The following is a 72,089-nucleotide window of genomic DNA, read 5'->3' as shown; positions in this document are numbered from 1 at the left end:
AGGGCTGCCATAGCAAAGTACCGCAAACTGAATGGCTTACAAAGAACAGAAATTTATTTTTCACAGTCTGGAAGCCAGAAGTCTGAAATCAAACTGTTGGCAAGGTTGTGCTCCCTCCAAAAAGCCTCTAGGGAATGATCCTTCCTTGTCTCTTCCAGCTTCTGGTAGGGCTAGGTACTCCTTGGCTTGTAAATGCATTACTCTGCCTCCATCTTGCCTGAGGTTTCTCTCTATAGCTGCCTCTTCACATTGTCTTTGCTCTTTTTATAAGGATACACAGTCATATTGGATTAAGGGCCTACCTTAATTCGATATAACCTCATCTCAACTCGGTTATATCTATAGAGATTCTATTTCTTTTTCTTTTTTTTTTTTTTAAAGATTTATTTACTTTACAGAGGGAGTGAGATCACAAGTAAGCAGAGCAGCAGGCAGGGAGAGGAGGAGAAGCAGGCTCCCTGCTGAGCAGAGAGCCCAATGCCGGGCTCCATCCCAGGACCCTGAGATCATGACCTAAGCCGAAGGCAGAGGCTTAACCCACTGAGCCACCCAGGTGCCCCTAGAGATCCTATTTTCAAATAGGATCATATTCATAGGTACCGGGGGTTAGGACTTCAAAGTGTCTTTTTAAGAGACACAAATCAACCTACTACACCAAATCCAGTATTTGTGACACTGCTGGGGTCTCATCTACCAAGGCCAATCCACCAGAGAAGCCCAGAAGTGGGGGATGGGGGGGCTCATTCTACTAAAAATAGGTTTGTCTCCTAGTAGTTGGAATGATTGCTCTTTCACCAGCTCCTTCACAGAATGGTCGTATTTTCATGATGATGTGAATTTTCTGATATTTGAAGGGTCCCCAAGCTGATGTTATTTCAACTAGTGCAGCGTGATGTGACAACAGTAGTGCTACAATGCAATGCAAATATCAACAACCACGAAATCAATAGACGGAGCAGATGCTGTGACTCAACTAGCTGTGACAATCAGCAAATGATTGATGTGAGAAGCACAGCTTTCGGCAGCAGCTGCTTCACTGAGAATTGGTTATAGTGAATCACCACCACAGCTGCCATTTTTCTCTGAGCCAGATAAATCCTGACGTGAATAAGCTGCTGTTATTGGAGATGTAAATGCAGTCAGTAATAAATGTCACTGGCCTAAGTCTGAGATATGTAGTCATTCGCAAATTCAAAGAAGGGGGGATGATTTTGGCATTAAATATATTTTTGTGGAATTTTGGATCTTTATTTTTGATCCTGTCTGTAACCCTGCATTGAATTTAATGTCTTAACGTGAAGCTTATCTGCATCAGTTCAAGTGAAGCATATGTAAATCAGCTAATTCTTCTAAAAAGCAAATATATTTACTATGAGGAATTGAGTGGGCCTAGTAAATAATACTGGGGGAAAAAATAAATCCTTATAAAAAGTATTAAGATTTTCCTTTGTTCTAAATTTGTACTTCAATGACATCAACAGTGTCTTAAGTTCAGCTGTGAGTGTGGGACTACGGTATGAGTGGTAGTTGTGACGCGCGGTCTACACAGCCTAACGCAGTGGCCAGCTCCAAATAGCTCTCCAGTTCTAGACACACCAAAAATTAGAAAAGCAAAGTTTTTTCTTAGTTGACCCATATGCCTGGATTAAAGAAAGCTCTTTAAAATGACAACGACAACAAGCAACAACAATGTCAAAAAGAAACAAGACTAGGCTGCATCCCTTAGCAAGGATAGACAGGAAACCGGAAATGAGCATTACAGCTTACGTCTCTTTACTGACGAACTGGGTATGAAGTCTTTACGTGGTTGCTTTGCTTTTTAGAGACTGTTTTTACAGTTGGTGCTTACAAGTAACTCTTGAAAGACCCTTCAAGAATGGATTTATCTCAAAAGGCTATTTCAGGTTTTTTCTTTTCTTAATATTATTCTAAAATCTGAGACTGACATTCTATATCTTATTCAGTTAGAAACATCTCTAAATCTGCAGCAAATTAAATAGTTAGCAAAGATAAACGCCTATTGAATAATGTTCCTCTGTAGATTTCTCTTTTATGTGTGTTTTTCCTAGGCTATAGGAGAGAGAAATAGCTATAACTGAGAATATCAGGTCAAATAGATGCAAGGAGACCTTTAACCCAAGAACTAACAGAATCAAATCACATAGGAATTCACACAGTTAGATTTGAAAGGAAATGGAGGTCAGGAAGAGAAAAAAAGAGTTGGCTGTAACGTCAGTTTTGTTAGTGGGAAAAAAAATAATTAGAGTGCATTTGAAATTTTCTCAGACCTTTTCTGGTCCTATGTTGGTAATTGGTTATTTATTTAAAAAAAATTTTTTTTTATTTATTTTTATTTCCAGCATAACAGTATTCATTATTTTTGCACCACACCCCGTGCTCCATGCAATCCGTGCCCTCTATAATACCCACCACCTGGTACCCCAACCTCCCACCCCCCGTCCCTTCAAAACCCTCAGATTGTTTTTCAGAGTCCATAGTCTCTCATGGTTCACCTCCCCTTCCAATTTCCCCCAACTCCCTTCTCCACTCTAAGTCCCCATGTCCTCCATGCTATTTGTTATGCTCCACAAATAAGTGAAACCATATGATAGTTGACTCTCTCTGCTTGACTTATTTCACTCAGCATAATCTCTTCCAGTCCCGTCCATGTTGCTACAAAAGTTGGGTATTCATCCTTTCTGATGGAGGCATAATACTCTATCCCCAGGGGTACAGGTCTGTGAATCACCAGGTTTACACACTTCACAGCACTCACCAAAGCACATACCCTCCCCAATGTCCATAATCCCACCCCCTTCTCCCAAACCCCCTCCCCCCAGCAAAGTACCATCCATCTTTTTCAAAGAAATGGAACAAATAATGCTAAAATTTATATGGAACCAGAAAAGACCTCGAATAGCCAAAGGGATATTGAAAAAGAAAGCCAACGTTGGTGGCATCACAATTCCGGACTTCAAGCTCTATTACAAAGCTGTCGTCATCAAGACAGCATGGTACTGGCACAAAAACAGACACATAGATCAATGGAACAGAATAGAGAGCCCAGATATTTAAAAAATTTTTAAAAACATTTATTTATTTGAGAGAGAGCGAGCAAGGGAGCATGTGCACAGGTGGGAAGGGCGGAGGGATAGAGTCTTCAAGCAGACTCCCTGCTGAGCGCCGACCACTAGCCAAGGCTTGATCCCAAGACCCATGAGATCATTACCTGACCTGAAACCAAGATTCAGATGCCTAACTGACAGCCACCCAGGTGCCCTGGGTGGTGATTGGTTATTTAGAAGCAATTTGGCTTTAGATGCAGCTGAGTTTGTATTCCCTTCCCCCCACAATAAAGAAACGGCCTATGATCTTGTGCTAGTCACTTAACCTTCTAAAGTATAGTTTCTCCTTGGGTACAAGGAACATCTAATAATGACTATCATTTATTAAGCACTTACTACGTGTTAGGCATTATACTGAGTACTTTTCAGACATTGTCTCACTTAACATTCATAACCTATTCTGTGAGGCAGAAGTTTTCTTTCCACATTATAAATACAGAAAGTTGGGCCAAAGTTATCCAAGTTATAGCTATTAAGTTCTAGAGACCATCTGGCTTCAAAGCCCATGTGTGTAGCATTATACTGTCTTTAGTATTAGACTCTTTCCCAGCGTTAGCCTTCTCTGGCCAAACCTTTTGGACTGTCTGACTTCCTTTGCCTAGTGTTCCTGCCTTTGACACCATCTCTCAACATGGCTCAGGAAGGGTTACATTGCAGAAGCCCTTAAAGCTCCCACAGGCTATCTGAGCAAATATGGAAAATGAAGTCCGAAGGCTTTACTGTTTTGTCACAAGTCATTGTGTCCGTTTCATAAAAGCATCTTGTCTTACCCCAAAGAGCACTAAATAGTAACAGTAACAATAACGACAACAATAATAAATGTATTTATAGAGAATAATATATTGTATTATTTTTATATTTAATAATATTTATCATTTAAAATTGAGAATCCATTTATTGTGCTCCTCTTCCACTTCATACCCGTTACTCTATAAGCCCCTGAAATCACTTTCTGGTAGATATGGAAGGATAGAAACACTTTTTTTTTTTCTTTTTTAATATTGGTTAATTTGTCTTTTTTTTTTAATTTTTTTTTAATTTTTTATAAACATATATTTTATCTTGTCTTTATTTTTTAATTTAAATTCGATTCGTTAACATACAGTGTATTATTGGATTCAGAGGTAGAGGCCTATGATTATTAGTCTTATATAATACCCAGTGCTCATTACATCATGTGTCCTCCTTCATGTCCGTCACCCAGTGTTGTCCTGAACTGTCCTCAAGGATATTGTTGTGCTTCTGAAAAAACCGAGCTGGCTCCTTGGAGCAGGTCACTGATCTCATCAAGGTGAGGATGGAGCATCTGGTATTAAAATGCAATGCTAATACAATGTCCTACAAAAACCACTTTGAAAACATAATGTCGCATATTTTCCACGTATTTACTTTTTGGGGCTCCTGTGGGTTGAATGAATCAAGTTCCACTGCTATTCATGCGACAGTATGTCTCAGTGTCAGGCAGACTGGGTTCCCATCTTGACACCGCTTGGTGCTGGTTCTATTATAACCACAGTCTCTGTCAGGTATCCAGTATCTATTAGTATCTACTTTTGAGGGCTTTTGTAAGGATTCAGTGTGGGAATGTCCAGTGTGAGATATCTGGAAAATCATGAACACTCAGCCCTTGTTAGCTCCCGTGTTGGTATATTCACGTTCCTATATAACATCGTTTTCATTGGCTTTCTTTGTGAACATAAACGCCAGATCTAAATATGCTAGTATGAATGTAAGAGTGTTGGGGTTAGTCTCAGAATTTTAACTCTTTTTTTTTATTAACACTGAAATTACTGTTTTAACTGTGATGGTGGACAGTGTTCTCTTTAGTTCCAGATATAACTATTAAAATGTAAATCATTTAGAGCACATCTGAGGCTTATGAGATGATTTCCTGGTGTTTGAGGGTTGTGACATAGGCAAGAAAGTACTATAGGCTAAGAAATGTAATATTGTTGGAAAATTTTAAAATATAGGGTGCCTGGGTGTCTTGGTTGCTTAAGCAACTCCCTTTGGCTCAGGTCATGATCCTGGAGTCCCAGAATCGAGTCCCACATTGGGGGGGGGGGCTCCCTTCTCTGCAGGGAGTCTGCTTCTCCTTCTGACCTTCCCCACCCCCCATGCTCTCTCTCATTCTCTCTCAGATGAATAAATATAATGTTAAAAAAATTTAAAATATAACTTCCTTTATTGAAGCTTGGCAAGCAAACATTAAAAAACAGTAAGTAGTTTATAATAAATGTGTAACTGGTGCTTTAGTAATGTGGTTTTCCAATGACACATGATAAGGAGGTAGAGAAAGGGGCTTTCCTGAGTGATCAGAGTGGCTTTCAGTTTATATGTTCAATGCCAGGAATTTTAGAACCACATAAGCCACACCTGACGAGATGGGCAGGACAGATGGGAGTGAAGCATGACAGTTTTGCATGTTGTATTCTAAGTACCATGAAACACAATCCTCCTTCCTGCCCCCGCCCCTGATACACGTATACCTTCTTCCCTTCTATCAACTCAAGATTAGAATAAAGCTCTTTTTTTGCCACAAGCTAACGTGATGGTGTATGGTAACTTTTGTTCAGGTATTCTGCAACCATTTATAAAGGAGAGGTTATTTTAGGAGAAGACTTTCTACCCTGATTTACTTAAATGAATAAATAGTAATGTCTGGTCATTATTTTAAAAAAAAAGGTGGGGTGTAATTCCACAATTTGAGCCAGTATTAAGAACTTTAAAAAGATTATGAAACTCAAGTATAATGCTAAGAACAATAAGGACAACCCCCCCCACCACACACACACACACACACAGTTTAAAGACCATGGATAATGCAGTCACTATGTGAAGAGGAAAAGATTACTAACAGATTTCTCTTCAAAGGAAAGGAAGGGAATATCAATTCCTCATACAAAGTGAATTAGTATGATTGGTTTCAATAAAAATATAATGGTAAAGAATCCTGGAATTTTGATGTCCTTGGGTAACTACAATGTACATTCTGCAGCCTAAAACTAGGGAGAAAATAATCTTAAGAAAAAGCTAATATAGTTATTGTCATCAGTCTGAAGTGGATAGTGGTAACCAGTGGAATGGAGAACAGAAATCTTTGGTCTGATGGCTCCCTAAAAAATATCCTCTGGTGGCAGAGGCCAGGTGGGGAGGATGAGCTATCTAAGAGCATGGCACACAAGGCTGCCTGAATATTCTGGAACGCTGGTGATCTTCCAGTAATAGGAATGCATCTGGCAAGTGAAACAGATTCCCAGACTCTTACATTGTCACAGTTGACTTGCCCGTTGCCAACCTTGTATTAACTTCAAAGCAAAAATTTAGATCCACTGTGAATTAAATTTAGATCCAGATCTACTGCGTCTTTGAATGTAACTTAGTCAAAGTTGGGGAGGCTTTTGTTTCATTTTGTCGTTTCCAGATATTAGCCTTGTAGAAAGGATGAGAACAGTAACAGAACACTTCTGCTTCCACTTCCCTTTGCTCCTCTCCTCTTGTTCTTTCCTCTACCGTGAGAATAAGGAAAAGAGAAAATGGTGTAAGTACCTGTTGCTTGGTTTTGTTTTTTTTTTTTCTGTCTTGTCTTTCTGGACATTTAAATGGAAACTAAGGCATGATTGAGGCTTGGCTTGTTCAGAACCCTCATTAATGCTTTTTTATTTCAAGAAATGTTTGCTTTAATTTTTCATGAGAACTTTAAACAGATTTAAGAACTATAAGCTGTATCAAATCCCTTTTAAATTTGTTTGTCTTCTTGGATTAAGGTTAATTCTGTTCTTCAGATTTCAAATCACTACCCTTATTAAGATAAGAATAAACATTTTTATTCATTTATTTATTTATTTTGGCCTTAGCTGATTACTGATTCTTCTTCCTGCCTTCTGGGAGAACACCTATTAAGTTTCTGACACACTGATTTCTCTGAGCCTGACATTCTATCAATTCTCATTTTTTCAACTATATTCTATACAAAATTGCTGAAGTTTCCATTTTAAATTTTCTCCTCTTGCCCAAGTCCATAGTTACATGACTTACTGTCCATGTCCCCTGGGCTCTATTGGGACCATTTAAGTGTCACCAGCTCTCCTCCTCATCAGTTATTGTATTAGTGGTTCCATTCTCCTAGTTCCCCAAACATAAAACCTTGGAATTGTTTCAGCTCATGGCTTTCCTTCATTCACTAGAGCTATCACCATGTTCTATGGAGTTTTCCATTTTGAAGTGTTTTTTTTTTTTTTTTAAGATTTTATTTATTTATTCGACAGAGAGAGATCACAAGTAGGCAGAGAGGAAGGCAGAGAGAGAGGAGGAAGCAGGCTCCCTGCCGAGCAGAGAGCCCGATGTGGGGCTCGATCCCAGGACCCTGAGATCATGACCCGAGCCAAAGGCAGCGGCTTAACCCACTGAGCCACCCAGGCGCCCTTTTTTGAAGTGTTTTTTAGATTCATCTGTATCAGATAAGAGATATTTGCCCGTTGGCACAAAGAGCCAAAATAGCTGGATTAAACACAATGCAAATGTAGTTTTGTACTGTGGAGAGGTCAGGTCAATGGTACAGGGGTGGAATAGTGGCATAGCCTTGCTAAGAATGCAGGCTCCTTCCATCCTTTGTCATCCCCAAAGTCTTGATTGTCCTTGTCTGCTTGATGGGTGATGGCTCAGCACAACAGGCACAGACTGGTGTTCAACAAGGGGACAAGAGGAGGCAGAGGCCACATTCTCCTTTTTTTAAGGAAATAACCTAAAAATGAAATACATTACTTCTGCTCATAGCCCATCTTCAAATGGCAAAATCCAGGGCCTTATTTAGCAGTGTGGGAGGTCTGGTTATATGGTCTTTAGCCACGTGCCCAGGTAAACTTCCTGTTTCTACAGAAGACAAGGAGAAGAACTTTGGGAGCCAACTAGCAGCAGCTGCTACACTTTCCTTACTATAATTTTATTGTCTTTACCCTTTGGTGTGCCTTTATTGCCCATTGCCAAGATTATTGCTAGAAGACTTTTAGCTGGATTTACTGATCACTCTATCAAGCCACCGATTCTTTCTTTTAAAGAGCTACTCCCCCACCCCTTGTTTAACCTCCTGCTCTTAATCTTTAAAGCTCTTTATTATCCGGTCCTAGTCTACCTGTTTCTACCTTTTTTTCAAAGTTCATTCATTCATTGATTCATTTATATATTTAGTAAATATGTGCTGAGTGCCTGCTCTGTGTCAGACATGGAGTCATTTATTTTCCTAAACTAGGGCTGTGGATGGAAACATCTTCATGAATGCACGTACTTGCTAATGTCACGATGATTCACTTCTTTGAAGCTTGTTTTCACCATTGTCATGCTTGAGAGGTTAAATACATTTTAAGAGCAGCCTTTTGAAACTAGGTCTTGCAGTTGAAGTAGTTAATTTGCTTTTAGGAATCAGATGATGTTCACTTGACCCATTTCAACTTTCAGGTTTTTATGCATTTTAAAACTATGATTTGCTTTAAAAAAAATGAAAATAGAAGAATATTTATTGAAGCAACTAGAACTAGATTTAGTAGCTCACTGAAATTGTAAAATTGCTCAAATGCAAGCATGAGCTAAGGATTACTTCATGTGTTAGTTGTCCAGCTGCTTCTTTGTTCCCAAACGCCTTAACCTCGTCCTCAGTCCTTCAGACTGAGGTGTGAAGGTATATATCATAGAACACACCTGGTTGGGACTTTGTCCTCCAGATTACATTTGCTTCTTTTTCTATAATCCTAGGTAATATAGAGACAGACATTTATTTAATACAAGTAATCTGACATTATATTTATATTTAGTTCTTTTGTTTTAAAGATTTTATTATTTATATGACAGAGAGAGATCACAAGTAGGCAGAGAGGCAGGCAGAGAGAGAGAGAGAGAGGAGGAAGCAGGTTCCCTGCTGAGCAGAGAGCCCGATGCGGGACTCCACCCAGGACCCTGGGATCATGACCTGAGCCGAAGGCAGCGGCTTAACCTACTGAGCCACCCAGATGCCCCTATATTTAGTTCTTTATTCTTTCAGAGAAGATACTGGAGCAGGTCCAGGTCCAGGTCCAGGCAAGGTTTGTGTAGCTGAGTTGCACAAATACAGGTCAAATCTTTATTTAAATGTTTGATTTTTTTTTATCATAGAGTTTTTATTTATTATATATATATATATATATATATTTATATTTTATTTATTTGTCAGAGAGAGTATAAGCAGGGGGAGTGGCAGGCAGCGGGAGAACCAGGCTCCCCTCTGAGCAAGGAGCCTGATCTGGGACTCAGTCCCAGGACCCTGGGATCATGACCTGAGCGGAACACAGCCTCTTAGCCCACTGAGCCACCCAGGCATCCCTCATCACAGAGTTTTCAAACTAATTTTGATTTTTTAAAAAAATGCACTATTATCTTGATTTCTGAGGATTCAAGGACCTCCTAAAATCTTGTGTTTCAGATGCTCCAGATCCTCCTTCTTTATGTAAATTAATTTTATGTCGACATGGCTGGCTGCTTGAGTCATCAAAACTTGTTAGTTAGGGAATATATATTTCAAAGAGAAAATAAATACTCATCATTTTACCAAACACTAGGAGCAAAAATTATCTTAAATGCTAATGGATCATCATAGTTTAAGTATTTACATTTACAACTGAGATCAGATCAGGATTCACAGGGAAGCCTCTCCTTAAAAAAAGACAGGGGCATTAAAAGGGAAGATGAACAAGTGCCCAGTCTGAGTAATTTTAGCTGCTTTTTTACATTCTTTCTTGAAATGGCTGCTCTCCTTCCATCTCCAGCCTGGTAGCCTCATCTCTACCGGCAGTGTGGTTATGTCCTTTTCAGACTACATCTTTTGGAGGAGGAGGAGGAGAGGAGGAAGAGGAGACAGTGGGTAGAGCCTGGGAGCTGCTTTAACCAGAGCAGTTCTGCGTGGATCTGTCTTACATATTGGCCATCTGCTAAAGAGTTCATTTGGGAAAAAAAAAAAAAATAGTTTGAAAACCACTGGACTAGATGATTTACAATTCTGAGTGTACGTGGTTCTGATATGATGGATTTCTGCTGACCTACCCACACCTTGATCTGCTCCTCTTGTCAAACCTGCAACAAATACCCTTTGGTGAGACTGCTGCCTTCTCATCTTGAGTATCTCCTAGCCTTTGTATATAACACTATGTTTTCTCTAGATTTAATAGCTGTTCTAAGAGAGATAGTAGAGCGAATTAGACCTTGTGCAGTAGCAATGTCTTACAGATTCTGCATCTTATACTGAAGTCCAGGAAGAACATAGTAGAATAGCCAGTTATATTTTTATTTCATTTTAAATTTCTGTCAATGTATCTAGTATATGTAATAATTTATATTATAACATATAACTTACATTAGTCTATTAGTAGAGTGATACTTATAATTTAAAAAAATAAATATTCATAAATAGGAGAAGTGTTACTCAAACAATTTTGTTGTTGTTATTAAGGGCATGCCACTGTTCTTGAAATCTTTTCAGAAATTACTGTTCTTTTGTTAGTAAAATTGTTGACGGTTGATAACTTAAGACAAGTAAAGACTCTCCCAGTCTCTTAACCTTTAATTTTGATTTGTGTGAGTTATCAAAGTCCGTCCTGTAACTATACTTGGATATAACATAAACTGCGAAGAGGTAGAGAGGGAAAAGTAACTCTGTCAGCATACTGTTTCTTTTTTTGTTTCTTGGTTCTATTACAATGGGCAGGAATAGTGGAAATTCATAAGATGAAAACACTAATATGGTAAAGGTGTACAAAGGGGATTTTTTAAAACATGCATTTGAAAGACACAAATAACAATGTTTAGTGTTATCAAACTTAGTTTAAATTGAGTTCCTGTTTACAGTTTCTACTAGATCTTTGCCAAGAGCTGTATGCAGATGTTTGAGAAAATTAGAACTACAAAAGTATGTTTTTGTAAATTTGTTTTTAGGGGTGAATATTTATATTATAGTACATAAATTTTGAAGCTTATACATTTTTATTTTATTACTACTTCCCCCATGATCATGTTTTCATTTATTTTCCTCTTCCTCTTCTCAGTTCCCTATATTTGTCCTGAACAAATTAGACTCAACTGGAGGGAAATAGTCCCAGATACAGAGTGAGAGGAACAGTGCAAACCATATGGGAAGCTACGTACCGGAACAAGTTAAAAGATATCCATTTTGGATTTTAAATTTCTTTCACAGTGATAAAGTATGCATCCAGGCAGCTCCGAGTTTGAAAAATACCTCATGCACCTTGACATTCAACAGATATTTATTTTATTCCTCCTACCATGTACAAAATGTTGTGCAAGAGGAATGAGTCACAGCCGATGTCCTCAAAAGGCTTTAAAAATTGTGTGAGGTGGAGATGGGAAGGCAGTAATCAGAAATTTGTAAGTTCAATAATGGAGATACACCAGAGTGTTTCAGAGCACAGGGGAGCGAGCATACTAGCCCAAAGGGCATAGAAGTCTTCTGGGATGGGGTGCCCAAGTTAACCCTGAATGGGAGAATGTGTGCTAGCCAAGGGATAGGGAGGGGATCACGGGCAAAGGATCTCAGTCACAAGGGCAGTATAAATAAGGCAAAGAGGTGCCATTCATTGGGTATGACCTCAGAGCTTTAGGATTAATGCAGGTTGAGCATGGGTGAAAATGAAGGAGAGGTGGAGTGGGGCCAGCTCCTGGAGGGCACCATACATTCTGTGAAAGGGCTTGGATTTGATCCTGTAGGTGATGAGAAGGCTGTGAAGGATTAATTAGAGAATGGCCATGAGCACATTTACTTTGAAATAATTCCATCTGACATCTGAGTAAAGAATGGATTTGCAGGAAGCAAGAATGCATAAGAGAAGAGTCATTTAGGATGTCATTGCAATAGTCCAAGAAGAGTAAATGGCAGGCTGGCCGAAGGTGGTAGGAATGTGGTGGAGGGAATTTGCAAAGTGCCCTCTTGCTTTCAATGGCTAGTGTGAATACAGATGGTTCATGCTCCTATTATTTTTCATCCTTCTTGTGTCAGGTGCTCAACCCTGGGATACAGGGCCCATTTTGTGAACAGAAATTATATGTGCATTGTTTATCATTGTTTTTAGGAGCAAGATTGTTGAATTCCTTTCGCATGGTCCCCATTTGGGTAGTGGAATATTGGTACAATGCCTCAGGGCACTTAAGAAAGATTTAAAAATTTTTCTACAGTCCTATTCCAAAAGTATAATAGGTTTCTATAGTTTCCCAAAGGTGTAGCCATGCCAAATATTTTCTTACATTTTTCTGTGCCTATAAGTGTTTGTTGTAATGGACAGTCACTTTTAGATGATGACCTTCTCAAGTTGACATTAATCCCTAACAGCACTCATGCAGTAATTATCCACTGCATTTTGTAGCTGGCAATTCTAGGTACTAACACCTGTTACTTGAGAGGAAGGCCTTTTGACTGTTAACAGAAAATTTTATTGTAGAATTAGAGGCGTTGCTTTTCTTAAGAAAGTCAAGTCATGGTGTTTACCAGTTGTAACTCTATAAAAACAAAATGATTAGAATTTGTTAATGTAAGGGCACCTGCATTAATGTATGGGCTCAGTTGTTTAAGTGTCTACTGTCAGCTCAGGTCATGATCCCAGGATCCTGGGATGGAGCCCCACGTCAGGCTCCTAGCTTTGTTGGGAGTCTTCTTCTCTCTCTGTCCCTTCCCTGATCATGCTTGCTTGCTCTCTCTCTCTCTCTTTCTCAAATAAATAAAGTCTTTTTTAAAAATACATAAAATTTGTTAATATAACTGAATTTGTTTCTTTTCTGATACTTAATAGTTTTTTTTTTTAAATTAATTTACAGGAAAGAAAGTTTATCAGAGTTTCTTCCTAAACCTCTTAGAGATAACAGCATATTTTAATCAGAGACTTGTAAGTATCCTTTTATTCTTTATTTAGAAAATTAGATATTGATTTTGTGGAAGAATTGGCTCCTTCAAGAATACTCTTGACAGGATATGGCTAAATAATCTGAGTTGGCATGCAAAATTTGAGTGAGAGTAAAACACACAGAAAATCACCTCTCAAAACCCAAAACAAAGAAATCAAAACTGCTGTTAGAAAACCATCAAATCTATCTATAACTTGTGAACGTTTGACTTATTTTTTGGCAATTTCTCTGTCTTGATGTCACTGTCATTACTTTTTTCCCCTTTGTGAAAATATCTGTGTGTCTGCGTATTTTAGGAAGTCTGTAACATCAATGAGAAGGAAGAGGAAAAGGGTAGGGTGTGAACACAGGAAAGGGAAGAATTTGTATTCTGTAAAAAGTTACATGGCTTTGGGGCACCTGGGTGGCTCAGTCATTAAGTGGCTGCCTTTGGTTCAGGTCATGATCCCAGAGTCCTGGGATGGAGGCCCATATTGAGCTCCCTGCTCGGCGGGAAGCCTGCTTCTCCCTCTCCCGCTCCTCCTGCTTGTGTTCCCTCTCTTGCTGTCTCTCTCTCTCTCTCTCTCTGTCAAATAAATTAAAAAAAAAAGAAAAAAAGTTACATGGCTTTGGACGACTTTGTATTTTCCAGTCACACTTTCAGGGAAATTTTGTACAAAATCAGACCTACGTCTCCTAATAGCTAAGGTTCAGTCACTTTCATCATATTTTTGAAGGGTCTGTTACTCTGCTAGATGCAAAACTGGCCAACTCAGGAACAGGGAACTGGGGACACCCTTCCTGCTTCAATTTAGCAAGAGGCCAAGACAAGCATATCTTTTCACAAGCAGGTATTTTATCAGATAAACTGAGAAGACTCAATGAGAAGAAGAAAAATCTTTGTCTTAAAACTATATCTGTAGCAACAGCATTTAATATTTTGTTCCCTGAAAGACATTTGACATCTCATGTAGTCCTCTTCTAGCACTAAGACAAATAATCGTCATACTGAGTTGAAGAGCAGAGTCTAGGGCCCGTTTAGTAAACACAGACAATGAAGCAGTCAGTAGCTAAAGTCTGGAGCTGAGAGGTTCTTCACTGGTGGTAAGAGATTAGCATACTTCTGGGCTTCTCAACTGTAAATATTTGTGTTGACTAGAGTTGATGACTACCTTAGATCATTTTATGATTCTAGGACATCCTTGAAACTTTGTTGCTTAGTAGTTAATAGTCATTTTATCTTGGGTAATCTATGCTTATTACACTGACTTTAACATGTGTGTAGTAGCTAATAAAACCAGCCAGCAGGAACAGAGAGATATTTCTAGCTTGCTTCATCAGATAAGATCTCAACAAATTTTTTAATTAGAAGGTGTACTGAAATCTTAATTACACACGCTGTCACAATATAGGTGGTTTCCTACCTACGTGACATTAATTTTTAGTTCCAATGCATCCATATTTTAATCTTGTGTGTTTGAGGAAGTTACCTGGATTCTCTAATGCTTCAATTTATCAGTAAAATGAAACTAAAAAATGCTTATTTTATAGGCTTGCCTGGGGATTAAGTAAAATGATAAAACAGTATAATATAAATAATAATACTGAAATAAACTACTACAATCATAATTTCCTATCTTTATTATATTGTTTCATAGACTTTGAGGTTTTGCCCACATAATGATTTCATTTGTCCGAGTATATAAACTATTTATAAAATCACTGAAAGAATTGTGAGAATGGAGATTTCTGGCCACATTCCCAGATATTTTTAACAAGTATCTCAGATAATGCACATGAAATTGACCTACAGGCCACCCTGTGAGAAACACAAATTTTCTCTTAAAAATAAGCCTCAGAGTAGTTGATTTATCAAATCACAAGTGAACTTTGTGCAAAATATATATTCTTAGGGCTCCATCTTGGAGATTCCAATTTGGCAGATCTGGAGCAAGGCTTTGCAACTTTTCAATAACTTGCCATGCCGATTTTTATATTTGCAAACCACTGTTCTACAGCCTCACCATATTCTAACTTTTGATTGATAAAGCTTATAGTTGTGCTTACCATACGTAGAAGAGGGGATATCATTATGGGTCAATGCTTCACCTAGTCTGGTTCAAGTTCCAGGAGTGAAGGGATGAGCGTGGATGTCTGCATTTGCATACATGAACAAGGCTGACAGTTTTATTTACCTTGGTTGTGTAGCTGCTTTAAGTAAATCAAGTCAAGCCCATAAATTGTGGAACCCCTGAATGAGAAAGAACTTTTGGAGACCACCTAGTTTGAACCTGTGTTTCATGGGAAGAGGACAGTGGGGCTCCGAGGTCTACCGAAGGCCAGAGGACAAGACCAAACTGACACTTGGATTTCTGTTCCCAGCTCGGTTCCATTTCCACTGCAGTTGGTTGACTTTGATTCTGTCATTTCAGTGAGGTGCAGCCTGTGAAACCAGCTACTATTGTGCTGGCTGTGGGCTTCCCGGCAGGCATAGAAAGTGCTGTGTGATTCAGCTTTCCTACTTAACTGTTCAGCTCTCTGAAAGTGACAGCTTCTTCCTATCTCCAGTTCTCTCTCTCGAATAACAAAGAGGCAGGAAGGCCACTGAAGGACTGAAGGTACTCCCCAGGAGAGGCAGCCTGTCCCAGCAGTGGCACCATCTTCTCAGTTGCCTTCCTGATTCTTTATCTTAGCCAGAGTCATCTGCTTTTTCTATCTTTATCTCTAGATGGCAGAGCCATCATTGCTTTTGTCTTTAATTTTACTCTTGCATCATTTTCTTTTAGCACTCTTTACATCATGTTACTTGCCCTCATTTGGACACCATTTAGTTCTGGCATGCCATTAAGTTCAACAAATATTAAATACTACTATGTTCCAAGAACAGTCTTGGGTACTTGAAATGCAAAATGAAGCTAGCATGGTCCTGATTTCAGAAGAGTTTTCAGTATCATGGGGGAGGGAATCAATATAACAAATCTGTAGGAGTGTTTGAGAGTGTTACAGTAGCCAAGGATACCATATCAGGAGAGTCAAAGAAATATTGGGAAAGGAAGTGACATCAGTCTTTTTTGAGTGAAAAAAATCATAACCCATAAGATAAATGTGCAACATTTTGCAACCACCTGAAGAGAATGTTCCTAAGGCTTAATGAAGAGAGCTAATGCCATCAGAGATGAATAAGGTGGGTGTTGGCATGATGGTGAGAAAGGGACACTGCAACGTGTAGCAGGAGACCTGGGTCTTCTGTTCACACTACCAATATCAACCTATGTGACTTGCATCAATCCAGTAAGACTTCTCTGGCCCCACTTGAGTGCTCACTGAATTCATTCAAATAATGAAATTCAAGTTATAGGCTGTCCTACATTTTTGAGATACAGTCAGGTGGAAGAAAAGTGCCTCCCAGATGAAGTGCTATCTGAGCCAAAGCCTCAGTTTTGAGCTTACCTCAATACCTCAGTTTTGAGGTATTGAATGAGTGAAGAGAAGCTTTGGAAGGAGAATGCTCCCGCCAGGAGGAACTGCATCCATCCACTGGCCTGAGTCTGGAGGTGAAGGGAGTATTTCTGAGAGCTACAAGTCCTGAGTGAGGAGCAGTTTCTTTCAGCTGCTGGACCACAGGGGAGGAGAACCAAAAGGCAAGGCTTATATATAAGCAGAATGTAGATCATGCAGGGTGTTGTTAGTCATGCTAATGAACTTGGTTACTTTTTCTTGGCTTAAGGGCAATAGTCGAAGAGCTAAGATAGTAAGATTTGCGTGGCTAGCATAAAGAGTGGAAGAGGAAAAGAAAACTGAGGCAGGATGAAGGAGATACTCCAGTCTGAAGTTGTTGGTGACCTTAACTAGGTTAGGAAAAGTGAGCAGAGAAGTTGCTCCATCAATTAAATAGCTATTTGAGAATAGAGTTTATATGACTTGATGGTCATAGAGGTGAGGGAAAAGGATGCCTGCTGGGCTTCTGGCCTGTGCAACTGGGTAAATTTTAGTCTGTTCATGGAGAAAGAAGCCCAGGGGGAGGAACCGGCTTCAAAAGGAATTCGGGAATCTCTAACATGAGGGGATGAAACCAGCTGATCTGTCCTGGGGCTCCTCATACTAACTGGCCTTCCACATGCTGAGAATATCACACACGTTGTCACACTTAGTCTTCTCAGCTGTGGGAGGTAGTATTCTGTGCTCAAAAGATGTGAAAGCTGAGGCTCAGAGAGCTTAATGCCTTGTATAAGGTCCCTTAGCTAATAAGTAGTGGAGCCAAAAGTTCAGACCGAGCTAAACCCGGTGCATTTCATTCTAAAGCACCCGCACCTTCTATTTTATCGCTCCCCTTTCCCTTTGAGCCTGATATGTGTAACTCTGTGAAAATAGGTCACTTGTAGAACACAAATAACTTTAGACTTTATGTATTGTTAAATTGAAGGCATAAACTCTACCTTCTAACCGGTCATTATCTCTCACCTGGAATACTGCAGTTGTCTCCAAACTCATCTCTTGAATCCACTCTTCTTTTCAATCTGTGCCAAAGTGATCTTTTTAAAGTTCAATTTTGATCATCGCGCTATTGCTTAAAAGATGTCAATGACTTTCCATTGCTTTTAGCATAGAACAAACCTTAACATGCCCCAATGATGTGTAGCCCCTGTTCACTGACCCACTTCATCTTGTTCCATTTTCTACCTTCTTCTCTGTACTTAGGCCATACTGGCCTTCCCTCAGCTTCTGAAGTGTGCTCTGCTCTTCTCCTCTGCATGAAATACTTGTCTTCCGTATCTGTATCAACCAGCTAGTGCCTTTTCTTCATATCTCAGCTAATCTTGTCAACGAATCAGGTTCTGATACACTCACAAAACAATTTTTTCACCTAAGACCGCAATTTGTATTTATACATGGATTTGTGTTCATTTTTTTCCCCACCCGTTAGATTCCATGAAAGTAGTTTCACAACTGTTTTGCCAGGCATATAATTGGCACTCAATAGATATTTTCTAAGCAAATTAATAAATTTACAAAAGAATGAATGCATTTCTGGATTAGTTAATTTATATTTGATTGTTTATTTGGTATATTATTTAGAATTGAAAAAAGAACATTTTCTATATTCCCATAAAATAAACTAATTTCAGTTATATATAACATTGTTTGTGTTTTTCTTTTTTTAAAGATTTTATTTATTTGACAGACAGAGAGAGGTCACAAGTAACAGACAGGCAGGCAGAGAGAGAGGGAGAAACAGGCTCCCTGCTGAGCAGAGAGCCCGATGTGGGGCTCAATCCCAGGACCCTGAGATCATGACCTGAGCTGAAGGCAGAGGCTTAACCCGCTGCGCCACTCAGGCACCCAACATTGTTTTTTAATATCTTGTTGATATAGTATTTCCCCTGGTATTATATTATAATTGTTTTTCCCTTTCTGAAGTCAATTTTCTTTTGCACAATAGATGAAGCTAATTCCAACAGCATAGTGGTAATTACTGAATTGACATTTTTTGGATTAAACCAATTAAACCAAAGCAATTAAGACTTGGAAATGGCAACTATAAAAGAACAATATGTCATCATTCAGTGTACCAATGAAGAATGGAAATGTGTTATAATTAGTTTGTAAATGTCACATCTTTATTGGACTTGCTAATTAAATGAGACTTTTCCATCCCAGCCTTGCTGAAAATAATTTGGAATTTTCAGGAGTGATATTTTATTTTTTTCACTCAAGATTGATTCTCTGCCATGTGATGATCATAGTCTAACAAATAAGGCTTGGATTAGGCCTAGTGAAGAATGCCACTAATGTGTGAGCCCTTGGCCCTCAAGTGGTGGTGGACTGTCAGTGTTCAAAATAGGCTACCAAGACTCAGGACTGAACAAATGATTGGGCTGGACTGGGATGGAATCTAGCATAAGATATTTTTGCAATGTATTCTACAGATACATTGCTGAGACCCACCCACCCCCAAATTGTCTATGAACATTGACTATGATTATCTAGCATTTGAATCTCGAAGAGCCAACTGAAGGGATTAGATTACATGAGCACCCAACAAAGTTCTTTAGCTTGAATAGCTTGTAATACTACATGGAGGAAGGGACAAATTAAAGGCAGGTGGAAGAAGGCTTATCTATTAGAGATTAAAGTTCCAGCTGTTACAGGAAATAGGTTTTTGGCCACTAGGACAACAATTTATGATATAGTCCAGCATTTACCAACATGGGGATCCTGGTCTTCTAGGATTCTACAGAATTATTAGAGGGGTCCACAAGCCATCTATGCCTCTGTGTCTAAATAAATACTGTTGTATATCATATATATTACCATTTTCTAAATATATATAGGTTATTGTTATAAAAATGAGAATTTGTGTTTCATAGAATCTTTTCATCTGTTATGTATTTTCTCAGTCAGATATCTAAAAAATGTGGTTCTTCAATCCTGAGACATCATTTTGCATTAAATCTCAATGAACAAGTTATATCTGTCATACTATGAGGTATACCAACTGTTTTTTTCTCCACACCTAGTATTTCTGAGAATCTTCAGATTCTAGGACTCCATCCTGAGTGCTATCTTCACTTTTCTCATCTGATGCTCTGGTTTCTCTGCTCACCACTTTCTACTGTTTCCCACAACTTTTTTGATGCTGCTGCCAAACTCTCTAGTTGAAATCAGACTAGGATTGTCCTCAGGGTCCTCTCTTTGTTGCCCAAAGCAAAGATATCATTAGGATGGTTGTGGTGTATAGTAAAGTTCACCTAAGACTGGAGGATAATATGAGAGAATTATAGTGCAGAGATGGGAAACTTAGTATTAGTTATTCAACATCATTACTACTAGAATCAGTTCATTATGCCCATTAATGGGAGATCCCTACTGCTTGGCTCTGTTCTTAGTGTCTAGCCTTGTTTCAGGTTTCTATCCTCCTCCTACTGGCAGTTGCCTCCCTGGGCTCTAGGCTTGAATCCCTCTCTCTGCACATAAAGAAATCACTACATGTTGTGATTTTATATCCTAGAAGTTATTATGTCATTCAGACCCTAGCATATACAATTTTAAAATTACAATAAGTAGCTGTTATTGTCTGAATATCATCCTTCCCAGGTAGGATTATCATTTAATGACCTCTACCCCAACAATCTACTCCCAAGCAAGAGGGCTTTCTAATTGAAAGGGTAAATGACTAGTTTCACAAAGTCTCAGAAGAACATAGATTGACTTCTAAGCACAGAACAGAGTTGGGATATGGAGATGTCTTTCCCTAAGAGATTTTGCAATCAGAAACCTTCCCTTACGCACATGAAGGCATAACCTTCATGGAATGGGGTAGCAAAAGGTCTACCTTCTTCTCCTACGTGCACCCAAAGGCTTGGTCTTTTCCTGTTGCAAATTACATCCACCATGTCCATAGGTGATCTGATGTTAAAAAATGGTTTTGTCCTTGAAAAAATTAGAAATCATAATTATTGTGGGATAAATATAAGCCCAGATGTCCAGTGACATGATGTCTAGACTTGATTCTGAAATTAATGAGATCTCTGTCATACCAGCAATTTGGTCTCCTTTTTCTCATCTTTGAAATCAGGATTGCTTTCTCATTAATTTAATTTTTGTTTATTATTTACTGATGACTAAACTCCTTCTGACTCCAAAATTCTCAGGTATCTCCAAGTTACTTATGGAATGTCTATTGTTTTGCTTTTCTCTGGACTGTCTTCAGTAGCATTGAGTAGCTTGGCTTTGCATCAACTCTATGAAATTGTAAAATAGAGGACACATGTGTGGCTCAGTCACTTAAGCATGGCTTAGTCAGTTAAGGGTTTACCTTTGGCTCAAGTCATGATCCCAGGAACCTGGGATGGAGCCCTGCACTAGGCTCCCTGCTCAGCTCCCTCTGCCCCCTCCCTTCTCATGCAGTCTCTCTCTCTCTCTCTCTCTCTCTCTCTCACACACACACACACACACACACACACACACACACACAAAAATAAGTAAATACAATCTTTTTTAAAAAAAGAAACTGAAAAATAGAGAAAAAAACTAGATTGCTGTGGTCAAGGTCAGAATAAACATTTGAATGCCTTGTGCAAAATGTTACATCTCGATTTTTAAAATTAGCTTATTGAAATATTTCTGTATATCCTTAAAAGCAGGAAACACACTTATTAATTTTCACCCAGCTACTGAACTTCACAGGTCATTAAAAATGTGTTATGAAAAATTAGTCACTTGTCCCCAGTTATAGATGGTGATAGAATTAGGAGTTGAATCATATGTTTCCATTACTACATTTAACTTTAAAAATAAGAGTTAACCTAAGATAATTTAAAGGAAGAGACTGTGTCAGGGTGCAGATAATATTTTAAAAATGCAATTTTAAAGAGACCAAAAATTCTACTTACATTTATAATTATTACTATGTGTATGAGAAACAAAGATGAGACTATTTCAATATATGTTCCCCAAATAAATCTTGAGGCAAATTACAGAAAGTATCAAAAGAAAAGGAAGATTATTATACTCCAAAGAGTTTACTATATGCATTAACTAGAGGCAAAATGCCCACTCAACTTGATGTTTATGGGAAAAAAAATACTCAATGAAAATATTGTTATGACTGGGCTAGCTTAAAAACACATCAAAGAAACATGATGTTTTCAGACTACAGAAAGCCTTCTGATATAGAATTTACTAGGAAACAGGTTTTGAATTTTAATTTTGGCAATTAATATTTTAAAATATGAAGACTATTTAAGTTAACAGAAGACAGGCAGCTCTGCTTTCTCTCCATGCCTCATGGATGATTTGCTGGGGAAAGTCACACACATAGGTGGGTATAAAAAAGACTCATGAACATCTGTATTGTTTTCATTATTTCCTAATGGGGCTTCTGAAAATGCCAGAATGTTCTTCTCTCCATACAATGTGATGTATGATTATTATGTGCATGATTATTGTCACCATCCTGCAGTCCCCAATATGCAAGACTTCCTGGTTTTCAGAAACCTTACTACTCTGAGGTGGAGTATGTAGCTTCGTCATCTCTTCGGAGACTCAAAGACCCAGGGACAGTCTCCTGGTGACACAAGAGTGACTTGAATAAGAACATTCCTCATTCAAATGAAACAAGAGCTATGGTGTACATACTGATTAGTTTTTCTTTAAGCTCATACTTTTTAGTGCAAGTAAAATATATTTTTAGTTTTTATCCATTTAGCTCAAAAAATTCCAAGTTTTGAAGTTGTTGCAATAAATGTACCTAGTCCATAGGTCTTGAAAGTGAAACAAATTGGTTTATAAATCCTTATAATTACAATATGCTTTAATGACTACTTTCCTGTTTAGTTTCTGGCTGCTTTTGATGAGTGATTGGAAAGCTTAGGTGGATTTAGGCAGATCTGTGTGAAGGTAAGAGGAGTTAAAGAGGAGACAGCTAAAAGCAACTTAAAACCCTAAAGATCTAGGTTCTCCTGCCTGCACTGCAAATGGAAGATAAAGGGTTTAGTCATTAGGAGAGATAACAAGACAGGGTTAGGGTAAACTGAGGCTCAAAGACATTGAGGAATCTGCCTGATGGTGTGTAATTGGTCTTGCTAAAAACACAGATGCAACTTCAGCCTCCCTGCCCCAACCTTAAACTTGGGCAGAAGATAAAATGCTGATAATTCAGAAAAGTCTTCCCCCCACTTTCCCAAATAACACTTCTTTTCTATTAACTAATTTGCAGAAGTGCCGCCATTAACAAATTGATTCTTTGGTCTAAGACTTTGGAGTTTTTCTTGTAGGGAACCACACAGCATATTTCTGTGAATGAATTAAGCAAATTTTTCCAAGAGTTGGTCTGAATAGGATAAAAAGGAAGAGGACATTGGAAGGTCTACAGTGGGGTCAGGAGAAGAGGAGAAAACTGATGAAGGAAGACTGTGAAGGGTGCAAAGCTGTTGTTCTGGGAGAGTCTGCAATTGACTAAAGGCAGTGCTGCCTGTTGTAATGAAATTGTGCTCTAAATGTGTTTTAATGTAATCATGTAATGTTTGTTTCCCTTACTTCACTGCCTTCATAGATTCATTCACAGTATTTATCCTCTTACAAACAGCTGTTGAAGCAATTCAAAAGATGGCTTCTGATTTTTTTATTCAGAAGATGCACATTTATAAATGATGCTCTCCAAATATTAGTTGAATTAAGCGAATTCTTCTTCAACCCTAGCTTTTTCTTAGTCCATTGTTTTTTGCAATCTCTTTGAAAGATCCAAAGATATCTTGGTCAATATTGTCCAGAGTGTTCTGGCTCCTCAGGCTGACTTTCCAGATAAACAATCTTTGGTGAGCGGTTGTTTTTGCTATCTTCAGTGTATCCATGTTTCCATGCTTCCTTCCTTCCTCTGCTTCCCCTGCTAGTGAAGATCTTTAAAAGTGTCTATAGTTACACTACTTTTCAGATTATTACAAATGAACTAGCTTTTTAGTATTTTCTTCGGTTATTTTAATGATGGATTTGGGAGAATTTTTCTATACTGAAATTCTTCAGCATCCTTAATCAAATATCAAAGTATAACAATGAGAAATCTGATGTGAAATTGGGGTGCAAAAGGTCTACCTTCTTTTGAACCTTCCAAGAGACATATTTTTTGGTCTTCTTCTTTCCAGAATTTAATGTGCCTTGGGTGACTCAGTCAGTTAAGTGTCTGCCTTTGGCTCCGGTCATGATCCCAGCATCCTGGGATGGAGTCCCACATTGGGCTCTTTGCTCATCAGGGTGTCTGCTTCTTCCCTGCGTCTGCCCCTCCACCCTGCTTATGTTTCTCTCTCTGTCAAATAAATAAAATCTTAAAAAAAGATAAAAAGAAATATGATGTGAAATGGATCAGAGTGTTCGGTTGACTTACAACATCCTTCTTGATTCAGAAATATTGCCAGGCCTAGAGTATAAGTGTACTAATGCTTGAAATGCCAAAGACTGCTTTCAGGTTTGATAACATAAGCTTCCTATCTGCTCAGACAGGATTTACAAATGATGTGGATTGCAAAGTCAGATTGATGTGAGGTTCATTTGGAAAGCACTCATTGAACAACTACTATCCACTGTCCACACGTAGAATGTATTTTTCTTTCCTTCCAGGAGTTATGGTCTTCTAGGGGTAAAACAAATCATCCACACAGAATGCATCATGAAAAATATATTAAACTTTATATATATATATATAAACTTAAATATATTAAACTTATTTAGAGGTGGACTTTAAGGTTGACTGTTAGAGTGAATGGTGAAAAAGCCAAGGGGATGACTAATACAGCCAAGACCATCAGTATATGTCCTAAGAGAGCAGGTCTGGAAAAATCTAGTGATTTAATTTTTAATCTGCTACAAGAAAATTTGCAATAACTTTGGAGATTGGATGAATAGATCTCTAAGGTTGTGCATATGCATTGGTATACTTTGCTAAAACAACCATTCTTTGGGGTCATACATGCTGTTAGACCCTGAAGCCTAATAGCTTATAAATAACCTCGATTCCAGTTCAGTCATTCTCAGATTTGTGTGACAGCATGAATCTCCCTGGGTGCTTACAATGCACGTGGTGTTAAACACACTGAGTTGGAGGTTCTAGTCTGTATTGTTAACTGACTACCCAGGTGAGCCTGATGGGCAGGTAAATTTGGGAATCTCTAGTTCATCTAGCATAAGATTAATTTTCGTTAAATAGGCTTTTTACCCACCCTTGCCCCCTCTCTCTATTTTTCTCCCTTCCCCCCATCAAGACTTACAAAAATAAATAAATCTTAGAAAGAGCTAATTTGCTTTAAATTTACTTTTAATCTCCAGGCTGGCATAAGTGAGATACAGTTTTCCAAGAGACCTATTTTTTGGTCGTCTTCTTTCCACAATTTAATCAAACGTTAAGGTGAAAATCTGATTCTTCTCTGTGAAGTGGCTCATAAGACAGAAGAGGAATTAATTTACACTGCCTGGTGTTAGGATGTGTTATGATTATGTTGGCAAAGCTATAAAAAGAAAGTATCCAAAGCTTATTAAAAAATTCCATGGAGGTCCCTGTTAGAGCAGATGGGTGAAGCAGAGTGCCTGATCATTTAGCAGCTACTGAGCTAAAGGATCTTTGAGCCAAGGTGTATATAGCTGGGGCAGCTTGACGAAGGTCACAAAATCATAGTTACAGCTGCCAAGGGGAAAGTTCTGAGTTGTATAGTAAAATGCATACTTGTCTTACTGTACAAAAATGACTAAACAGGGGCGCCTGGGTGGCTCTGTGGGTTAAAGCCTCTGCTTTCGGCTCGGGTCATAATCCCAGGGTTCTGGGATCGAGCCCCACATCAAGCTCTCTGCTCTTCGGGGAGCCTGCTTCCCCCTCTCTGCCTACTTGTGATCTCTCTCTCTGTCAAATAAATAATTAAAATCTTTAAAAAAAAAAGAAAAATGACTAAACAGCCTGATAAATACATTGCCAACCCTAGTCAATTATCCCAGGGAATCTAATAGTAGATTTCCTTTGTTGCATTTGTTGGGGGGTCCTCTCCTTTGTAATCATAAAATGTCTTTCCACAAAATGCCAACTAGAACCGCAAAGATAGGATACAGGAAAAATAAATAAATAAGCAATTAAATAGTCTAAAATTACCCTCCCCCCTAACAAAAAGTTTTATGGTTTTTACATAAAAGTTTATATTGACCTCTTACTATTTTCATTGAATTCTGCTACTTATGATATAAGATAAGTTGAAAAGTAAAAGTAAAAACCTGAAAATAGCAATAATTAGATTATAGAGAATATTATACCACCAGCAATAAGAATTTGCTCTCATTTTACTCTGGAAAAGAATTTTAAGACATCTGAATGTGTGTGTTCACAGATTATATAATTATACTGTATATTGTAAGTCATGTAATAGTTAATTAGAAGTATAAAGAGAACAAAAAAATTGATTTTTATTCAAAGTGCTTATTATTGCAATTATATGATCTTTATTTTTAAGATTCAAAATTGAATGGAAATTTTTATATTAGATGAATTGTTTGAAAAATATTATGAGTTTGGTCCAACACTATGGAGAATATGAAGTTCAAATCAAGAAAATATTCTTGATAAGGTGATTCATGTGAATGGTATATGGCACAGTAGGCAAATTTTAGGTGGTGTCTGTCCCTAACTTTATAATTCTGGGCATATTTCTATGCTATCTAATCTCTTCTAAACTTCTAAGGGTTGATGATTCTAGAAGGGAGGCAATAAAATGAAACGATGAAAAACCGTGTTTTGGAATCACACATAACAGGGCTTAAATCCTAATTTGGAGCAAGTTCCAAATATCTGGAAGATTCAATTTTTGGTTGTCTCGTTTGAATTATGGGTATAATTCCCACCCTATCTCACCTGACCTTGTATCTCTAACATTTGTGGTAGAGAGTAAATAAAATAATGTATATAAAGCAATCCATTATACCTAGGTAAGTAAAGGTTCAATTAAGAGTGGCTGTTTTAAAGGTGTACAGCTGATAATTAAAATAATTATTCCTTTACACTTCCTTTAATGCTTTCTATAGACATTATTTGTTGTGTAATGATACATGTTCACTTAAGTTTCCAATTAGTTTTTTTTAAAGATTTATTTATTTATTTTTAGAGAAAGCAAAAGCAAGAGGGGTAGAGAAGAGAATCCTAAACAGACCCTATGCTGGGCACAAGAACCCAACATGGGACTTGATCTCATGACCCTGATCATGACCTGAGCCAAAACAAAGAGTCAGATGGATAACCTGACCGACCAACTGGACCACCCAGGCAGGCCTGATTAGTTTTTTAAAATGCAAACCAAAAGCCGAAGTGTCAAAATCAGAGTTATCTCCGGAAATAACCTGACTCTGAGAGAAAGGATTTTTTAAGGCATTTGAACCTGGAGAGTTGAAAACAGACTTCAGAGTGGGAAAGAGTACATGAAAACATAATAGTTAGTTTTTGTTTCTGGCAAGAGAATTGAGTCTTTCATTAGCTGGTGAGAGAGCAATTCAAGATGGGACAAGGCCCTGGGTGTTATCTGAGTCTCTGGGAAGATGCCCAGAACCCGTTTTCTGGGTTGAGTTACAGAGGAATTAAGCAATAGAAATTTGAATGAGGTTAGGAAATCCAAGTATAGACAGAGCTGTGACTTAATTCTCAAGGAAACATGCTACCTTCAAGAAGCTTCCTATTTAGTAGAACCCTAGAAAGATAGAGGAGCAATGGTAAGGAGAAGCGCCTCAGCAGATGGGCCATGTAGGCCCCAAAGGTGTGCAGGAGAAAGACTGAAATGAACTCAAGAAGGGCACAGGGTGGTTTAAATAGACCCTAAGCCCTAAATACCCTAGGGTTGGAACAACAAGGATGCAGACGCACATACCTCTACCTGAGGTCCTGGTCACGCATGAGACGATGGCAGTGGATCTCAGCGCACAATGATGAACAAGACAAGTTGTAACTCCATGAGTGTATGCCTGGTCACAGGCCATCTGCAAACCGGATGCCTCTCCTCCCTAATACTTAAGGCTCCCTTTCAAGAGAGAAAGGAGAGTGGTATTGGTGTTGGTGTTTTAGTTGCCTCATATTCACCCCATTGTTGAAGGAGAGATTCCCACCTGAGGATTGTAGGGATGGTAAACACATGACACCTGACACTGGACAGAGGAGATTGTATGAAATCAGGAGCAGTTTATTAGTCACATATATTCACAGCTTTGGGTAGGCAGACACTATTCAGGACTACCTAGGGCATGTACTTGGGAACAGAGGGAACAACAGGGCTGTGGGAGGCAACTCTGTAGTAGTAAGAAAGTGGGGTTCCAGGGTACCTGGGTATCTCAGTTGATTGAGTGGCTGTTGGCTCAGTCATGATCTCAGGGTCCTGAGATCAAGCCTGCTTCTCTCTCTCTCCCCTTGCTCTTGCTTAATCTCTCTCTGTCAAATAAATAAATAAAAATCTTAAAGAAAAAAAAAAAAGAATCTGGGGTTCTTCTTGGTTCATGTGGGAAGATATGATTGGCTTGTCTGAATAATTCTGCAGGCAGTCAGGAAACTGAAATCTGCTATTCAGGGATTAGAGGAATTGTGTCTGGTCCCTTTGATAGAGGGAGGGTTGTTTGGCAAAGGGGCCTTATCTACAAGGGCAGTGTGGGGAGGGAACTTGTGGTTAGGCCATGTGCAGTCTATTTTATCACAGGGCAAGGCAGAAATCTGTGTGGCATTATTGTAAAAAGTGGATATCCTCAGGGGTCGGCAGGCATGAATTTTTTACTTTGTGACTTAAATAGTACTTTGAGGAGCCCTTTCAGCCTCTCAATTGAACTTGCTGCCTGGGGCTGGCTGCCTGGGTCCTATAGAGAAGCTGAAAGTTTGAATGCTTTCTTCAAGATCCCAGTATTATGTATTCTGACAAGTGAAATGAGTGCTTTGGTCACTATTAGTGTACTTAGAACTCCAAAGGGGATAAGGGGTATACTCGCGGAGCTTTGTATTGTAGTCTTGGTACGTGTAGAGAAATCTGTTACCTTGATTTTTATTTTAGGTATCTGTGAAGAGATTCCCAGAGTTCTTTACAAAAAAGGAGGCAACTCTTAGGCAATATACAAAAACGTACAGATGGGGCCAGTTGTTACTGCCTAAGGTGTACCAATCATCCTGACCCTTAGGTTTTCCCCTTTATCAGGGACATTCTGGTTAAGGGATGAAAACAGCGGCTCTCCACTGATGTATGATGGTGGTGATATCATCAGTAAAATGTATGAACTCCCACTGCTGGTGATTCATTTGATTCTAATGGGCTTGCCAAGTAGCTTAGGGCTCTGGGAATGAGATGGCCTCCATCAGCATTGTGGCATCTGTCGAGAGACTGAAGACAGGACACCCCTTCTGCAGGTGGATTATATCAGAGGGTCCAGATTTGACCTTATCCAGTAGCAAGGAAGGCTCAGAAGCTATGCTGAGCTTTTGGAGTGCTGCTTTAATGACTCAAGGCTTAATGGCTAACCAGGTACAACGGGTCACAGGCTCAAAGTTTATGAGAGCTTTATTTCCAGAAAAACCTACTATATGGCCAATAATTGCCATTTTAATGGTATATAGTGCCAAGCCAGGAAAGGCACTTTCTTGCATCAGAACTCCATGAGCAACTTATGGCCAGCATAGGTGGTCCAGAAACTCTAGGAGCTGTGAAAGATGGTTACTAAAGCCTCTCTGGTGAAGAGGTTTCTGAGGGCACAAACTGGAGTGCCTGTTGATTTCAGTTTGGACAGATTTTTAGAGACTTTTATTGGTGGGATCCCCTTTCAAGGTGAACTAATTTTTAAATAACTTTAGTGACATTAAGTAAAATTTGTTATTGAAGAATATGTTACCTCCAGAACCCAAAAGGGACTAAAGATGGTAAAATTGTCTTAACCATGTGAGTGCTGAGAAGGTCAATACCTGTTTCTTTTTTTTCTTTTTCTTTTTCTTTTTTTTTTTTTTAGGATTTTATTTATTTATTTACAGAGCATAGGAGTGGGGAGATGCAGAGATAGAGGGAGAGAGAGAATCCCAAGCAGACACCTCGCTGAACATGGAGCCCAGTGCTGATTGGGTGGAGTCAGCAATTTCAGTAATTAGGCTGTTGGCTGTAGAGACCTTAATGGGATGGTATGTGGCATTACAGTTTCAGGCCACCATTCATTTGTTCCAGATTTAAGGAACAAGCCAAATAAGGCTGCTAAATGGAATACCAATGGAATCAGGGAAGGATTCACTCATTACCTGTTAAACAGCAAGTTTTTAATCCTTGAGGACCTTGTTTTAAATTACATTGAGTCATGTTAACTATTTAATGAGGTTGAGGGAGTAGAGAGTAAGGGATGGGTCATGAGTTCTTATTTTGTTAAGCCAGTAATTTTCATCTATTTTTTATTGGGTCAGAGTATCCATGCTCACTATGGGATATTTTAGGGCAATGAGTACTGTAGCCATAGGGAATTTAAGCTAGACAGAATTTCCTATAGTTAAGGAGAGTTATACCTCTTTGTGTTCTACCTTATATTTAGTAACTCCCTCATGGTAGGGGATACCATGTTTATTACAGTGGGATTCAAGGTATAACTGTAATTTTAGCCTTAGTATTTGTTAAGATCAATTGATGAATTTCTGCAGATAGTAAAATTAATTCAGGGGTGCCTTGGTGCCTCAGTCAGTTAAGCATTCAACTCTTGGTTTCAGTTAAGGTCATGGGATTGAACCCCATGTTGGTTCTAGGCAGAGCAGGAGGTCTGCTTAGAGATTCTCTCCTTCTGCCCCTCCCTCACCTCTCTCCCTCTCTCTCTCTTAAATAAATAAATAAATCTTTAGAAAATTAATTCAGAATATATATTATAAAGGCACACAAATCAGTGTCCTTTTATTTTTTGCTATATAAATGTTTCTAGTAAATTTTGGATTTCCAGTGAGGTCAAATTGTGGACCTTTGTTTTAAGTTGTTTCTTGTTGGTTTTCTCTCCTTGTATCCAGCATTATTTCTTTCTTTTCTTTTTTTTTATTTATCTTATTATTATTATTTGGTCACTGGATATAGGTGAGGAATGAGGGTGAGGTGGGGAATGGTGCTCTCTACTCCCATCATACTTATAAGTTTCTTCCCCCAGAGAACCTCAAATCAGTATCATCGAGGTTGGGGACATCCCCAATAGCAGTAGTTGGTTTATAGACCGTGGCCTTAAATTCAGTTTGAATTAACCCTTTCATGATGCCACAAGGGTGCCGTGGGTGTTTTGTGGAGGATTAGGGTCTTTGTTGCAACAGACACATGGGGAGCAGCAGAGTGGTCTACTACCAGGCTTGTTGGATCAAAACCCTCCTCTGCTGTGACCCCACCTCCTCTGTCATGTGGAATTCTTTCTTTCTTTTTTTCCTCTGTTCAAATTCCACAAATTTGAAATATTTTAGGTTTTTAGCCATGTAAAGTTGCAGCTTTCAGTTTCTGTCTGCACAATCACCTATAGTGCACACCTTCGGAGTATTTATGGGGGAAGTTTCAGGAGCTTGATAGCCTTCTTTGTCGGGGGTGCCTCTTTGTCCAGGGATTCCAGTCTTCCTGGAATCAAGGTCCACATCCAGTAAACTTATTTTGTCTATGGCTTGGATGGAGACCATAAGGCCAATGATTGCAAGATTAGCCCTTTGGTGTGTTGGTAGACAGAAATACTGAGCAAAACCTAGGTATACTGGCTGTGAGTTTTATTTTGGGAGAGCAGTTGAGTACCAATGTTCCTTCCTCCCCCACCTTTTTTTTTTCACCAGCCCCTGGGCCACAGGCCAAGATGGATGTGCACCTCGATACTCCTGAGGGTCAGGAGAGCTCAAGCAACAGTGGCAAGGGGAGCAGCAGCACAGGAAACCAGCAAGGTCACTACCCTTGCATGAACAACTGGGATACCATGCTTAATTCTCTATGGGGTGGTGATCTCCTTTCTTTCCACAAATATCGCAAAAAGGCTATCTGTGGGCCTGTCCCAGAGGTGCACAATTACAATGTCTGTATGGCTTCCCAAGCAGCTGATGATAGTCACCAGGCCAGACACAGTGACTTAGGCTGATCCTTGGTAAACAAAGACGACCTGCCAAACAGACTAAACCTGACATCACCAGGTTATAGCAGGATGCAGTGAAATAATGATTCTCATCTTGGGGACAAGAGAATTTTAGGGTGGAAAGTGGTGGCAACGCCTAGCAAAGACAACAGAATACCACACAGGACATAGCCCAGATCTGCCAGCAATTAGCTATTCCTTCCCAGGCAGACTTACCATATCACAGAATCAGTTTAGTTAACCAAGAGCAGTTAATTGAGGCTGACCAGGTGTCCTCAGTCATAGTGGAGCATGTCATGTGGTTTGGGACACAGTCGTTTCTTATTCGCCCTATTGGTAAGGGAGAGATTACTGCCCTGTGGGTATGGGAATAGCCAGACACTCAGCACTTGCCACTGAACAGATGAGATTGACAGCAAAATTTTAGTCACATATATTTATAGCTCAGGGAGAAGGATACTGAAGGCCATGCAGGGCTTCACAGGGATTGTACTTAGACACAGAGTAACCAACCAAGGACAATAGGAGGCCGACTTTGTAGTAATATGAGTGTGTGATGCCTCCTGGTTCTTACAAGGTGATATGATTGGTTTGTTTGAATATTCCACAGGCTTGCAAAAGGATAAATAGGAACTGTGCCTGGTCCGTCTGATTGTTTGGATAGCATACCTTATCCTTGAGAACAGAGTGGGGAGGGAAACTTTTATATTTAGGCTATTTGAAGCCCTCCCAATTTTACCATATGTCAAGGCAGCATATAATATTGAGCCTTAATTTTAGGCTTTACACCACATGGAGAAATGAATTCTGTGTATGATTGTGAATTGGTTGGAAATTTACCCCAGAGAGAATAAATTTTAATGTGGAAATGAATGATTACACTTGAAATCACAAGACTGTTTTCTTCTCTGAAGGAAAAACAGGGATCTGTGGATTAAAATCAGTTCTGTTAAAGAATAATGCATTTATATCATTGTACATCTGTTTTTTGACTGAATAAAATGAGTATCTTGCTATTACTTGGATAAAAAAATTATTGAGGAACACCTGGCTGGCACAATTGGTAGAGAATCCAACTCTTGATCATAGGGGGTTATAAGTTTGAGCCCCATGTTGGATATAGAGATCACTTAAAATATAAAAACATGGGGGTTAAGGGGGTAGGAGAAGAATGAATGAAACAAGATGGGATTGGGAGGGAGACAAACCATAAGTGACTCTTAATCTCACAAAACAAACTGAGGGTTGCTGGGGGGAGGAGGTTTGGGAGAGGGGAGTGGGGTTATGGACATTGGGGAGGGTATGTGCTATGATGAGTGCTGTGAAGTGTGTAAACCTGGTGATTCACAGACCTGTACCCCTGGGGATAAAAATACATTATATGTTTATAAAAAATAAAAAATAAATAAAAAATATAAAAATAAAATAAAACCCCTTTGTCTCTACCACTATACCATCAAACAAGACAGTGAGCATTATTAAAAAAAATATTGAAACTTAACTAGAACTCCCTTTTATAAAATAATGGAAAACTTAATGTCCTTTAGAAAGCCCTAGTACACAATGCTCTACAAGGTAGGATATATTTAAAAAAAAATTTTTTTTAAAGATTTTACTTATTTATTTATTTAGAGCATGCACACATGCTTGGGGGAGGGACAGAGAGAGAGGGAGAGAGAGAATCTTAAGCAAACTCCATGCCCATCATGGATCGCCCTATGCAGGGCTTTTGCTTATGACCCTGAGATCATGACTGAACAAAAATCAAGAATTAGACACCTAACTGACTGAGCCACACAGGTGTCCCCTCTTCAAAACTTTTTAAAAATGGATGCTCATGTTGACAAGATTATTTGTCATAATCCCAGAACAATGAAAAATCCCAAATCTAGAGGCATGTGAATGGTGTACTCAGTTCCCTGAGTTCCCCAGTAACTCACAATTTCCGTTTTAAAAAGCCATGCTCTGAGAACAAGGAAAGAAACTTAAGAACCACTAAGTTGGGAAATCAAACTGAGTTCCTAGTATAAGGCTTAGGCTATTGAAGAGTGACATACTCAGTCCAGCGACAATGTGGCCAAACCCTAACCTTCAAAGGAAAACAGTATGGATACTTGCCAGTCTTGTCCTTGACTTGTGTGGAAAAGGAGGGAAAATTCTCCTGATCACTTATTACAAGGGGTTGCAGGTTCGCAACTTTGTAGTGTGAAAAATTTCATGCTGAGAATTTAAGGCTGACCAATTTGTTAGTGCTCCCAGACCCCAGTAGAGGCAAATTCAGAGCCTGTATAAAGGAAAACACTTTAATTAGGGTCTCAGGTAATTTCTAGAAAAAAGTTTTTTTAAAAATGTAAGTTTACAACCATAAATCATTAAACATGCAAGGAAATAAGTTACAATGAGATAGATTATACAGTTTGTAGATTATACAGCATAATTACAGTTTAGATTATACAGTTTACAGATTACACAACACAATCACAGTATAAAGAATTCAGATATTAGGATTATTCATAAAAATTTTTAAAATATAGACAATATATTTGAAAAGATAAATGAGGGTATTTATGTGTGAATAAAGAACAAAATATAATACAGTGAGGCAGACTTGAAAAAAGGCAAAACAGATTGTCTATAAATGGAAAATATAGATTAAAACTTGATGTGTAGTTTATGTAGCAGGTTAGACACAGATGAAGCGATAACTAGTGAATGGGAAGATAGGTCGGAAGACATTATGCAGAATATAGCACCTAGAAACGAAAGAAAGGGAAACTATGAAAGGTTGAGAGACATGGTTAATAGACTGTCTATCTCATGTGTCTAATTGGAATTCCCAAGTAAAAAAGGATTAAAGTGGTATTCAAATAAATACCACCTGAGAATTTTCCAGAATCGATGAAAGTCTTAAATTCAGGAATACTAACAAATCTTAAGAAGGATTAAAAAAAAAAGGTTCTTAGGCACCTTATATGACATTTCAGGACACCAAAGAGTAAATCCTCAAAATAAGCCACAAAAATAGACTCCACAAACTACCAAAAATGGTATACCATTATACCAAAAATGGTATACCAATTATACGATCAGTATATTAGTCAGGGTTCTCTAGAAAAACAGAATCAATCGGGTATATATTTATTATAAAGAATTGGCTCATGCTATTATGGAGATTGAGAAATTCCAAGGTCTGTAGTCAGCAAGCTAGACACCCAGGAGAGACAATAGTATAGTTCCCTTCCAAGTCTGAATTGCCTGAGAAGCAGAAGAGTGATGATTTAAGTTTCAGTCCCAGGCTGAGTGTAAAGACAGCAGAGAGACTGATGCCCTAGCTGGGGCCTGAGACAGGCAGAGAGAGAAAATTCTTCCTTACTTAGTCTTTTATTATATAGAGGAATTCAGTGGATTGGACGATGACCATCCACATTGGAGAGGTAATCTTCTTTACTCAGTCTGTTGACCCAAATGTTAATTCCAGAAACACCCTCACAGTCATACCCAGAATATTGTTTGAACAAACACTAGGAACCCTATGGCTGAGCCAAGTTGCCACATAAAATTATCTTATTCAACAACTTCTCAACAACAAAAATGAAATAAAGTGTGTTAATATTGTGAAGTGCCTGGAGAAGGTAACTTCAGCCTGCAATAGTGTATGAAGATGAGGATAAAATAGATCTTTTCAGACATACAAAACCATTGGTTTCCCCAAAGGAATTTCTAAAAGCAACACTTTTAGGGAAAGGGGGAATTATCTCAGAATTGCAATGTATATATAAAAAATGTCATGGAAATACAGTGGAAATATGGATATAAAGAAGACAGTAGTTCTTAAATACATGCTGAAATATTTGATGTGAGTGTTTTATCAGAAGCTTCCTTTCAAATGACTGACAAATATTGTTTGTATGTTTACAGAGAAAGAGTAAATATAGCTGTTAACAATTCTTGAAATCAAATGGAGGTTACACACTGTTCTTTCAACTTATCTATATGACAGTATTTAAATGCAGAATTCAAGGGAAGACACCATAACTTGAAGTCCCTGATTTAATAATCCTAGAATTTTGTCACAAATTATTATAAGCCCCATCTGTTTTTTCCATGATGAACAATCTTCCCATCAATGTCAATATCTAGTTTTCTGGTGTTTCCTCTCTGTGAATCCTCCAAGATCACCAGCAGTAGTTCAGTGACCACATCACTAGCTTTGCTTTTTTCAGCAATCAAGGACCCATATGTATACGTGTCTATTTCTGGAATCTCTATTTTATTCTATTATGCTGTTTATCCTTGAAGAATGCCACTCTATCTTAATACCTAATATTTGTAATGAATCTTTATATCTGATGATCTAAGTCCTTAAACTTTATAATGAGTCCTCATTGTAAGTCCTTTTACCTTTTTCCTTCCTTTTTAAATAAGAAGTTATTCTTGAGTATGTTGCATTTACATATAAATTTTATAATCAGCATATCACTCATGCGGTGGATTTGCTTACAGAATTTCCTTCGAACAATACTCCTTCACAGTAGTCTCTAACATAGTGCATCTTATGCATACTTTTATTATGTGACATAGAAATGTTCCTGGTTCCTCAGTGATCAGAGGGACAAACACAATCTCCTCTTTTTTTTTTTTAAGATTTATTTATTATTTTGAGGGAGAGAGAGAGCTTGTATATGTGAGCGGTGGTTGGGGTGGGGACATAAGGAGAGGGAGAGAGAGAGGAGAGAAAGGCAGACTCCCTGCTGAGCATGAAGCCTAACACAGGGCTTGAACTCATGACCCTGAGATCACAACCTGAGCTGAAATCAAGAGTGAGGAATATACTTAACCAACTTAGCCACCCAGGTGCTCCCACAATTTCCTTTTAAATGGCATTCATTTTCTTTGCAATCTGGGTTCCAGTGATAACTGTGCTCCAACTTATTTTTCCAACTCTATGTGGCTTAACATTCCATCAGAGCTAGATGTTTCCTTTTCCTTTACTTAGAAGTTGCTTTGTACACTCACTTCTTCATGAGTTAGCTTAAATTATTTCCCTGGCTTGATAAGTCTTTCATTTTTTTTTTTTTAATCTGTATGAACCCCTCCCAGATATTAGGGTCCGATGTGTGTTCTATAGCTTCTATGAAGTTTCTCTTAATTATCAAAATTCAATAGCCATTTCCCTTTTATACTTCCATAGCACTTTTCATTTATACTATTTATGTGGATTATCATATGTGGACTTCTGTTTTTACATTCCCTTTCATGTACATGTATTTCATTTGTACAGTGAGGTCACATACTTTTTCAGAGTAAAGACCATGCATCATGCTTTTTGTGTGTGTCCCACTCTGGTAATTACAGTGTTTGGTCTTATTTCTCTAGTGTCTTGCACTGAATGAAGGATGCTCAATAACAGTTGACTGAGTGAAGGCTGAGTCTCTGTTCAACAAATATTTGATGGGATGTAATAGAAGGAGCAATGTATAAGGTGATAAAATGGGTTCTAGTCTTGCCTCTGTCACTCGCTAGCTCCGTTCCTTAGCCAAATCATTTCATTTTTATGATCCTCAGTTTTCTTACCTTTAAAACAAAGATAGTATTGATCACCCCACGGTACAGAATCACATGCGTTGTATCTCACTAAAGTGATTTAAAATGGTGTGTGCTCGGGGCGCCTGGGTGGCTCAGTGGGTTAAGCTGCTGCCTTCGGCTCAGGTCATGATCTCAGGGTCCTGGGATCGAGTCCTGCATCGGGCTCTTTGCTCAGCAGGGAGCCTGCTTCCTCCTCTCTCTCTGCCTGCCTCTCTGCCTACTTGTGATCTCTCTCTGTCAAATAAATAAATAAAATCTTTAAAAAAAAAAATAAAAAAAATAAAATGGTGTGTGCTCAACACTTGCTTATGCCTTTTTTCACATAATGAAAATCTTCATCATAGGAAATTTAGAAAACACAAAGTTAAACAAGAGAATAGAAATCATGTAGAATAACACCACTCACAAAGAACTACTGTTAAAATTTTGGATATTTCCCTTATCATGTTTTTCTGTGTAACTGTTTTGAGAATTATCGTATATACTGGCTTTGAACTTTTTTATTATGCCCATTGAATATATTTTAGATACCATTTTTCATGAAGATTTATTTTTTTTCTAATGAACTTATATAATATTAAAGAAACATAGTAACAGAATGTATTATTTTTTCAAAAGGCTTTTGTAAAAAGTTAGATGCATCCATATAAATAATTTCACCTCTATTAACTTAATTGTAGACAAACATCAATATACATAATTTGATGAACAAAAATATTTCAATGGTATAACTTTTCTTTCTGAAGTTATTCACTATTTGGTTGGGAATTTTCTTTTGCCTATATGACCCAGAAAATCCTCAGAACAGCTTAAAAATTTTTGCTACTGTGATTTTGATTGAATTTTTTGCTTGATGAAACACTAAAATGATTTCTTCTTCTGCAAAGAAAAATAAAATACTGAAAAGAACTTAGGAAACAAATCAGAGCTTGAAAAGGCCCAATCATTTTCTCATTTTTCTCAGTTGGAAGAAAAAAAAAAGAGATGAAAATGAAATCTATTCAAAAAGGGACTAAAAGACATCCCAAAGAATTTTTTTTTAGGAGAAAAAGACATTACTGGAACTTTTTAAGTTGTTTACATTTAAAAAAGCATCTTACCTATAAATCAACTTTATCCAATTTAATTAAGGAAAGGTCTGTGAATGATTTCAGCCTCAGTCATATTTTTCATGTTTGAGCTTGTGGCTCTGTCTATTTTAAATAGTTGGTATATGCCCTGGAATGTTGGTTTTCTAGAAAATTTTCTTTTTTCAAACTTTGAAAATTCAGAATTGTGTTGGCCTGAAAACAATTATATTTTTAAGAGATATGATCAAATGATTTATAGAAGATATGAAAAAAATGAGATAAAATAAATATATTCTAACTTCAAAATACAGACATGTATGATATTTGGTCCATCTATGTATGTGAATGCTGAAAAAATTCTGGGAAGATATGCGCCAGAATTATAATCATGCTGTCACTGGATAATGGGTAAACGGCAACTTCCTTTTTTTCCTTCCAGAAAAATTATCATTTTTCCCCAACAATGAGCATATATTATTTTCATATGCAAAAAGAAAATAATTCCTTTTGAAAGAGAGACAAGGAAGGAGAATTGTTTCATTCAGCAAACAAACTCTGTATCAGTACCTACTGAGTGAATGACAGGCATGACTTAGTGCTGTGGGTACATCAGTAAAAAACCTGTAAAAACCTATGCCTACAAAACCTGTGCTTACAGAAACCTATGCCTTAATGGGGCTTACATTGTAGTAGAGGGAGATAGTCAGTAGGCAGCAGTGCAATCACAGCAAGTTATAATATGCGTTCAAGCTACTAAGTGCCAAGGGAAAGTAGAGCAAGTTAAGGGAGGTTAGGAGCAACAGGGAGAAGACAGCTTCAAATGGGCTGAGGAGGCTTACTGAGAAAGCAGAATTGTCTCACGAATTTTGTGATTCTTCTTTCCTCACCATATAGTGTCATTATGTTATTACTTAGATTAAGAATTGTTTTTCAGGTGTCATGAAGAAATTGATAATTCCAATCACATCTTAACTTAATGAAACACTCAAACATGGTTTGTTGCTGGAATTACACAAAATGTTCACCCTTAGGGAGAAACCATGATGAATGGTGTAAGGGAGATTTGGTCTTCTGTGACAGGTGGCTTATCTAGAACAGATATTGCAGAAAGGTAGCCAACTTGGAGGGGCTTCGGGGGGCAGAATGTAATTTTTTATGCTCTTTTCCCAGCCTAAACACCAAATTTCCGGAAATATCTCTGCGTTAATCTTTTCTTGTCTTTATAACTTACAATGTCAGAGGCTGTTTCTAGAGCCAAAGGAAAAGCCTACTTTAACAGGATAATCAATGTTTATAATGATAATCTATTATAGTGCCTATGAATTGATATGATCGATTACTAAACAAATTTCATTTGTGTGGTCGTTAACTGAGCACATTTATATCCATTAGTTTGCTGGGTTCCAAGGTAGTAAAATAGGTAATATTAATTCTACTTTTGATAAATGTGGAAACTTAATTAACAGAGAAGTTAAATGTCTTATTGAAAGTTGCAAGTTTATTAAAAGGCAATGTAAGATTCCACTACATGCTCACTTTTAGGTGACCAAATTTCCATTGCGCCATTTAGACTGCTTAATAAATATGAGGACTAATTTAAGGGCAGTCATTCCAAGGGTATGTTAAGGTAATGCTGTCATTGCTCAAACCTCTGCTTTGAAATCTCAAAATAGAATTCTTTTGAGTATATGCAAATTTAAATTACTTAAGGAAGCTTTGAAAAAAACCTGAAGTCATTTCTGTACAAAAAAATGTGTGATCAGTTTGTTTATTCATTTGAAAGAGATCACAAGTAGGCAGAGAGAGAGGAGGAAGCAGGCTCCCCGCCGAGCAGAGAGCCCAATGCAGGGCTCAATCCCAGGACTCTGGGACTGTGACCGGAGCCAAAGGCAGAGGCTTTAACCCACTGAGCCACCCAGGCACCCCAGTTGGGATAGGTTTTAACTAAAACAGTTTACTGTAAAATATAATGTTATATTTTAAATGTAGCATTATTCTTCCATTATATTAGATAAGAGTATAAAGTGGGTTGCACTGATGAAATCACAAAAATACTTTAGGTGGTGGAATACATGTGTAGCTTCCTAAAGGAATGGTTTTGATGAATATGGTGCACATACACACACACACACACATAAATACACAACATTTGTATACGTTAGTAAATTAGTTCTTTTGTATCACTGCATTTTTCCTTTTGAAGACAGATAAGCATATATGTTACAAAAATTTTCTGAAATAAAAGCATGCAGTTTAAAGTGTCCAAGCTTGGGGTGCCTGGGTGGCTTCACTGGTTAAATGTCTGCCCAGGGTCCTGGGATCTGGCCCTACGTAGGGCTCCTTGCTCTGCGGATAGCCCGCTTCTCCCTCTCCCTCTGCCCGCTGCTCTGCTTGTGTTCTCTTTCTCTCTCTCTGTCAAATAAACAAATAAAATCTTTAAAAATATAATAAATTGTCCAAGCTTAAGCTATTCCTTTAGATGACCTTCACACTGAAGAAAAATTATGGAACTATTTTTTGTCATAGATGTACCACTCTCAATAATAATCCCAGGAAAGTAAATAAGCCCAGAGGATAATAGGCTCTATTTTCCCCCTAGTTGAGAACGAAAATGGTAAAAGAGAATTTGTTGAATGAGTTAAAATTATAGGATCTGGGCTATTTAAAGTGTTAGAGGACTGGGGCCCCTGGGTGGCTCAGTGGGTTAAGCCTCTGCCTTCAGCTCAGGTCATGATCTCAGGGTCCTGGGATCTAGCCCCACATCAGGCTCTCTGCTCAGCGGGGAGCCTGCTTCTCTGTCTCTGTCTGTCTGTCTCTCTGCCTGCTTGTGATCTCTCTCTGTCAAATAAATATATAAAATCTTAAAAAAAAAAAAAAGTGTTAGAGGACTGCATATTTGCACGAGGGAAAGCTGATAGAATTGTGTCTAACCGACTTTGGTAGGGCAGTCTTCAGTTTAATGTTTATGAATCCCTTCCAGAGACCCAGAGTCTGAAGAGTGTGACTATTCAGATGCCTTGGATGAGGGTGATTCCAGAAGAGTTTTTGCATTAACTTCTGCTCTGCATGTGACAATTGATGTTACCCACATGGCAAAGCATTGTATTTGCCACTAGGCTACATCCTGCCCCTAAAGCTACTTTACTAGTAATGTCATAAAATTCATTTTAGTATATGATTAACTGAACTTTCAGTCTTTATTGAGAATATTAATTAAAAGCATGATCACTAGCTATGTTTGCCTGCCCAAAATTTATAGATATCAGCTATTAATTCAGTATTTATTGAATTTATTAGATAACTATGTGTCAGCCCATGTACTAGGTAGAGGGATACAAAGGCATTTCTACCACGACCATGTTGGTCAGATTAACTTCCCTTTTTCTCCTTCCTATTGATGTCATCAAAAGTCACTTGACATTTTAAAACCACTGTCTCATTAAAAGAGGAACTGACTTCTTAGAACTTCCTTTGAACCCCCCTGCACAGATTGTGTTCACTCTGACATGGGAATGGGGCACACAAACCATAGAATCCTCAAAATTCATTTTCTCAGTAGTGCAAATTCAGTCCTTGGGCTTTTGTGAGCTTGGAGAATCTTTGCGCCTTTTTTTTTTTTTTTTAAGATTTTATTTTTTAATTTATATTTGACAGACAGAGATCACAAGTAGTCAGAGAGGCAGGCAGAGAGAGAGAGGGAGGAGGAAGCAGGCTCCCCGCCGAGCAGAGACCCCGACTCAGGGCTCGATCCTAGGACCCCGGGATCATGACCTGAGCTGAAGGCAGAGGCTTTAACCCACTGAGCCACCCAGGCGCCCCTCTTTGTGCCTTTTTTGAAATCTAAGAACACTTTGTGTCCTAAAACGGTTGGAAAAGGCGAAGATGAGAGCAGTCTCTTGCTGGAATTTGCTCTCTCTCTCTCTCTCTCTCTCTCTCACCCCCCTCTGCAGTTCTGCCACATCCTCTCTTTTGGAACTAACCACTCCCTCCCCTGTGCAGGTCCTAGAGCTGCCTGGCTTGTGGCCTTTCTTTGCACACAGTTGGTGTTAAATAAGTACGTTCTGAGTTGAATACAAGTACTTCCTTTTGTAGCCTGCGGTACCTTAATAAACTAAGAAAACAACGATATTTGTGTCCCTTGAACAGAAAGGAGAATGTGAGAAATACGTGAGAATGAAGGAGCACAGGCAGGGTGTGAGGTAAAGTGGGGGAAAAAATGAGAATGGTTTGTTCTAATTCAAGCTAAGTGGTCTCAATTCTGATCACTCAGAAAGATGGAAATAAAAAGGTGGGAAGTAAAAGGCCACAACTACGTCAGACGTAAGATAGGAGGGATGCTCTGCTACAACTTACAACCATTTAGAATGACGTTCATCTAAAGGAGAACTGAAAATATCCCTGTGTGTCCTGGATACCACCCAGCACGCATAACACCCACATGCACAGATGTGCTACCCAAGATGATGTACTGATAATTAGGGAAATCTGTTTTGGAGAGGAGCAGGGGGAGTCATGATAATGCCAGAAAGAGGACTGTCTGGACTTAGAAAAGATTTTGACACAAACTGTGTTATGGTAAACCACTCAAGTGTCTGGGTCTATACCATTTATGTGGAATGGTCTTTTGGGGAAGCTGCAAGGGGCACGGGGAGGCCTGTGGCAAGCGAACTCCCTGTAGTCCTGATGGAGGGTGTGTTTCCGGTAAATTTTTCTAGCGGGAAATGAAAAAGTAAGATGACCAGTTAAAAGTGGACCACACCACTCAAGGAGGCTGAGTGCTTAGTCAAGTTGAGGTTCTTATCTTTATCCATATCAGTCCACATTATTATTCTAAGTGACCCTATCTTAGCATAACAATGTCATTGTGTCAGATGGGTATTCAGATATGTGAATTACTTTATCTGGAAGATTATTGGAAAGTCAATTTGCCTTTATATTTAGAATTTTAGGGACGCCTGGGTGGCTCAGTTGGTTAAGCAGCTGCCTTCGGCTCAGGTCATGATCCCAGCGTCCTGGGATCGAGTCCCACATTGGGCTCCTTGCTTGGCGGGGAGCCTGCTTCTCCCTCTGCCTCTGCCTGCCATTCTGCCTGCCATTCTGTCTGCCTGTGCTCGCTCTCTCTTCCCCTCTCTCTCTCTGATAAATAAATAAAATCTTAAAAATATATATATATATATATATTTAGAATTTTATAGGTTTCAGTTGTCCAAAAATTCTGCATGGTAGAAATAGCTTTCATGTGCCTACAAATGTATATTGAAGGGTTTAATCATTTGTTTATGTTTAACTCATTATCAGGAAAGAGTCTAAGCATGAAAAATAGTATGTGTGTCAACAGACAAGAAGTTGAATTTCCTTTGGCTTGTACCTGAGGCACAGAAACTCCCTATGTGGAGGAATTACCAAAAAAAAGGAAGGTCTCTAAGTTTAAAAAAAAAAATCATTTTAATACAGGTATATGTTTCATGTTAGCTCTGTTTAGCCTAAAATGGTCTTAGTACTTAGGTGAGTAAATGTATTAGGATTCCCATTTTTAGAGGTGGATACTTTTACTTAATTTCAAAGAACAGGATTTGAGGTCAGGAAAGCTACTGAAAAGATTAGAATGTGTTTGATCTCACCAGACTGTGGGTTCCTCTTTGTAGCTTGTGGGCCTAGCACAGGGCCTGGCACTTAATAATTTAGCAGGAGCTTGATAAATGTCGACTGGATGAATAAATAATTATCTGTTTTTGTTGGTCCACATTAAGAGGCAATTACTAGGTTTCTCTGACCTTGTTTGGAAGAAGTTTTCACACTCCAGAACAGAAAATCTTGCAAAATAAGAGCTGTAGGCAGAGAACTGAAGAAATATAGCATGAAGTATTAAGGTGCTGAAACCTGAAGAGAGAGAGACATCAACGGAGACCAGTCGGTGTTTGCTCTATCTCATCCTCTCTTTCTTATGACCAGGAAAAGCACGAATTTTCCAAAATATATGTTCTTCATTGTTACTCTAAGTGCTTTTTTCAGAGAGCCTGACTCACACCTCCAGGGAACTGATTAACGGGTAAGAAGTTTATTTCAAGTCATACATGCAGAATGAGTTTCGCTGTAGGAGGTGAAGTGAGTGATACTGATCCAGAGATTAGAGAAAAGGTAACCAGCTCCTTGCAGTCTCCGGTTCAAGTAAGGGAACTTGAGAAGAGAGTGAGTGTGAGCTTTGAGGCTGGAGAGAAAGAGGCTGCAAAAACTTTGGTTCCTGGTTATACTTTTAACCTACTAACACACTCCTTTCTTAGCTCACTGCGAGCTGACCAGTGATTTTATATACGTAAATACACATGCATACCTACATGCATATATATAAGTACACATGTCTTATAGATATGTATTCTTCCAGTGCTTTATTTAGCTTGAACATTGTTATCCTTTTCATGCTGATGTTGCATTTTCGATTTGACAGAGCTGCAGATGCTGGCATGTGTGTCTCTATGACTGGGTAATGGGCTTTTGTTAAGGCACCTTAAAAATTGTGTATTTCCAAAAGAGATGAAAGAGATGAAAATTACATCACCTTTCTAGGGGCATGCAAGGACTTTGTGAAATCTCCAAATGTCCAAATGGTTTCCACTCTTGTAATCATCCACAGTTGACAAAGCAGAACTCATCCAGATTCCCTACTAATTCTGTAGAAGAAAAAGAGGAAGAGTCGCTAGTGAGTCAGCTGCCTTAGTGAGCAAACATAAACATAATTAGCTTTTCAAGCCCAGAAAATTAGAAGAACTTGGAAGTTAATCTCTCTTCTGTGTTTATTAGTACTATTTCCTCATCTTTCTATGGGTTATGTTACAAAGCATTTGAAGAGAGCAGTTCTCTCTCCCTATAACGTTGACCAAGAAAGGATTCACCAAAAATGAAAGCAAACAGACATTTACTTGGGCAGTTAGAATTGCAATTCGGGAAACACAGATTCAGGTAGACAACTAACTTGCGTTCCAAGGAAGACAAAGGGGGGCGGGCAGAGATATAAAGATGGAAGGATAGGAGTGTAGCTTTCATTTAGGTCCTCTGTGCAAAAGAGGAATTGAAAAATTAACTGGGATTGGTTGTGTATGCAAATGAAGGACTGAAGCTTTTTTTTTTTTTTTTTTAAAGATTTTATTTATTTGTCAGAGAGAGAGAGGGAGAGAGAGCAAGCACAGGCAGACAGAATGGCAGGCAGAGGCAGAGGGAGAAGCAGGCTCCCTGCTGAGTAAGGAGCCCCAAGTGGGACTCGATCCCAGGACGCTGGGATCATGACCTGAGCCGAAGGCAGTCGCTTAACCAACTGAGCCACCCAGGTGTCCCAAGGACTGAAGCTTTTTAAACCGAATTGGCTCCTTTAGAAGTGAAGTACCACGGGTGATCCAGTTGCTATGGTTTGGAGGAAGTTAAGTCCACGCTGAGGGCTTGCAGCTGGCTTTAAAGCTTTAAAGCTCAGAAAGTTTGGGCACCTGGGTGGCTCAGTTAGTTAAGTGACTGCCTTTGGCTCAAGTTTGATCCCAGGGTACTGGGGGATAGAGCCTTGCGTGGGGCTCCCTGCCCAGTGGGGAGTCTGCTTCTCCCTCTCCCTCCTGGTGCTCTGCCTACTTGTGCTCTCACACTCTCTCTGTCAAATAAATAAATAAAATTTTAAGAGAAATTTCATAGTTTCTCTGTTGAGGGTGTGCGTAAATTCCTCTCCTCATATGGCCTCCTAACAACCCTATTTTATTTTTTTTTAAAGATTTTTACTTATTTATTTATTTGACAGATAGAGATCACAAGTAGGCAGAGAGGCAGGCAGAGAGAGAGGAGGAAGCAGGCTCCCTGCTGAGCACAGAGCCCGACACGGGGCTCGATCCCAGAACCCTGAGATCATGACCTGAGCCGAAGGCAGAGGCTCTAACCCACTGAGCCACCCAGGTGCCCCCTAACAACCCTATTTTAAAGGAGACTCTCTTAACTAGGCTTGCTTGCTCCATTTTGAAATCTTCTTTTACAATGTATATAATCATGCCTCTAAAAAAAAAATCAGACATATGTAATCAATGTTGCATAAAACAATAATGACAGGCAGGTAAGATGACTCTTTATTACAGGAAGAAACTTACACTTACAGATACACTATTTTCAGTTAAATTGTCAACGTGTGCCTTTTAGAGACTTTCTGTGCTAGAATATCTGTGTATTCTTAATTTTGTCAGGTGACTGTATTTCAGTACTTTTAAGTTACAATAATAATATATGCTCATTATTACAAGTTAACATATGTAAAAAAGTACCAAAAAATGGTTAACATTCTTCTTGTTCTCTCTACCTTTTCAACTAGGATTTTTTATTCTTTTTACAAACTTTTACAAAGTTGAGATCATATTGCATTCATTGCTTCCCCTCCCCCACACTTCTAAAATTTGCTTCATTTTGCAATGTGTCATGGACACATCTCTGTAGGTAGATCTAACTAAACTTAGCACATTCTTTGTAGCTGTATAATGTTCCATAACACAACATAGTTTATTCAACCATTCTTCCCTCACAGACTTTTAGATTATTTCCAGTGCTACAGTAAATCTCCTTGCCAGAGAAATCAGAAGAGCCCATTTGAGAATGACCTTGTGGGTTCCAGAGTTCCCGCCACGCAGTGATCTCTAAGTCATGGACACGTTCTGTCAGGAAGATGAGATGACTTTTCACAGCAGACATCTCCGTCTCCCCACAGCCCTGGAGGGCCGGGCTGGGTGAACTGCTGTTTTGCGGAGGAGCCTGGCATCCTGGGTGTCAGGATGCTAAGTGGCACCACTTAGCCCTGGTGTCAGTGGCAGGCTCTGAAAGGAAGAGCATCCTGGGAAGAGGGAGAGCTTTGAAATGACAAAGTAAAACTCCGGGGTAAAGCAGGCTCCCATGGCTTGGCCTCCCCGCACATCCAATTCTGTTTCTGATCTTAAAATGGTAGTTAACGAATATAACTTTGACAGACTTTTAGAGAGTTTTGTGATGATCATATTTTCTCACACTAATAGGCTTAAAAAAGGAGTCATTTAGAAAGACCATGTCTGAAGTAATAATGTAAAGGTAAGAACAAAAACTTCTAAGATAGCAGCCAATAGCCAAGAAGCCTTGATATAAACTTGGAGACCAGAATTTCTTCTTCCATGTCTACTCTACAGGCCACCTTTTGGAAGTTCCCTTTTGATATACAAATTCTAATTCAATACTTCTTTAATACTTCAATACTTCTTTAATACTTCTTTAACATAGACCTTCTTACTAAAGAAGTTTCCTCACTTCGTTTAATATAAAATATATAGCATTTAAGTATTCTAAATAGCATATCTTAATATCTTTATATGTGTTGTTATCTTCAACTTTAAGATTTTAGACTCTCAGGTCAGTAGTCATCAAAGTATTCATGTAACTGGTCCTCGAGTCTTAGCATAGTTAACTTACTTGTGTGACACAGGAAAGTACTCCATAGAGATAAACATTTGATCATGGTCATGGCTCCTGATGTGCTGTTATCTGGCTGAGGACACACTGGAAGCCTTTAAATGGGGTCTCTTTCCAAACTTGGTGTCAGGCACCTCTCACGAACTATAGAGAAGAGCTCTATAACTGACATTCCTGTATTATAGATAACTAAACATTTAAGCCAGAAAGGAATACCTGGGAAGAGATAGGGAATCTCTCCTTCTCTCTCTCCCTCACAAACCCACACACGTACATATATATGCATATACATAATTTTCCCTATTTAAAGAGTAATGAAGGACAGAATCAAAAGTAGCTCTTGTGTGTCTGTCTATACCTATCACGGGGATTTGTAAAGATAATTTTGTGGTAATCCATGTCATCGTGCCTTAACAGTGATGTGAAACCGGATTTGCTTGCTGGTGTGCTACAGTAGCAGCTGCGCGACTCCCAGTTGATCATTTAACCTTGAGCCCTGGGCTCCGTATCCATGTAGGGAGGGTTGTTCCTTACTACCTCATAGGATTATTAGGAGGTTTAAAATGAGATAATACATATAGAATGTTCATGTTGAATTGAATAAACCTAGTTTCCCTCTTAGGAAAGTTAAGTGGTCTTCCACTATGAAGATGTTTCTTGGTAGGATTAAAGGGATACATAGAATGGCGGTGGGGTAAATAAAACTTTGCAGTGTGAATGATGATAAACAAACATGGTTTTAGAGTTATGAGGAATTTCAATATGCTTTATCTTATTAGTTCTTCACAAGAGTACTGTGAATCAGGCTAATATTTTTACACCCATTACACGGGGAGGAACTGTGACTCAGAGAAATTAAATGAATTAGTATCACCTGCTAGCCTGTAATGGAATGAAGTTCTTTTTGACTAACAGTCCAATGCTCTTTACATTACTCTGTGCTGTCTGTCATTGCCAGACAGTTGGCAAATACTAAACAGAGAGAAGTCTAATTGGTTCCAAAGTTGTGTCTGAAAATCTAGCTGTGTTCTCAAATTTCCCACGGTTCCTGCAAAAATGCGCCTTTTTGGGGAAGGAGCCTCGCCTACTCCTGGACTCCCGAGGGCCTCGCTAAGCTCAGCATGCATTTCTTGGGTCTGCAGAACCAAAGGAGTTGTAATTCTAATACGAAATGCACTGTGTTTTGTGACTATTTCACTTTATTTTTAGCATTTCCTGAATCGAAGTTAAGCAGTTGGAAAGGGCTCCCTTCCAATAATGGTGAAAAGCTTGGTTGCTCTGTGTAGGTCAAGACTTAGCTATTTCTGCCCTCAAGCACCATAAGTGATTGTCTCCATCCCTGGGTTGATACTCAGCATATTCTGTGGCATGATGGTATCTGTCTTCGCATGTGCACTTTCATTCTCCTCTTTGAGAGCACAAGTCCCCTAAAAAAGGAGTCTAGTGTCCCTTTGTACTCTCCGGGCCCAGCGGAGAGCCGAGGGCTTCATAGGTTCTCCATAGATGCTTGTCCCTGCTGCTGCTGCTTTTGTGATATCACTAGCATTGACTTCTTAGGGAAGATTCGTTAGAAAACAACCTACGAACAAGGGTTGGTTTTAGAATAAACTGTGTCTGCTGGCTCCCTGCCTCCCCGTACCATAAATGGTTTCCCAGGACTTCTTTCACAGAGACAATTACTAGAAAGATAAAGGATGCTTCGGAAAGTACTGGTAATTACCAGGTCCCCTTAAATGCGAGAGAAGGCGATACAGGTTCTACTCTCCTAAACACGAACATGAGGCTGTTGAAAATTAGCTGTGAGACTCGAGCAGACCGAAATACACAGCTGTCACTGGGGCACAACGCCTTTGAGATGAAGTTGGATTTCTTATTTCTAAGGAGTTGAAGCCGAGTGTGTTTTGTTGGGGGCCTGCAAATTATAGTGATTTGGTTTCAGCCTGAACAAGCACCACAAACAAATCCTGGCAGGCAGGCTCTCTACAGGAGTGGCCCAACAAGTCAGTTTTCATTTCCTTCCAAGCCCTGGTTGGGCTGATGCATCCACAGAAAAATAGAACAAAAAGCAAGAGATCACTGCCCCCTAAAGCATCCTAGTGGCTTACTCGGCTCAGGGGTTATTTATAGCGAGCCGGCTCACACTGAGCACGCCAGGGTCTAAGCCGCGAATGTGCGAACGTGCAAACAGAGGCGTCAGGACCGCGACAGTAGACATCGATGCAAGGTGTGACCAACGACTCCGTTCGCACGCCTGTCGTGGTTTCAGTCCGGCCATGCCTTTCGCCACCTTTGTGAACCTTTACCTCCCAATAGGCTCATTCTCCTCTTCATGTGCACCTTCTATTTGCAGATGTTGCTATGAGGACAGATTCGTCCGAGATGACTGATGTGGAGTCTGTGGTCAACAATTTTGCCTCTTCGGCTAGGACTGGCCGCCGGAATGCCGTGCCGGACATCCAGGGCTCGGCCGGGATGGGCGGGTCCGCAGAGCTGCCCCTCAAACTGGAGGCCCTGTCCATGAAGGAAGGTAATGCCCAAGTTCTCTCCTTGCCTCTGGAGCCGTCTCTCTTATAACTGGTTATAAGTGCTCTTTTTTTCTTACGTGTGGACTAACACCTCTCAGTTTTTGTTGCAGGCTAAGTGTCATTTTTTAGGCTTTCTGAAAGTGAACAGTTTTATCTTTTTCTCTCCTGATGTGTATGTGCAAGCTGAACATTTATGTATTTGTTGGACATGTCTAGTCACGCACCGTGCTTGAAATCGGAGATAAAATGTGAACAAATATAATTCCTTCCCTCAATAAACTTAAATTCATCGAGAAACGCTCCGAAATAAAATAGTTTCCCTCCTATCATCCCCTTAGCAAACCGCTCTGGAGGCTTGTGCTTTGCTATAGTATTCTATGAGCCCTTCTACGTCTCAGATCTAAGAAGTTTATGGTCAGTTAAAGATGAGATCTTGAAGGCAAGTATTTGTATAAAAGGTAACCATTCTTCAGTGGGAAAAGTTGCATTAAGGACAAAGGGGAGCTGTCAAACCGACAGAGGAAAACTTGGGTTTGTCCCCCCATTGCTTATATATAGTTCATCTAGCTTCCAGAATTCAGTCTTCTGGAAATAAACATAAAGATACTTTCAATAGAGTTTTAAAGAAGTCTTTTTAGTCAGAAAACATTCATGGAGGTTAAAGAAAATTTCAGTTCCAAGTCATTACCAAGATACCTGGGCCTTGTGCCCCATTTAGTCCAAGGTGGACTTGCACTAAATGAGTAGAAATTTATTGCCACTGCCAAGGAGGCAAGAGAGGCTAGCAGCTGCTGCACGCCCACTCTGTTCATGCAGGTGCCAGAAGAAGGCTCTTGGTCCTCTGCCTCAGGACATTATTTGTTACCTGGTAAAGTTACAGATGTTCCTTGTTTGATCCCTAGGAAATATGGATGTCTTTGTCCAGGCACACCTCATGTGTTCCCAGAGGTCATTGCCTTTCTCATATGAGACCCTACAAATAAGAGCAAAAAAGTGCCTAAGTCCATACAAACTATTACAAGATGAGAAAAGGGAAAGAAAGAAAGAAAATAAATAAAAAATGTGTGTAATGGTTTTGGCCTTTTAAGTCTGAAAATGGAATGTGGTCATCAGACTGTGATGTTGCTGTTGAAGGGCCATCCTCAACTAGAGTGGCAGAGAAGCTAAGTTACCTGTTAGTAAGACAGGCCTAATTAAAGTGTCCATTTCCTGGACACACACACAAAACCTTACTGATTCTTGACATTACCTCATTAAGTGAAACAGAAAAAAAATATTCTGTGGGAGAGTTAGTAGTCTTCATTATTTTTTTTGGCCACTAAAGAGACTGTTATCTGAAAGAATATTGTTACTATTTTTATATGTTAAAGAACAAAAATTCAACTAAGTAAATTTGAAGACCTAATTGGCTTTATAAAGGGGTTCATGAATCGGGCAGCATTCTATCTAGCAAACAGAGGGGAGCCCTGAGGAGCTGTACAAATGGAAAGGGAGTGGGGCAGGGAAGTTACTAGCAAAAGGAAAGAAAGGATTGTTCCAAGCGAGATCACATGCCCTTAGAGGGAAGGGAAAGGGGATTATTAGGTGGATTACTATGTGGCTATTAGGTGGTTTCCATCAGATCTGTCCTCTTTGGTTTTTGGTGTTGTTTTTGATAAGTATTTTTAGGTGGGAAGAACTGTAGAATCTCAAAGGTCCTGTATCCTGCATGAAATTAACCTACCTAAAATTTGTCTCCCATAATTTGTCTTAATCTACCTCTTATAAATTAAATGACCATGATAGGGAGGACAATGATGCCTGATAACATATCGGCAAGAAGTGACAGAGGGTGACAGTTGTAAATGTCACAAAGGGCCTTTTTTTAAAAATTATTTTTATTATCATATAATGTATTCTTTGCCCCAGGGGTACAGGTCTGTGAATCATCAGTCTTACACAACGCATAGCACTCACCATAGCACATACCCTCCCCAATGTCTATCTTCCAGCCACCTATCCCTATGACCACCTCCCCCCACCTGCAACCCTCAGTTTGTTTTGTGAGATTGAGTCCCTTAATCTTAAGATCCCATTTTGTTTCATTTTTTCCTTCCGTAACCCCCAGGACAGCCTGCCCTGCCTCTCAAATTCCTCATTTCAGGGAGATCATATGATAATTGTCTTTCTCTGATTGACTTTTTTTGTTCAGCATAATACCCTCTAGTTCCATCCATGTTGTCGCAAATGGCAAGATTTCATTTCTTTTGATGGCTGCATAGTATTCCATTGTGTATACATACCACATCTTCTTTATCCATTCATCTGTTGACGGACATCTAGGCTCTTTCCAGTTTGGCTGGAAATACGTAAATAGTTTGTTCAAAAAACATGGACAAACAACTTCAAGACAGGAACAGTAGAGCATGACACCAAGTGCAAATCTCCTCTGAGCCCAGGGCCCTGTGCAACCACACTCACCCACACCTGTGGAGCCAGTCCTATTTACGTAGTAAATAGTGAAAACTATTTACTACATAAATAGTTTGGCTATTGTGGACATTGCTGCTATAAACATTCAGGTGCACATGACAAGGGTCTTAACACCCTTTGTCACTATTTATTTGATCCATCGTTATAATTTAATGTCCAACAGGTGCTAAGCACCATTCTAAAAACTAACAGTGTAGTGGTAAACCAGACAAAGTCTTGCTGTCATGGATCTTCTATCTCCAGTGGAACAGTAAAATTATCAGCAAGTAAATATATGTCAGCGGTGATATGTTCTATCAGAGATTTAAGTAGGATTTGGGGGTAGAGTTACAGCATGGCTTTAGACTGAGAAATGAGGGCAGCCCTAACGGAAACTGGAATGAAAAAGGTGTGTTTTGAATCACAACTGAAGGGAGCAGCAGGCACATGACGATCAGCAGTAAGCGTGGTCTTGGCAGAAGGAGCAGCTGGTAAAAAGCTCTTAGAGTGGACATGCCTCCAAATCCTTTGTCTCTCTCTCTCTCTGATCCTCACCACACCACCTCTATTTCAAGATCACAAATGACATTGTCTGGGATGCAGTCAATGATCCATTCTTAGTCTCCACCCTCCATGATCTCCTGGCAATTGTGCCTTGGCGGATCACACCCTCTTCCCTTGGCTTCCTGGACCCTCCCCTCTCCCACATTTCTCCCTGCTTCACTGACTGTTCTTATTCCTGCTGTTGGTTCTTTATGTCCCCTACCTCTGAATGAATTAGATGGTACCAGAACTCACTCTTTGACCTCTTCTCTATCAGCATTCCCTCCTCTTGAGGTATCACTTGATTTCACTGGGATAATATCCCCTTCCTGATTACTCACAGATTGGTTATCTCTACCCAGAAGCTCCTCAGACTTCACGCCCGTAAGTCCATCTGCCTACTTGACCTCTCTGCGTGGCTACCTAACAGGAATCTCCAACTTCTTGGGCAGGAAGGAGAGCTCTGGATATTCTCCCCGACACTTGCTCTTCTTGCCTCTTCACCATCTTGGTGAATGGGAGTTTGACGCGTCCAGTGGCTAGAGCCCAAACCTTGGGATTATCCTTGTCTCCCCTCTTTCTCTCAACTTTGTATCTAATCTGTCTGCAAAACTTGTCAGCTCTACTTTCACATTTGTCCAGACAGCTGCCATTTTTCACCTAAATTATGAGGTCTCTTGGTACCTCTCTGACTTTATCTTCCAGTCTTTTTTCTCCCTTCTGGTCCACTTGCAGTTCCTTCCTGCACACTGATGCCTTTGACGTTGCTGTTCCCTCTGCTTGGGATGAGCATTCTCCCTGCTACTGACATCGCTCACCCCTCCCCTTCTCAGGTCTTCACATGCTTCGCTCGCGTGCCCTTTCTCCCCAGCCAATCCTACGTAAAGCCGTAACCTCCAGGCCCCAAGACTTCTGGACAACTCCCATTCTTTAATTTCCTCCGTAGCACTCAGGACACCTCACACACCACACATTTTACCTGTTCTGTTTGTTCCTCATATCCTTCATTAGACGTCTCCTGAGAGCTGAAATCCCCCCCCCCCCCCACAACTGCTTGGTACATAATACGTGCTTCACACGTATTTCCTGAGGGAAAGTTGAAGAACTGAATAGAGTCCATCAGATTAAACTTCAGAGATGCCAGTGATGGTTTTAGTAAGCACTTTTGGAGAAGCAGTAGAAACTTAATCATTTCCATTTAAAACAGAGACAGCAAACAATAATACATTTTAAAGCACATACGACAAGACAGTCTGTGGAAGAATTGCGGTTGAAAGAAGGCCTTGTTAGTGTGAGGTTGGTAGTGACTTGCGGAAAGGAGGAGTCGGGAGAAGGGAGAGTCAGGTGAAAGGGAGGCGGGGATGATTGATAGAGGCAGCTTCCTGATGAGGCAGAGACGGATAGGATCCCCCATCATGAAGGAATAGACCTGGAACGTCTGAGCAGCACCAGGACAGGCTCCACAGGTGTGGGTGAGTGCGGTTGCACAGGGCGCTGGGCTCAGAGGAGATTTGCACTTGGTGTCATGCTCTACTGTTCCTGTCTTGAAGTTGTTTGTCCACGTTTTTTGAACAAGAGGTGCTGCATTTCCACTTTGCACAGGGCTCCCATAAATTGTGTAGCTGGTCCTGAGGTTCACCTTTTCCTCTGTAATAGGAGGAAGGGTAGTAGGAATAAGTACAGACCATGGGTTTTAAAGGTTTGTTGGCAGAAAGTCAAGGGAGCTGATGATAAACCTGAATGATATTTTTACCCCTGTGAAGTAAAACGTCAGATCATCTCCTAAAAGCCATGGAGCTAGAAGTGTGAGGAAGTGGGAGAGAGTGTGATACACTATGGGGAGATCATTAAGGGGGTGGGCTATGGAACCATTTGGCAAGGTCCAAATTGTGTCTCTGTGCTTACAAGCTCTGTGACTTGGAGCAAGTCACTTAACCTGTCTGTGCTTTGATGGGCCAGTCTATAAATGGAGATTGTAATACCACCTCGGGAGACTGCTTGGTATGTAATGCTTCTGGAGAGTCGGAGAGAAAGGTAACTAGGAGAATGTATATTCCCCAAAAGACGCATATGTCTTTTCTTCATGTAGTGTCCATATCTAGATTGAGGGGAAAGATGTCTGAATCAAGGAGAAAATGATTAAGGTGCATGAAGGAAATCCCAACTGTTTCATTGCAGTATAATATGAAATATATTTCACTATATGCTATAAGTGAATGAGATTATTTATTTTTTTAGATGTGCAAAAGAAAAATGAAGAAACAACACAAAGGCAATTGGAAACGCCGAAGAAAGAAGAAAAATGAAGGCTCAGAAACTATCAAAAGTACTGAATTTCTGAACATTGAAAGACTTAGTGGCTCTGCATTCCTGAGATATTTGATCTGGTAGTAACTATGGTAACATTGTAGCCCTAAGCAACATGTATGTATTAGAAAATTTCGTTGTGATGCTACTCACTTGGAATGCAACCATGATGTCCAGTGTAGGTTATTAAAAAGCATATTACTTCCAAATTGCACCCAAGGAAAAGGTTAAGAATGTATGGTCACTTAAATCCGTATCATTATCTATAAACACAAAATCCACTGCTCTCTTTTGGATTTACTTAGCCAGATGTATTTTTAATTCCATTTTTATGGTAATGGATGACTTGTTTCTTAGTAAATATAAAGCAAACACCATTCATTTAAAAATTATTGGAATTTCTAAGACATTATGGTTTTTTGGTAGGAAGGAATAATGGTCGAAAACACATAGAGAGTGTTTGTTTTCTAACCAGAAATATACCATTTTTTCCCCAAACCCTAAAAGGATTTGGAAAAATTACAGAAGTTGGACAACCTAAATATCTCTAGGATGTTTTTGTTTGATGCATTTTGTTTCTAGTCTATACATACTGTGATTTCTTTCATGTGGACTCTTAGAACACAAAATCTGTGACAGATTGTTTATATAGAACATAACTATTAAATGAATTTCACTATCTTCCTTAACTTGGCTGTATGTGTATGCATATGTCTTTCTTTAATATTAATTATACAATACAAAACACTTTACTAATCGTTTTATACTGTCTTTTTTTTTTTAATTCTTAGGGCTTTTGTGTATTGTGACATGTTTCTAAAATGATTTCCTCAGGAATGCAGACCTTCATTTTTATATCTTTCCTAAAGTAGCTAACATAATACCTAACTACTTAGTGAATGTTATAGGTAGAAATAGCAAAATATCTGCTTTTAATATATATTTAAGCATATATTTTGAAAGAAACAAAAACAAAACCAAAGTTTTAGTAAATTTTGATTTATTAGACATTTTAGGAAATAATAAAATTCTGTATTTTTTAAAAATGGGCTAACAAATTTATTTTCATTTTCAGATACATATGCATGCTGTTATATTTTATTTGTTTGTTGACTTAGGCCATGTCTGTATATAGTTATCAAATAAACTCTTCACTGTTCAAGAAATTTGTTACTGAGACAAGTCTTCTTAATTTTGTCTTCTCAAGTATACCAACTGAAAATTGGCAACACATTTAAAAGGAGGAAGTTAGTAAACTTTACAGTATAAATCACCTCCTATGTATTATTTCATTGACAAAGTCTAACTTAATGTCTTATATACACCAGAGGGGTAGATTTTAAAGATCCCAATTGTTTTCTCAAATACAATTTTTAATAGAAAAATCTAAATTAATATCTTCAGTGTAGCACTAAATTTTCAATAAAATATAGCCATTAAAACTGTATTTCAGAGCATTATGGAATGACATGCTATTATGCAAACAGTATAAAGAGTATTAGAGTATAACAATACTTTATAACTTGCGGGACAGTGACAATTTGGCCTTATAAAGGACATTTGGCAATATCTGGAGATATTTTTGACTGCCTCTACTAGTGTGGGGGCCAGGGAGAGAAAGCGCTATTGCCATCTGGTGGGCAGAGACTAGAGATGGTGCTAAGCGGCCAAGCATCATTCAGTCCTGGGGGGGTAGACACTCCCCACAAAGAATTATCTGACTGTGTGTGTCCATAGTGCTGAGCTTGAGAAACCCTGGAGTAAACTGCTAAGCATGTGGATTTTTTTTTTATTAAGCATTAGTACTTCATTGTCTATGAATTGTTAGATCGTCCTCTTGTCCAAATGTTTAGTATTTATACAATAATTTCTTGATCTATGTGAGGGAATTATACACATTGAATTCTTTATAAAAACATGATGGCCAGCACCAAATTGAATCTTCATAGCTCCCCTGTTTTCTTACATTTATAAAGGCTCATTTTCTGAAATAAGTATTGTTTCTGCCTCATTCTTTTTTTAAACTTTTTATTTAAATCCTGGTTAGTTAACATATAGTGTCGTATTAGTTTCCAGTATACCATATAGTGATTCAACACTTCCATACAATACCCCACACTCATCACAAGTGCCTCCTCCATCCTCATGACCTATTTTACCCACCCCCCACCCACCTCCCCTCTGGTAACATCAGTTTGTTCTCCGAAGTATAGAGCCTGAATCTCTCTTTTTTCCCTTCGCTCATTTGTTTTGTTTCACATGAGTGAAATAATAAGGTAGTTGTCTTTCTTTGACTTAGTTTGCTTAGCATAATACTCTCTAGCTCTATCCGTGTCATTGCAAATGGCAAGATTTCATTCTTTGTTATGGCTTAGTAATATTCTAACATATATATGCTATCTCATTGTAGTTTTGATTTGTATTTCCCTGATGATGAGTGATGCTGAGCATTTTTTCATGTCTGTTGGCCAACTGTATGTCTTCTTCGGAAAAATATCTATACATTTCCAAGTCTCAGCTTTATCCTCTTCAGAATGGTATTAAGTATAGCACATACATTGTAGGGTGAGTGGAAGTAGTAAGTGAGATAATATATGTAAGACACTTGGGAAATGCCAGGCAAAGAAGATTTGTTCAATAAATATTGGTTAACATCATCATCATTTTTATTCCAGATGCTTTGCCATTATTCTTTGATGGAAGAGGTAGTGGGCAAAAGAACTCGTTAATTTGGCTATTTTGTGCCTTCCTGTGTGATTTCACAAACATCCCAGTTCTTGGTGCTAGGAGAAGACACTATAAGGGAAATTGATGATTCATAGTAATTACCACGTTAATGCCAATTCAGACACATTAACGAGCTGCTGACAGGTGATGAGTATTATCCTTTAACAATGAGTCACCTCACTAATGTTTTATGACAGTTACTGCAACCAAACAGAATTTTGAGTATTTATTTAAATGAGTAACTTATTCCATGAAAATGTAGAAGGAAAAAAAATTAACAACTCTTGGGTCATAGTATTATATAGCATTTATTTCTCATTTAGAATTAGAAGACAAGAAACGAAGCCATATCCTTCCTCACTATTGCTGGTAATGATACACATTCCAAAATTTATATCCTAAATCACTTATTCATCGCAATGCACACATACATGTCCCATTATATACATATTTGTATTTTGTGTTACAGAAGGTATCAGGCTTGTTGAGTATTTACTAATGAAAGGATTTATTGTTATTATTATTTATTTGCTAAGATGGACTCCAGACAAAGGAGAATGAGAGGTCTGTTGTAGTTTAAAGGCAAAATTGAATTTGCCTACTGACTTTTTGAAAAAATCAAGTTCTTTTGGGAGAACCTTTGCTGTCAAAGACAGTGTCAACAAAACTATCTAGCTGAGGCTCACTAAAGAAAATCTCGAAGCCCATTTTTGCTGTTGTCTATTTATAAGCCACTTGCTTTAGTCAATAGCTGTAAAGTCTTCATTAATACTGTCAGATAAACCAGAACAGGAGGGAATGATAAAGCTATAAAGTGGCTAGTTGGAAACTTGAAGTTTAGATGGAGAAAGCAGAACAACAAGAACAAAAAAAATTCTATTCCATGTGCTAAGAGATCTTTCTGTGTTCTGGGCTGGAAAGGTTGGAACTGTCTTAGAATGTGAGTGACTACACAGCACGGTGTCCTATTTGCAAAAGGAAATGGTATGTTAGCTTCAGTTTTGCCAGCTCAGTTGGCTTTGGCCACTTTGGAGAGAGGATGGTGGTAGAGAGAGAGAGAGGGAGAGAGAGGGGGAAGGAAGAGTTACCAAAGCACACTAGCCTATTGCCTTATCCAACACCTCAAATTCAAATTACAGTTCCGCCATTTGCTGTCATGACTTTGTTATTTTAGTCTCTGTGCTTCAATTTCTTCAGCGTGTAAAATGGTGAATTATGCAAATCAAATGCGTGAACGCTAGTAGAGTGCTAAGGAAAGTGCCTGATATATAGAACACCTGTTATTATTATCAAAATTATTGTTAATTTCCTGAGCATAAAGAGTGGCAGAAACTTTAAGGTGAATGTTCTTTTCTATGTTATTTGCCAAAGTACATTTTCCTCCTATTCCTTTGTTCTCTTTTCTTTCCATTAGCAGCACCTCTTTAGCTAAAACCAGGATAGATTAATCACAATGGATCCCATTTTTTCCAGAGTTATTAATGATAATTCTTACTGGACATTGATAATCTGCAGTTATTTAAAAATGGAAGCATTGGCTCAAACAAAAGGCTGGGAAGATGTTGCTCTCTGTTAAAATTCTAGGACAGATTTCTTATTGAGCACACATACCTATAGGAATAATGATAATAACAATTATTATTATGTAGCCATTCTTTGAGTGATGCTTACTAAGTAGCCTAGAAGATTCTCTGAAGCTTCAGATAATGATCATACAAAACAGGCGCTAATGTTACCCATTTTACAGATGAAGAAAATTGTTTCAGGAAGTGCCTTTGGGGAATTCACACAATTGAGAAAGTAGCTACAGTGACCTGGGATGAGGGTCTCAGAGCCAGGATGTGCCCTGCCCCTCTGGCACAAAAAGGCACACTGTTCAAACCATCTCATCGGCCGGTCTTATTAAGTTGTTCTGAATTCCACTCAGGGCTCCTAAAAAGTACAGAGAAGTTGTACCTAGGTAGCATAGCACATTAGCCGTCATGAGACATTTATGTCTTAACAACAGGAATTTTGTTTGGCATTCATTCATTCATTCATTCATTTATATTTTAACTTATTCCAGAAAAGATATGGCAAGTGCAACTGCCGTTTAATTCATAGTAACCTGCCGGACTCTGAGGCACAGAAATTGGTGAGGAGCTTATGGCTCTTTTGGGTGGGAGGTAGTACCCAAGAAATGAGGCAGGGGCAAACAGGCTGCACTGAAAAGTTCCTCAAACCAAAAAAGTCTGGCCTCACCTTAGAGTGTATGGAATGTACTTTGATAGCTTTGATAGCTCTTTGAAGGGTCTCATGGCAGTTTAGACATAGTAGACATCCAAATGCTCCCGGTTTATAATAAAATTTTCACCTAAATTGGATTTCTGTTAGTGAAAAAAAAAATTTTTTAAATATTTCCGTTATTTGGTATTATAAAGATTGTAGAGAACAATGGAAAAAGAGAAGGGAGGTGTCAGTCAATAAATCTGAATTTGGTTGATGAATTGTGACCTAACAAGCAGAGAGTTAATTATCGTATGGTTTCAATTACTTGTGGAGCATAAGGAGAAACACGGAGGACATTGGGTGAAGGAGAGAAGTGACTTGGAGGAAATCAGAGTGGGAGACGAGCCATGAGAGACCGTGGACTCTGAGAAACAAACAGGGTTTTGGAGGGAAGGTGGGTGGGTGGTTAGGTGAGCCTCGTGGTGGGTATTAAGGAGGGCACGTATTTCATGGAGCACTGGGTGTGATGCATAAACAATGAATCTTGGAACACTGAAAAAAAAATAAAATTAAAAAAAAAAATTGTGACCTAAATAAAACCTAAATTATATTCCTTGGGGTAATTTTTTTTTTTTTATGTGCAAGAATTACTTAAAACTGACACTAGGTGGCGCCAAGCACCATATTTCTTACTGATTTCACAGGCGTCAGATTTAATCCGTTTTCCCAAGGTTTCCAATTTGTTTTGTTTTGTTTGGCTTTATCAGTTCTGCTCTGTGTGCTGCTCAGGATTATTGCAAAAGCAAATAAAACAATAAAAACAAAAATTACAGTATTTCAGACACAATTTTTCTGAGATAGTTTAGAAAGGAAATTATGGGCTAAGAAAGTATGCTATCTCTGGCTATTGAATTTTTAGGACACCCATGTTCTTAGGTACCAAAAGAGGGTGCTCTAATACATCTTAAAAATACACTTCTTAGAAATAAGGCTACAACGTTTTCTTCCATGCAACAAAGAGTTCTTTTTTCTGTACAACAGGGTTGACTGAATGGCTTTCTTTTTTAAAAATCTAATGTGGTTATGAACAAATGTCTTAGTCATTAAAATCGAGTTAAAAACGGTTTTGAATTCTCTTACAATCTTAGATTCAGAATTGACCTTTGATGTTTTTTAAACTTAAAAGTACTATTTTCAGTTGTGACTTTGAGACTTTGAAAAGCCCCCGGCAGCTTGAGCCCAATCAAGTGAATGGCTTATGAATATGTGGCTTTCTTCTTGATTTAATTAAAAACACCTTCCAACACTTCCGAGTTTCTCCTGACGTATAAAGATGTGTCTCGTGAAACTAGAATGTGGGTTAACTAAGTGATTATTCCTGGTCTCCCAAGGGCAGGAAGGGAAGCAGAGAAGCCTTTTCCCATAACTTCCTTGCATGTTGTGTGGGAAAGTTGAGTGCACAAAGGGGACGCTGGCCAAGTAGTCTTGGCAAGGTCCCTGCTGGGTGTAAGAGGCCCTGAGCACAGCTTCTTGATACCTCTGGAGTGTTGTCACTGGACACAAGTTCCAGATCGGGTGACAGGCCACATGTGGGTGAGTAGTAGAGAAGGGAGGGGAGAGAAGCTGCTTACTGTGCATTAACAGTTAATGTAACAGTACATTAAGGACAGTTACCAGTGCTTTATGTGTGTTCATTTCTCTTAACAGCACAACATATGAAAAAACAGGCCAGAGAAGTCCTTGCCCAAGATCACACTAGTAAATGGCAAAGCCAAGGTTCAAACGAAAGCAGAAGGAAACCAGTATCTGTGCTTGTAACCACTAATTATACCCTCTTCTCAAAGGGAGAGCAAACTCAGTGCTTACTATATGCCGGGTACTTTTCTGAGTGCTTTGCCCATGTACACTCTCTTAATTCTCATAACCCTGATGCATGCATTATCGTCCCATTTTACAACTGAAGAAACTGAGGCACAGACCGGTAAAATGTTTAAGATAGTTATTGAAGTCAAGGGTGTGCTTAAAAGCAAGATTTTAAAACAAAGTCCATTTTAAGAATGCTTGGCAGCTGCAGAATTGAACCCTGAGCTCCTTTTCCCTGGGGTCCTTTGACCTCCATGATGCCACCGCCTCCAGGCTGTCCCCGAGTCCCACTGACTCTTTTGGTAGTTCTGGTCTAGGTATGTGGATGAAGTAGTTTTGTTGTTGTTGTTGTTGTTGTTTTGTTTATGTTTCTTGTCACCACTGGGGTTTTCCTAAAAAGATCACCCTCAATAAGGAGAGCAAGAAACGCTAATGTCCTCTGCTGAGCATTGTGTGCTGAGAGAGTACTGCTTTCGGACCAAAGTTCTAGGGCAGCCTCCTATAAGCCTATCTTCTTCCCACCTCCAGCCTGCCCTCCATACATGCCGTCTTCCTACCAGTCTTCCTTTACCCATCCCCACCTCCAGCTAAGATGGCCTTGGGTCCCCTTCCCAAATGTTTGTCCCCTCACTGGTAAGTGACAAAATGAATGACCCCACTCTGCCAGTGAGAACCACTGCTTCCTTGCAGAAATGATGTGGATGGTTGCTTAGGAGATCCTGTGAGGGTTTGTTGGGGCAGGTGGTTCATCAGAGGCTGTAGACCCAAGGTCACTGTTTAGCAGGTACTTCACCTACTAGCAGAAAGTGAGGACCATGGGCTGGATGAGTCTGTCACCAGAAGGGACAGAAAACCTCCAAAAGAACCTCCAAAAGAGGTTCTTTTTCATTGACAGGTTCTTTTCAAATAAAAGCATTCTTTATTTCTTGGAATTCTGGTTTTCCTATACGTAGAACGAAGTTATTTAGAAGCCCTCTAAATGTGGTGTCACACAAAGTTACACCTGGGAAGGAGCCATCTGTCATCTGAGCGGCCAGTGACCATAAGGACATCCTTCTCTTTTTCTTAAGACTTTCACCACTTGAATAATCTATGACTCCTCACCTCATCTGGTCCCTTTCCTTAAATGGCTCTGGAATTTGCGGTTGTCGGCAACAATGGTCAGAGAAGAGAGGAGGGAAAACCTCACTGGCTACCTTTCTGGATGCTCTTTGCAGCGTATCTCCTGCCTCCCTGAATATGGGCCCAGCTGCAAATGATGGACAATGTGATTGGTGAAATGGCAAGAGCATTCCAGTCATCACCAAAGACTGAGAGGAGACAGCAATGCACTCGGCATAGCTGGAGAGAAATGGGCTGGTGTGGTTGGCCTTGAGGTGCAGAGAGTAGTGGGAGATATGGGAAATAAGATCAGAAATGAGATTCGGGACAGATTCTAGAGACGTGGGAAAGGCAGGCCAAGTCATCTGGCCCCTACCCAGTCAATAGCAACTCACTTCAAAGGGTGTTTTTTGTTTGTTGTTTTGAGTAGGGAAGCCATAGGACGAAAATTATCAAACAACTTTAGGTTATAGAAATGAAAATATTTATGCTCCATTCTTAGATGAGAAATGGGCGGCAACTAACCCAAACTAGCTGAATCTGTCAAGAAGATCACCACATCAGAACCAGATCTGGAAGCTGTAAGAACCCTCAGTCCATACAAATGACTGTTCAGCATTCAGGGATTTCCCTCCCACAACACTTAATCTAATTCTTACCAATCCAACTTACCCTAGTTAGCAACCTAACAAAAGCAATCTTTCCTCAGATCAAAGGTTCTTCACCTTTTGTTTTTGGGTTTTTGGTGTTGCTTAAGAAAGAGCATTTCAGACCTCAGCCTTCAGAGAAAGCAGATGGATGTGGAAATTAGTCTGAACCACTGTTGTCTCTATCATGAAGGCTTCCTCATTGTAATAAGCTGGTACACTCAGCCGTGCTCTGGTAGTGTAAGTGAGCAGAAATCCCATATTTATTGAAGGTCTACAGTTGATTTTTAGAGTAAGTGAGCAGAATTTCCAAACTTACAAAAGGCCTAAAATTGAGTTGCAGGGTAAGTGAGCGGAATTTCCAAATTTACGAAAGGTCTACAATTGAGTTTTAGCATAAGGGAGCAGAATTTCCAAATTTACGAAAGGCCTATAATTGAGTCGTAGAGGAAATGAGCAGAATTTCCAAATTTACGAAAGGCCTACAATTGAGTTTTAGAGGAAGTGAGCAGAATTTCCATATTTATGAAAGGCCTACAGTTGATTTTCTAAAAAGGAACAAAATAGTAACCAGATGGCAGTTGACAGGCCAACTTTAAAGGCAAATATTTGTTTTGGTCTCCTTCCTAAGGGAAAGAAAGTTTGGATAGTTAGTAGAAGAAAAGAATAAGAGAAAAAAGCAAGAGGAGAAGAAATACTAAAGATAGTATATAAAGAGACGTGTGAGGAGGAATAGATATTGGAAAATAAGAGGAAAGAATTAGCTGGTTCTAGAAAAATAGGTGAGAGAAAAAAATTTAAACTGCAGATTTTGTCCAAATGGTTGCCTAGGCAACTTAACTAGGAGTGGTTCTCTCTCTACTGAATAGTTGTTGAAAGACACCCTGAATTTAGAGTCGGCTCCAAGAGTATCAGCTGGAAAACAAAACCATTTTAGGCATCTTAGTTACGGGCGCCATGTTTTCTATATTATGCTTTTCTCCTAACAATAGAAGTAGTTGATTTCAGTGATTTGAAACACGGGCATGGTGAGGGTTTGGAAGTTCGATTAGCCTAGGATATTAGTATGTGTAACATCAAGTAACAAACTGAGGGAAGAGTAAATTAGGAAGCAGCTCAAAGCCCATTTGGCGATGTGAGATCATCTTTATAGACTGCCGCTGATCCTGTCAAAAAGCATTTTCCATGTAAAGAGTTTGATACACTTGAAGCCATTTAGTGTGGAGACAAAAATATGTCATTTTTTACAAGACAGTTTTTTATCTTCCATGAACATGCACCTCCTATGGATACTGTTATCACTGTTGTCTGTTTAATTGAATAGTTACAAAGAACAAAAATGTTTTTAAATGCTTTACTCCCCCTATTAGAATTTGTCTTTCCTATAGTTTACGGTATTTTCCAGAAAATGTTAGTATTACATTGTTATAAATAAATGCATCTCTACAAAGTTGTCCTTCTTGTATTTGGGGGGCTGAATTCTTGGGGGAATGTTTGTAGTAGTGTGGGAAGGGGTGTGGGGTAATAGGAGTAATAAGAGTGGTTGTTTTCCATCATGACTCACGCCATCTCTTTTAAGTAAAAACAGGAATAAAGAGTGTGATAATCTTTGCTGTTGTTTGGAAACATACTTTGCTTGTATCATCCTCTTTTGCCTTCATATGAACACGGGTTTCTATAAAGAAAACAACAAATTCATATGCTATCCTGTGGGATATAATGCATCCTAGATATAAACATTTATGCTTTTAGACAACAAATTGGAAAATCATAGCATGAAATAAAATTATCTTTGGCTTTTGGCAAGTGTTAGAATTTCCTCCTTGGGAATCACTTTGCCAATCATTTACTCTTTACTTTCATCTAGCAGAGAAAAAAAGCAAAATCTAAGTTCACAGTAGGACCAAGAGCAAAGCAAATGAAATACTCAGTCCTTGGCCACCTATTTGGATTAAGGTCAAAATTTTTTCAGAAGTAGGAATGAAGTAGGAAAGCCAAGAAAAGCCTGGTGGAGGTTTGCTCAGTTGTATTTATTTTCCTGGATCTAAGGAACACTGAAAAGAAAGTCAAGCAGATATAATACATCTCTGCATATTTTGTATCACTTATGCATACATTTTTTAGGCCTTTTTATGTTTCAGTTGAACAAAATAGCCACACATTTTAATTCCTTTTTTAAAAAGATTGATTGATTGATTGATTGATTTAATTTAATTGAGTGAGAGAGAGAGAGGGAGAGAGAGCGAGCTAGGGAGGCACATGTGACAGCAGGGGGAGGGGCACAGAGAGAAGGAGAGAGGGAATCCACACGCAGATTCCCTGTGGAGCTTGACCTCCATCCCAGGGCCCCACCTCCATCCATGGGCTCTGAGATCACTACCTGGGCTGAAACCAAGTCTACAGCTTAACCCAGGAGCCCCACCATACATTTCATTTCTAAGCAAATCTTATAGAAGTATAAAAAAGTGGTCTACTTCAAATAATGACTGTAATAAATTTTGGAAGGTCCACTCTATTCTGATATTGTACAATGTTAACATAGTAAATTTCTTACCAGCTGCCTTCCAGGTTATACTCAAAGAGATTAGCAATTAGCTGAGTGTATGACCTTGATTCTTCTCAAATATTACGTGAGGGAATTAAGCCAGATGATCTTTTACAAATTCTGTTCTGAAAAAAAATCTGTAGGTTTTACTGTTTAAGAAAGAGGGACTGGAAGAGATTATGCTGAGTGAAATAAGTCAAGCAGAGAGAGTCAATTATCATATGGTTTCACTTATTTGTGGAGCATAACAAATAGCATGGAGGACAAGGGGACATAGAGAGGAGAAGGGAGTTGAGGGAGAAATTGGAAGGGGAGGTGAACCATGAGAGACTGTGGACTCTGAAAAACAACCTGAGGGTTGTGAAGGGGCGGGGGGTGGGAGGTTGGGGGAACCGGGTGGTGGGTATTGGGGAGGGCATGGATTGCATGGAGCACTGGGTGTGGTGCAAAAAACTGAATACTGTTACGCTGAAAAGAAATAAAAATAAATAAATAAATAGATAATTAAAATTTAAAAAAAATAAAAGAACAGACTTTTTAAAATAAAAAAAGAGTTCATTATACAAAAGAAAAGAAAGATAAAAATTGTGCAAAATATAATTGCTTAGACAAAGTAAAAGAACTCAGATAAAACAATTATGAAAAGCATTAGTATTCAAATTAAAAAATAAAGGATGATACTGAAGTGGGAGAGCGAGGTGGTTGTCTCATGGAGTCGAACAATGAATCTCACGGACAAAGGAGAGTGAGGAAAGTGACAGTTTTACTAAGCAAGGATACAGAAAAAGCGCTCAGTCAGTGGGGTCCCGACAGAGGTGCCATCACGGGCCTCCATCGACAGTCTTTTGTTGAAAACTTACCAGGGAGCTTGTAGCCTTAACATGCTTGTGACATCTTGATTTGAGTAAGGATTGGTGATAACAAATTTCACAGCTGCTCTTTTGGGGTCTGGTTATTCTTCGTTGATCACAATGTGACTGCCTAAAAAGACCCCACCTCTGATGCCCAGGGCAGGGTGGTCTGGTTTGTTCCCTTATCTCTGATTTTGTTAGGCTTCAGCATTTCTGGGATTTCTGTGTGCCTGATGATAGCCCCCGACCGATCTTTCCCTACCTAGCCCCGCCTGTCCCTTACTCAATGAGACCCTTCAGATGTGCACTGGTGGGTGGGTCGTATGCTTAGAGGATGATTGCCAACTTGTATCTTGGGGGTAGAGATAAAGTTTCTAAAGGTGTATTTATGTTAAAGTAGACTTACAGGATCCTGCAGGTTGGGCTAAGATTGCCTTTTGCCCTTAGCAAAGTGTTGACCCTTGATTCTCTTATCCAGGCAGTTGGGTCCCTAGGGGAAGGTCACTGTAGCTGTTTCAAGGACTCGTGGAAGGGCTGTAAGTAGTAAAGACATTTCATAATCATTTTTCTTCTGCCTTTGCTTCCCACATCAAAGCCAGAAAACAATTCACAAAGGAGAAAAACAAATGTTTGAGAAAATAAGAGAATGTAAATAAAATACATATTTTATTTTTTCCGACCATTGAATTAGCCAAAATAAAGCAATATGGTGTGGTGATTAAGAGCCTGGGTCTGAGGCTGACAGACCTGAGACAATTGTGGTTATGCCTCTGAGATTGCCAGCCCTGGGCAAGTCTCCATTTTCCTACAGCAAACTGAGAATAACAATAGCACCTACTTCTTACAGTGATTAATGATGATTTAAATGAGCTTAATGTGCTCAGCACAGTTCCTAGTATATGTTAAGAGTTTAATCTTAATAAGTTATTGTGTCTCTCATGCTGGTGGAAATGTACAGTGGCACAGACATTTTAATAAGCAATTGGATGATGTATTGATGAAATATTAAGTAGTCAACTTGGTTTAAATAGTTTTATTAACAGCATAAGGTGGATCTAGCAATCTTAGTTTGGGAACCACGAAGAATTAAATGTTCCCTAGATTGTCCTTTTAGCAAAGACTGTTCACTTCCAAGCTGTTTTGGGTCAGCACCTCACTTAGTGCACGCACACATACACACACACACACAGAAGTATGTATGTATGTATATATTTATATGGTATATATTAACACTAAAACCAACAAAAACCTATAAAACTCATCAATGTTGCTTAAAGGGTATATTTTATCATCATTGTGTAACTAATTCTGTATCTTATTTTGAAAATTTGAACATAAAATTCTATCGAAGTTAAGAATTTATTTCAGGGGCATTTTCCACAGGCATATTAATTTTTAAAAATTTTTTTGGGAATGGCCACTGGTCTCTAAAATTCTTAGCACTACAGTTTTAAAAACCTAACCAACTTGCAAGTTTATGTTTAAATAAACTTTTTTATTTGCAAAGGTACTGACATGTTTCACTACTCAACTGAATTATTTAACCACATTGCATATTTTTCATGAAAGAGTCTTAAGAGAGTCTTCTGTTTTAATATATTACAATAAATCTGTATATAGTTAAACTACTTAATCTCCAAGAAGTATGGCATTATTAAACATAGAACATGCTTTTTTAGCTAAGAAAATACCTTTTCTATTTGTTAAATTACACATAATAAAATATACTACCATTGATAATAAATAAATGCATTTATATTATCTATAATAGCTATACATTTCATACAGTCAGTTTGACTGCAACATTACAGTTTTTGAGAATATATTCAGAATAAAAGGTCTAGTAATGAATATCTCTTATTTGAGGACACTAAACCAATTCAACATTGCTGCACAGATACTCAGGACTACTAAACTAGCTGGCAGAAGGTCTTCAATACACACTTTTTATGACGGGGTGATTTGAATCCCTCGTATCACCATTGAGTACAGAGACACTCTCCCGTCTGCCTTCCTCCAGCCTTGTCATGTCTACATTGGGTCTGTTAATCATCTTAATCAAGTTATTGTAGATTAACTTAAATTACTCACAGTGCTCTTGGACTGCAAGATGCAGACACTCAATCTGAATTTTTTTTTAAAGATTTTATTATTTATTTGACAGAGAGAGATCACAAATAGGCAGAGAGGCAGGCAGAGAGAGAGAGAGGAAGAAGCAGGCTCCCTGCTGAGCAGAGAGCCCGATGTGGGACTCGATCCCAGGACCCTGAGATCATGACCTGAGCCGAAGGCAGCGGCTTAACCCACTGAGCCACCCAGGCGCCCCCTCAATCTGAATTTAAACAAAAAGAATCAATCGATTTATGTAACTAGAGTCCAGAGGTATGCCTCCTGAAAAAAAAGTCCAGGCCCTTCAATAATGCTGTTGTTCTCTGTCTATATTCCCTACCTTCTATGTCTGTGTATTAATGGTTGTGTTCAGGGGCTCTAGCTGTGTCACCAGAGACCTGCCCCTCTCCCTTGCTTTTCTGCTTGTGTCTGTCTGGCTTGATTTTTCTAGGACTAAACATGTGACTGACAAGAAAGCCACCAACAAGCCCAGACTCCTAACTCCCACCCTAAACATCCCATGGAAGAGACAGCTGTTCCACAATAGTTCTAGCAAATAATTCCTGGAATATTTGGGTCAGATTGACTGGAGATATGCTCCTGTACTGAACCTTTTAGCTCTAGAAGAAGGTGCATGGATGGGCAATGACTGATATCGGTTCTTCCACTGTGGCAAGAAACAAAGAGGGTTAGCCCCATATGAACCCAGTGAAATTAAACAGAAGGAGAATTTGATACCTATACTTATTAAAGGAGCAAATCAACAAAGAGGCTAACACCTTATTTCCCTGAGTTTTGAAAATATTTTGTGATACTGAATACATTTTTAAAAGAACACGTGCCCATGGTGGTAACAGTGAGCACTAAGCGATTTGTATTCTCTATATATGGGTGTATATGCAAACATTTCCATATTAGGGGAACGAAATGCATGTCCATTTTTAGGGTTCTGGTGCTCCTAAATGTAGTAGCCTGACTTATAACCCCACATATCCCCTCTCATGACTAATACCATATAGGCCCCATGGAACCACTTTTTGTACCTATAGGAAATTAAAGACTTGAAATGAAAGGCAACAATGCCTAACTACTGTGCATGTTTGTGGTCTGTTTCTTTGCCTCTGTCAGAGACAAGCAAGGCTTCAAGGGCAGGGAGGACTTGAGAGGGAGAAACATTTAGCGAAGATAAAAGCCAAAATGACTGGTCAAATTATTTCTTACAGGTTATAACAATGCAGTAGATTCCTGCCTTACAAAATATTATTTCCCATAATCCCAGTCCTACTGTTTCTTGTGTCTTTCCATACTGCAATTTGTGGTTCCAGTTTTAACTATAAATTCTAACAGCATTCACAACAGTTGCATGTGGTGGAGGAACACTTGACAGCTTTGTGAAAACTTTGAAGGAAAACCTCATTCAAAATAGGGCTGGGAAGCTCTGGCTGGAGAGCCTTCACCCATGTACCGTTTGTTGACATTCATTTTACCCAACAGGAAGACGCTTCGTTTACTACCCCAAGAGGAAGAAGGGAAATTTTCCTCTTTGCCCAGCAACAACCCAGCCAATGAGAAACTGCTACATTCTAGCCAATAAGTTGCCACAACCTTGAGCACTGTTTCCTTCCAAACAGCCCCTCCTTGAGTCCTTCTTTTCCTCTGTGAAAGAAACCTCCACTCCCTTGTTCTCTGGACTTGCTTATAGCTCACCATAGTTTCCATTGCTGGAATTCCGATTCCCCTGTTATCTCCAAATAAACTCATTTTGCAGTAAAGTGGCTGGATATTTTATTTTTAAGGTTGTCAGTAGTATGTAATTTATATTACTTTTAGATATACATTGTGAGGTCAATTAAACTAGATGAAAATTGAATGCTAGGATTCTGAGAGGTTCATACTTTATTGACACACATAACAAGACTTACGTGAATTTTTAAAATTAAAATGTTTAATATTAGTTTATATATATTTAATATTCATTAGTCTTTTGTATTAGCTTTATAATTTTAGTAGATAATGTTGGAGACACATGAAAAAATGTTCATCATCATTAGCAATCAGGAAGATCCAAATCAAAACCACATTGAGATACCACCTTACACCAGTTAGGATGGCCAAAATTAACAAGACAGTAAACAACATGTGTTGGAGGGGATGTGGAGAAAGGGCAACCGTCTTACACTGTTGGTGGGTATGCAAGTTGGTACAGCCACTTTGGAAAACAGTGTGGAGATTCCCCAAAAAATTAAAAATAGAGCTACCCTATGACCCTGCAATTGCACTACTGGGTATTTACCCCAAAGATACAGAAGTAGTGAAAAGACGGGCCATCTGTACCCCAATGTTCATAGCAGCAATGGCCACAGTCACCAAACTGTGGAAAGAACCAAGATGCCCTTCAACGGACGAATGGATAAAGAAGATGTGGTCCACATACACTATGGAGTATTATGCCTCCATCAGAAAGGATGAATACCCGAC

At 39.0% G+C, this 72,089-nt stretch overlaps 1 protein-coding gene across 2 annotated transcripts; it reads left to right on the top strand.

The window, feature by feature from the left end:
• The first annotated feature begins 12,969 nt into the window (after positions 1 to 12,969).
• Positions 12,970 to 56,567, top strand: PKIB (cAMP-dependent protein kinase inhibitor beta). 2 transcript variants are annotated; one of them, XM_032339661.1, is made up of 4 exons: positions 12,970 to 13,039; positions 31,339 to 31,443; positions 50,085 to 50,261; positions 55,492 to 56,567. In XM_032339661.1, the coding sequence occupies exons 2-4, from the start codon at positions 31,359 to 31,361 to the stop codon at positions 55,557 to 55,559; spliced, it is 330 nt and encodes a 109-aa protein (XP_032195552.1). In that variant the 5' UTR covers positions 12,970 to 13,039; positions 31,339 to 31,358; the 3' UTR covers positions 55,560 to 56,567. The 2 variants fall into 2 exon arrangements, with proteins under 2 accessions (XP_032195552.1, XP_032195553.1); XM_032339662.1 differs by lacking the exon at positions 55,492 to 56,567 and adding an exon at positions 50,370 to 50,587.
• Positions 56,568 to 72,089: the final 15,522 nt, after the last annotated feature.

This window comes from Mustela erminea, chromosome 4, assembly GCF_009829155.1.
Source record: "Mustela erminea isolate mMusErm1 chromosome 4, mMusErm1.Pri, whole genome shotgun sequence".
Taxonomy (NCBI): Eukaryota; Metazoa; Chordata; class Mammalia; order Carnivora; family Mustelidae; genus Mustela; species Mustela erminea.
The sequence above is the reverse complement of the archived record's forward strand: the minus strand, read 5'-3'. Positions and strand labels throughout refer to the sequence as shown.

Excerpts from the sequence above, each read along its gene's own strand:
- PKIB (XM_032339661.1), top strand. The coding sequence starts at position 31,359 with ATGGATGTGCACCTCGATACTCCTGAGGGTCAGGAGAGCTCAAGCAAC. Across the intron at positions 31,444-50,084 it reads CAGCACAGGAAACCAGCAAG|ATGTTGCTATGAGGACAGAT; the intron begins GTCACTACCCTT and ends TTCTATTTGCAG. Across the intron at positions 50,262-55,491 it reads GGCCCTGTCCATGAAGGAAG|ATGTGCAAAAGAAAAATGAA; the intron begins GTAATGCCCAAG and ends TTATTTTTTTAG.